The following is a 72,089-nucleotide window of genomic DNA, read 5'->3' as shown; positions in this document are numbered from 1 at the left end:
CCCCCAACCCTTCCAACATTTATAACCTGATAAGGAGGGGAAAGATGGTGATGGAAAGAGCATGGAAAGCAAATCTAGAGATGTGAGTACTTTCCCTAGCATTTCCACCTTAATGAGCTTGAGTCAGTCATTTCTTCTCTGGGCCTCAGTTTCCTCATCTGACAAATCAAGGGTTTGGATTAGATAACCTTGAGGGTCTTTTCCTGCTCTAACATTCTGTGACGCAATAATCACGGATCTCACTCTCTCTCTCTCCACACTTGTACCCCCATGAGAAAGCTTAAAATGATGGCAACTTACCCCCTCCTTTTTTTTTAAACCAAGAACTGAGGACTGATTGGCCCAAGAGGGTGACAACCTAGAGAAGCAGAGGCTCTGCCACCCCATTGCTCATGCCACCTACAACTGGTGCAGAGAAGTCTTTGGTTAGGAGGTGAGACACCCCCTCCCCCCAATGCCCACACATACACACTCCAGGCCTACCCAGCTACTATTTGATCCTAGGGCCTTCAGAGCTCCCTCTTTTCTTTATCCTTTGGCTTGCAATAACAGGTGCTTGGCTTTAACAATCTTCCTTCAGTCTTCAGTTCTGGTAGATTTAATAGCATAGTGGCTAAATTGAGTTTATATAGCTTATCCTGTATATATTTAGAGATAAGAAGTTCATTTAGGGATTAGGGGCTGTTTCTTGTATATGCATCATTAAGCATAGCACATCTGCTACTGAACTAGCAATCAGCAGAATATTGAGAAAAGTTATAAAGAAATCTTTGCGTTGGTTCATTTTCACATACATCCACACTCACCCTGGCTTACAGACATTTATGTACAGGAGGAAATAGATTAGGGGCTTTTAAAGCAAAGCCACGCAGCCCACTGTACCAAATTCAGATTTGCAAAAATAATTGAACTTTGGCCGACAGCCTTTGTGTGGTTGTGAATGTGGGTGGAGAAGACTAACAGTTTGCTAAGGCAATCGGCACATTCTCCCAGCAGGGTAGTTGGTTTTCTCTGAGCAATGAAACCTCTTTGAAGATGTCCCAAAGTGGGGGCAGTCTTTAAAGCAAATCATGTCACCCAGGGCTCCAAGGACATGAAGTGGCAGACACGAAGGGCAAAATCTACTTAACCTTAATAATCTGAGTTCAACTGTGCTGTCTGTGCCAGAGAGACAAACGTCACCCCCTCGAGAAAATACAGTTGAATACTTCTTCTGTTAGGTGGATTTTTGTTTATCAGTGTTTTTCAATGTTCCCAAGCTACTCACTGATGCAAAAGTCCATCTTTTAGGCTTTAGGTTAAATTCTAAAATATTAAGATTTAACCTAACTTTTTACTGATGGCACCTCATGACTATACATCATGAAATGCCATCATCTTCAAAAAAAGCCAACACAAGAAGTGGTGGTCACTGAGAATATGGAGGAATAGAAAAGTAAGCACTGAGATCAAGGTCTAGCAGATGAGCAGACATAATACTATGCTGGCATCTGGGAAGTACAGAAAGACCCAATCCCAGAGGACTCATAAAAGAGGACTAGCATTGAGAGACTATTAGTCTGAACCTACAGGGTCTAGAGTATCGCATTTCTCTCTGTTCTTTATCCATCTTTTGACTAGGTTTTAGACCGACTTGGCCTCTGGTAGGGTGATGGCCCATTTTCTCAAACTCATCAGCTTGCTAAGTTCTCCTAATTATGGCTACCTGGGGGGAACTTTTAGTTATAGTAAAATAGATTATGCCTCAGAAGTTTAAGGGGTTTCCCAAAGGGTAGCAGGGAAGAAGGTACTCAATATATAATGTGAATTGGGTATGGGACTGGTAATTTATTCCTAACATATAAGAAAGAATAGAGAAAAACAAAACCCCTCACAAATGTGTAATAACATAACAGGGATCAGTAACTTCATAGAGTTCAGAAACTTAATAGATCCTGTAACTTAACTTAAAACTCCTGTTATGCTCTGCTAAGATGTCAATCTTTAGACCTCATCATCACATAATGCAGTCTTTGCAAGATTGCTAATAAGAATTTTACATTTCACCTTGGTTCCCTATTATTATTGTTCAATCTCTACTCCAAATCTGAACTTTCTCTGAATTTTGCACTGGGCTATTTCTACAGTCAACCTCTCAGGCCTCTCAATGCTTCATCTAACCTCTCCAGTGGATAGCATCCTATGGGCACTGCAGCTGCCCTACTCTCAATCCTTTAGACCTCTTGAACTCAAAAAGGTTGTTTCTGAGATTGGATACCTCCATATGGAGATTGCTACCACTCAAAAAAGGAAACCCAAAAGAGGCAGAGCCTGCTGGGATTCCTGATGCAAGCTTGCTTGGTTGAGTCCATTTTCCACGTGCCGAGCCTTGTGGGGTTACCATGACATTAGAGTGGAAAAGGATCCATCTTTCCCCATCCCTCACTGAAGTCACATCATGCCCTTTGTAAATTGGCATTCAAGAGACAGCCAGCCAAAAAGGAAGAGGAGGGGAATGGGCAGATTGATTCCTTTGGTACATACGATGAGTCAACAACTCCTCCAACACAGCAGTCAATACGAGGACTTTTTATTATCTCGTGGTAGGCCCAGCCTGAAGCTAGCTGCAAAGCTCTTATTCAGTAAACCAAAACCAGGAAGGGTAATTGTGAGCATGCTCTATATGCACAGTTGGAGGGTGGGGTGGGGCTGGGTTGGGAATATCCCCAACATGAAAGGAAATATATAGACAAGAATCAGAACTGTATCCAGTCTAAGTTTTTTAATAGTGCAATTGAAAAAAGATGGATTCCCAGGGCTAGGGCATTTATACCCCCTGAGCAAGGGTTTGAAAATCACAGCCCTAGGTCAAGTTACTTGTCCACTGGAGGCAGGGAGCCTTCACTGTGAGGCGTGCAGGTCTGACTTCTTCAGTACTAAAGCTCTGTGATTTCATAGCCATCAGTATGGATTTGACTTACCACAGAATATCCATAAACAATGAAATATTCCTTCTGTTGAAATTAGTGCATTTGTAAACACTCTGTGGTATAGTGGAAAGGGCACTAACTCTGGTCAGTGGACCTGAGTTCACATTCTGCTTCTGACTTGTGTGATGTTGACCAAGTTATTTTAACTTTCCAATTCTGGTCCCAACCTGGCAAGATTCAAAGACTTCATTTAAAAGGGCATCAAATGGTACTGTTATCAGAGTCTTCTTTGCTACTCCAGGATTCTTTCTACAAGCCACTGGGGGCCATGCCAGATTTTTAAAAAATGGATGAATGTGGGCTGTAAGGCAGCTCAGAATACCAAATCAGATCTTTCTTTTCTCTTTGTATCCCCCATTCTAGCTGGAACCAATGGAGAAGCACCAGTCCCTAAGGATAAATGGGTAACCAGAGGTAAGGAGAGTTAATTTACCCACTTGTTCGAAAGGGGTAGGGCAGTTTGGCCAATAGAGGGGCTGTCTGATTGACTCTTAAACCCTTCCCACTGTTCCTACTGACCCAGTGTGATATGATGATATGTGTTGGGCTAAACTGCAGGTGTCACTGTTAGTTAGATCTGAAATCAGGGTTTTGCTCTTTGACTGTGGCTGTCAGTGGCTTTTTTTTTTCCAGTGGCTTTCAATGAAATCTTCACTTTGTCCAAGTCTCAAAGAGAGATAGAAAGAGACCAGAAAGTACTCAGAAATATAATTGATTCCCCTTTGGTTCTTTCCCCTAAACCCCTCATAAATACATGCACTAACCCCACTACTCACCACTCCCCCTTCCCTTACCAACAACATAAATGTAAATATCTATCACTAAATCAGCACTTTCACAAGGAAAGCAAATGTCTCTCTAGCAATTAGTCTACTACTTTTTGACGGAGAAATGTTCAAAATTCTAGTGTTCAGGGATTAGTATTTAGCCTCCACTGACCCTTTGCAAACTAGAAGACAGATCTGCAGCAGGGCTTAAGCAGGTGTAAACATTATAAAGCTGATTTGATCCATGAGGTGCTGAACAGTTAAAATTATTTACAGTAATTTACAATAGCCCAGCAACTTAGCCAACATCATTATGTGTAAGACATTCATTTTCTAGTCTTTCTTTTGTGGTTTATTTCCTGATCACACTATATCCTTTCTTGCTCAAGAGTTGGGCCTATCAGAAGATGCATATTTAAAGTGCTTTCCATTTAAAGGGAAAGAGAGAGAATGAGGGCTTGTTATGATAAAGAAAGGAAATACTAACTTTATTTGTTGGCTCTCAGATCACGGAACAAGCATCATTCCCCCTTTCCCCTTCCTTTGGTAACTACCCACATACTAGTTTTTAAGAGTTTTAGAAATTGCACGATGCTTCTAGCAGTCGTGATGAACTGAAAGCTTTTGGTGCAAGGAGTTTATACCAGAAATACAACTTGTTAAATGTCCATCTCCACTACCAACTATTCCTCTGCTTGGATTGTTTGACTTCAAAAACCAGGCCTGCTCTGCGGCCCCAAAATTTAATAGAATATGAACATTTATTCCTCATCTCTCTCCCTCCTCCGCTCCCACAAGACCCTTCACATACACAGTACCTTTGGTTGGGTCTGTGCCTGGTTATGTGTAAATGGTTATACAATAAACCTGAACCAGAACCTACCTGGGATGGCTAGTTATTTCTAGTGTTTATTTTTTCCTTAATTGAGGTTTTGGTCTTTTGAATCCAATGTTTCATTATGTGCCAACCTCCCAGGGTAGACACAAAATCCTCAGGGAAGATTTCTTTGAGGGGCAGCCTCATGGATGAGGGGCAGCCTCTTCGTAGTTTCCCCTAACAGGAAGAGGAAGGCGTGTCATTCTTGCCCTGAAATAGACACAAGAAAGAAATAGCCTTTCTTGTTGGTTTGGTTCTTCCTCACTCAGATCCCGTCTGTCCCTCCCAAGAACCCCAAACAAAACATTGATGGTAGAAGGTGGGGTGAGGAATATTTCCAGTCAAAAAAAAAAAAAGGGCAAATACATTTTTTGAATAAGAATGGTCCGTGTTCTGTGACCAGAGGGCAAATGCAAATGGATGTTTTCAAATACAGACTCTTGAATTCTTATTAGGAGTTCGTGACTGTGCCTTCAAGCACATCATTACATATTCATAAGGGTGAGGGAAATGGGCTGCTTCCTTCCGGATTTCAGGTGTGTCCTCATAAGCGGGATAGCTCCCTTACATCTTAAAAGAAAACAGCACACACAGTCTCTCTGTCTCTCTCTTGCACGCACTCACGCGCGCACACACACACACACACACACACACACACACACACACACATGCACCCACATGCACATTCACACACACATGCACATGCACACACAGAGTGAGCATTGCATTTGGTTTGTTTTCTTCAGTTCACAAAGTGTTAAGAGACCATGAGATAAAAGATGCTCTCCTAAAAAGCAGCCACGATGCTACTCCACAAAGATCTTTTTAGTGTCAACTTAAATGTACACAAATAACAGATGATGATCTCTTTTATTGGACTAACATTTATCCAGTAATATCCACACACTTTTAAAACCATTGAGGCCTCCTCTTCAGGTGTTCATTTGAATAGAAATAGCTGAATGAGTGTTTTTATAATTGATCCCCTGAGTACTGAATGTCTAGTGCTGCATAACCAACATTTTCCCATTGCTGGGGATTTTTTTTTCAAATTGCTACTCTGCAAAATTAGGATTTTGTGCAGTTTTGATAAGAGAATTAACCTTCCGCATGCCAAATTCCCTTAATGTGAGCTTCTAAACTGCACCAGAGTCCAGAGGAGGTTCCTTTAAGAAAACAAACAAAAAAACAAGAAACCTTTATTATTATCAATAGTATCATTGTTATGGTTATTTAAAGAAAACTTCGCTTGACTCTAAAAGACACTGGGAAAGTTGGGAGGTGATATAGAGGAATAAGGAAAAGAGGAATCTCGTTGATAGACATACCTTTTTCTTTAAATTTTGACAGATCTTCTCCCTTGTCCTGCCTCCCCACCACCACTGGGGACTTGGAAACTGCTTTTTCCCCCACCTCAGCTGTAAATTTGGTAGAAATTCCTCAAGTTAGAGGGGCAGCTAGGTGGCGTAGTGGATAGAGCACCGGCCCTGAAGTCAGGAGGACTTGAGTTCAAATTCGGCCTCAGACCAAACACTTGACACTAGCTGTGTGACCCTGGGCAAGTCACTTAACCCCAATTGCCTAAAAGTAAAAAGAAAAGAAAAAAAAAAGAAATTCCCCAAGTTATTTGACTCGGATCTCTGGGGGAAAATTAGATGATTTTTTTTTCTCTTCTTAAGGAACTGGCCCAGGATTTAGGTAGAAGTGTGAGAGAGCATAAGGAACATTGACTGGGTTCAAACCTTATATCTAATGTTTACTACCTATATGACCTTGGGCAAATCATTGCATCTTCATGGGCCTCAGTTAACCTTATCTGTAAAATGTGGTAGTGAAAAGAAAGAGTAGAAAGCTCCTGAGATCCCTTCCACTTCTAGACTTATGACCCTATGAACATTTCCAAGGGAAATAGCCATTGTTTTTACTCTTCAGAGAAGAATTTGACTAATTTCATTCATTCAACCAATATTAATTAAGCAGCTAGCAGATGGAGACAAGAGAAGAAGAAAAATTAAACTTACATTCTGGGGGTTATGATACATGAATAATTATGTATATTTAAATTATTTTTATTTCATTAAATATTTCCCAATTACATGTAAAATTTTTAAACAATCATTTAAAAATATTTAGTTCCAATTTTTTCCCCTCTCTCCTATTTCTCCCCAATCCTTGAGAAGGCAAGCACTTTGATTTTGATTACATATGTACGGTTATGTCAAACATATTTCTGTATTAGCCATGTTGCAAAAAGAAAAAAACAAAAAAAACCCTAACTCACAAACAAAAAAAGGATAAAGTTACAAAAAGTATATTTCAATCTGCATCAGAATTTATGAGTTCTCTCTCTGGAAATGGATAGCATGTTTCATCATGGGTGCTTTGAAATTGTCATGGATCACTGTCTTGATCAGCATAGCTAAGTCTTTCACGGTCGATCATCCTTATACTACTGCTGTTGATGTGTACAATGTTTGCCTGGTTCTATTCATTTTACTTTGCGTGAGTTCATACAAGTCTTCCCTGGTTTCTCTGAAACCATCTTGCTTGTCATTTCATTTAGCACAGCAGTATTCCATCACAATTATAAACCACAACTTGTTCAGTCATTCCCCAATTGATGGGCATCCCCTTGATTTCCAATTCTTTGCCATCACAAGTAGATGCTGTAAATATATTTGTGCAAATAGACTCTTTCCTCTTTTCTTTGATCTCTTTGGGATACAGATCTAGTAGTGGTATTGCTGGGTCAAAGGGTATGCACAGTTTCACAGCCCTTTTTATAGTCCTTTATATGCCCTTTGGACATAGTTCCAAATTGCTCTCCATAATGGCTGGAGTATCTTACAACTCTACCAACAGTGCATTAGTGTCCCATTTCCTCCCAATATCCTCCAGAATCTGTAATTTTCTTTTTCTGTAATGTTGGATAATATGATAGGTGTGAGGTGCTATCTCAGAGTTGTCTTAATTTGCATTTCTCTAATCAGTAGTGATTTGAGCATTTTTTTTTGATAGTTTGATTTCTTCTGAAAACTACCTGTTCATATCCTTTGATCATTTATCACCTGGGGAATGGCTCATATTTTTATAAATTTGGCTCAGTTCCCTACATATGTGAGAAATGATTCTCTCTATCAGAGAAACTTGTTGCAAACTTCCCCCCCCCCCAGTTTCCTGTTTTCCTTCTAATTTTGGCTGCATTAGTTTTGTTTGTGTGAAAGCTTTTTAATTTCATGTAATCAAAATTATCTTTTTTGGTTCCTGTCATCTCCTCTGGCTTTTATTTGGTCATAAATTCTTCCCTTATCCATAGGTCTGACCAGTACATTTTCCCATGCTCCCCTAGTTTACTTATGATATCACTCTTTGTGTCTAAATCATTTATCCATTTTGACCTTATCTTAGTATTCAGTGCAAGATGTTGGTCAAGCCTTGATCTATGCCTAGTTTTTGCCAAACTACTTTCCAGTTTTCTCAGAAACTTTCGTCTAAAGTTGAATTCTTACACTCAAAGCTCGGATTTTTGGGCTTACTAAACACAAGATTACTATGGTTATTTACTACAGTGTAGTGTGTATCTAAGGGCACGTAGATGGTGCAGTGGATAGAGTACTGAGCCTGAAGGCAAGAAGGCTCATCTTCCTGAGTTCAAATCTGGCCTCAGACACTTACTAGCTGTATGACATTGGGCAAGTCACTTAACTCTGTTTGCCTCAGTTTCCTCATCTATAAAATGAGCTGAAGAAGGAAATGGCAAACCACTTTAGTATTTTTTCCAAGAAAACCCCAAGTGGGGTCACAAAGGGTTGGATACAACTGAAACAACTGAACATCAACAACATTGTCTACCTAATCTATTCCACTGCTCTGCTACTCTGTTTCTTAGCCAGTACCAGATTGTTCTGATATTTACTGCTTTGTAATATAGTTTGAAATCTGGAGCTGCTAGGCTGCTTTCATTCATGTTTTTTTTTTTGATTCCCCTGGTATTCTTAACCTCTTGTTCTTCCAAATGAATTTTATTATTTTTTCTAGCTCCATAAAATTATTTTTTGTTAACTTGATTGATATGGCACTGAACGAGTAAATAAACTTAGGTAGATTTGTCATTTTTATTATATTGGCATGGCCTACCCATGAGCAATTAATAGTTCTCCAATTGTTTAGATCTTTCTTTATTTGTGTGAAGTGTTTTGAAATTGTTTGTCTTGGCAAGAAGACTCCCAAATATTTTATATTCTCTGTGGTCATTTAAAATTTTTTCTATCTTTTCCTTCTGGAATGAATAATCATTTATTACAAAAATTCTATATGAAAAGTGCAGGATAAGTACAAGAAAAGTGCTGTAACAATTCACATTTATATATGGCTTTATTTGTAAAGTGCTATAAGGTTTCAGGGGGAGAAAAGACATTACTGACTGGAAGGCACTGGGAAAAGTTTCCTTCTCAATCTTCTTTGTTGGATCATCATCAGTATCATATCTTCTAATGGTATTCCTTGGGGGTGAACCCCAAGGTTCTGTTGTGTTTCTTTTCTTGCTTCTCCACATTCTCTTTCTTGGTAACCATATCATCTTCTACGAGCTTAATCATGATTTTTTTTGTGCAGAAGACTCACAGATCTATATATCCAACCCCAGTCTCTCCTTACTGAGCTCTAGTCTAGCATCACTAACTTCCTAGCAAACTGGACATCCCAGAGGCAACTCAAATTCAATATGTTCAAAATAGAGCTCCTCTTTCTTCCTTCTCCCCCCTTAAACCCACCCATGCATGCCATTTTAGAAAATATTGTATGATTAAAATAGCAATCTTGTTTTTTCAGCTGACCATTTACAAGAACCACAAGTCAGGCCACAGGAATCAACAGCCTGGTCAAGCAAGCTGGTGGTGCAACAAACTGCTGAGCCTTCCATTGCCTTTACCCAAGTCCCAAAATCAGCTTTAAAGGCAGAACAATACCCCATTGGTCCAGTTAAATGCTACAGAAAGCTGCTTACTGGCTGTGTAAACAAAACGTTTTCAAATTATTTTTATAAATTTGGTTCAGTTCCTTATATATTTGAGAAATAATGCCTCTATCAGAAAAACTTGTTGCAAACTTTGTTTGCTCTAGAGCCACATAACCATGTATGAATAAACTGCTTCCAGTCAGTAGCTTTCTTACAATGCTGGTACATTTTTTTCTCTTTAGTTGAGCTTCTGAGCTTGTTTGTCCACTGGTCTTCAGAATCACTCATGGACAAGATTATCTCTAGGCTCTCCAGGAATCCAGGCTGAGAAATTACCTAACACGACTCTCTCCCAAATTTCCCTATTTCTGTCAAGGGCACCACCATCATTGTAGTATCCCAGGCTCACAATCTCAGGGTCATTCTCAACTTCTTACTCTCTCTACATGGCAGTCAATTGCCAAACCTTGCTGTTTCTATTTCTACATCTATTCTCAGGGCCACCTACCACCTCAGTTCAGGCCCTGATTACCTGTTGCCTAGACCATTGTATTGACCTCCCAGTTGACCTACATGCCTCAGGTCCCTCTCCACTTCAATTTATCCTCATGTTAGGGTCCGACCATGTTACTGTCCTACTCAATCAATTCTAGTGGTTCCTTATTGACTCTAGGACAAAATATAAACTCTTCTGGCTCCTCGAGCCTCTCATAACCTGGTCCTAACCTCTCTTTCCAGCTTCATTATACATTACTCCCCTTCCCATATTCTATTATCCAGAGAAATTAGCCCTGTGTGGTTTCTCACACATGACAGTCCATCTCCTGTCTCGGTGCCTTTTACACGGACACTTTCCTTGTTATATACTTCCTCCTAAAAGATGCAGCTCAAGTACTACTTTCTGAATGAAACCCTGAAATCTTTACTCATGTTCCCAACTGCTAGTATCCTCCCTCCCTCATTATTTGTGTTTATTCTATTTATATTTATATGTGTATGTGTTGTCTCCCTGATAGAGTTGAAACTCCTTGAGAGCAGGAATTGTTTATTTTGAAAAAAAATTTGTATCCTAGGCTACATATCCTAGGCATTCTATATTGCAGGCACTTAATAAATGTGTATTAGTTCATTGATGGAGAAGGTAGCATTTGAATTGAACTTTATAGGATATGTAGGCATTTTAGGAATAGGGAATAATATAAGCAAAACACAGAGGTGGGAAAGAATGGCAAGTGAATGAAAAATACAGTTTTGTGGGATTAAAAAGTATGTGGAGGGGAATAGTATAAAATAAAACTGTAAAAGCAGAGCAATCCCAGATTTTGAAGAGCCTTGAGTAGTCAGTCAATAAACATTAATAAGCTCCTACTATACACCAGGCACCATGCTAAGCACTGGGGATGCAAAGAAAGGTAAAAGACAGCCTTATCCCTAAGGAGCTCACAGTCTAATGGAGGAGACAATATGCATGTATAGGATAAATTGGAAATAATCAAGACAGAGAAAGCAATAGATTTAAGGGGGATTAGAAAAGCATCCTGTAGAAGGTAGGATTTTAGCTGGGATTTGAAGGAAGCTGGGGAAGCTGGGAGGCAAAGATGAGGAAGAAGAGCATTCTAGGCATAGGAAACAGCTAGTGAAGATGCCCAGAGCATAGAAATAGAGTGTCTCATTGGAGCAACAGCAGGAAGATCAGTGTCACTGGATTGCAGAATAAGTGGTGGTTGAGGGAGAGTGTATGATGTAAGAAGATGGGAAGGGTGGGGAGTGATGGGTGCTGGGTTATGAAGGGCTTTGAAGGCCAAGCAGAAAATTTTATATTTGATTCTGGAGGTGATAGGGAGTCACTAGAATTTACTGAGTAGCAAACCAGAATTTTAACCAGTAAGCAATAGGGAGCCATTGAAAGATTTTGTGTATAGGAATGATAGGATCCTACCTATGTATAGGGAGGCTTATTTGGTTTCAGTGTTAAGGATTAATGAGTGAAAGAAGGAATGAAAATGTATTATGTGCCAGATACTGTTCTAAGTACCAAAGATGAAAACACAGTGATGAGAGAGCCTCCTGCCCTTAAGGAACTTGCATTCTAATAAGGGGATGTACTTTACTGTGGGGAATGGGGCCAGGAAGAGAACTTTGATATGGGGAGTCCCAGGGATGGTGAGTGGAACAATAGGGTAGCTGATTGTCACATATTTTCCAATATTGATGGTAGCACTAATTTGATGACTATTCCCAGAGCAAGAGTGAGAGGTAGAAAGAGGGGCAGGAGTATGCAGATGGCAAGATGCCTGCTCTCAGTAGGATCTGATTTCCTGGTGGAATGCCAAAAGGAATGTGCAAAATCCTCTGGGGCAAGTTAGATATTTAGTTAAGTGAGTTTTCTTTCACTCCCCTAATGATCTGGGTAGCTCAGTTTCAGGGCAGAGTGGCAAAAGATAGATGTAGAAGGGAAAGAGTGGAGGCAGGAAAACCTTTTGGGAAGCTATTGCAAGAGATCATGTGGGTGGTACTGGGGCTACAAGGATACTGGTAGTAGAAGTAGAGAAGAGACAAATTCCAGAAATATTGTAGGAATAGAAACCAGAACTTGGTGATAGATTTTATACGAGGATAGATTTTATACGAGGGATGAGGGAGAGGAAAGTATCATAGACAACCGGAGATGGGATCAGAAGACTATAGGTTCCAACCACTTCATTTTACAGATGAGAAAATTAAGGCCAAGAGAGGTCAAATGACTTGACTAAGGTCACATAGTATCACAGACAAGATTTGAGCCCAGGTTTCTGACACCAAATTACTTGGGTTAATGATGGTGCCACATAGATAAATAGTGAAGTCAGGAAAAGGAAAAGGTTTTGGGAAAGGGTGCTAAACTTGGTTTTGGACATGGTTTGGAATTTGATGAACACCTAGGCTATAGAATAACTAGTAATGGATAGATGTCAAGCTGGAAGGATATCTGTAGTGGAATAGCTCAGGAATCTGTTCTTGGTTTTGTGTTGGTCAGTACTTTTATCAATTGGCTGGAAGCTAAATGTCAGGCTCATCAAGTCTTGATGATACAAAACTAGGAGGGATATCTAATGCTTCACATTATAGAAAACTGACCAATAAAAAAAAATTGATAGACAAGAATTTATTAAGCACCTACTGTTTGCCAGGCACTGTGCTAGGCCCTTAGATATAAAAACAGTAAATGAAATAAGAGGAAGGAGGGAAAAGAAAGAATAAGTACTTAAGTACCTATTATGTGCCAGGGACTGTGCTAGGCACTCAAGATATAAAGTAAGTGAAACAAGGGGAAGTGGGGCAGAAAGGAAGAGAATAATTATTTGTTAAGCACCTACTATGTGCTAGGCACTATGCTAAGTAAGCAATTTATAAATATTATCTCATATGATCCTCATAGCAACCCTGGGAGGTAGGTGTTATTATTATCCACATTTTACAGTTGAGGCAACTGAAGTTGAGGCAAATGAAGTGACTTGCTCAGAGTCACACAGCTAGTAAGTGTCTGAGGGTAGATTTGAACTCAGATCTTTCTGACTACTGATCCAGCAGCACTCTATCCACTGCACCAACAGTTGCCTCATACTACCAACTCACAAAGAATAAGATCCCTCATTGCTATCAATAGGTTAGAATAATTATCCAAATCAAGCAAGACAAAATTTAATAATGATAAATATCAAATCCAAGTTTTGGGTTCACAAGATCAATTATCTAAATACAAAGTTGAGAGGCATGGCTAGACAATGATTCATTTAAGAAAAACCTAGGGTTTTGAATGGCCTCCATACCCAATATGAATGAACAGTATGACATGAAAGCTCTCCTCCCTATCAAAAAATTAGATTCAAAATGAAGGTGAGGAGCTTGGCTGTGCTCTTCCCTGGTCAGGTCACATTAGTGTACTGTGTGGTGTCCTGGCACTACCTTTATGAAACAACATTAATGAAGTGGAATGTTTCTAGGGGAGGGTGATAGTGATGATGGAAATTGTACTATACAAAGATTTATTGAAAGATTGGAGGATGTCTAACCTAAAGAAGAAAAGACTTTTGGGGAGAAAATGATTGCTGTCTTCAACTATTTGAAGACAACAGTCATGTGAAAGAAGATGTACCCAGCCTTTGGAGCATAGCTGCATAGACTTATGGGAACTGTAGTTGAAGGGGACAACATGAGTACCTCTGAGCTGGGCACCATTACTAGAGCATTAGAAGTGAAAGATGGAGATGGAGAGATGGACTAAACTTTATTCCTATGGACTGATGTCATCTCAACTTCCAGGACTCTGATGACTAGTCTCTGGAGATGGCTGGGCCGCTGTCTCATAGCTTCTGGATTTTGAGGAGAGAGGCAGCTGACTACTGGTACTTTGAGAAAGCTATGAAAGGCTTAATTCTCTCTCACATCTTTGCCTACAGATTAGATGATTCATTCCAAGATTTTCCCCCCTATTTGTTCTTTGAATGTATGTGAAGGAGAATGGTATGAAATAAATCTGGAAAGGTAGGGCAATCTCTGATTTTGAAGGGCTTTGAATAACCAGTCAGTAAAAAAACCAAAACCAACCCATGTATTAAGCTGCTATGCGCTACTAATGTGTTTATAATTTGTGAGGTGTGTAATATATTTGTAAGGTGTGTGGTACAATTTAACCTTAGGACTCAAGTCTATCAAATAATTGCTTATATACAGGGAGAGTGCAATGGAGGAAGTTAGTGACTAATTTGGCATGCAAAGAGATCAGGAGGACAGAAATGTACTGTTCTGTTAAAACATTAGGATTTTCCCTAACTAGCGTTGGAACCAAATAAAAGAGGGTCCTAAGCTTTTGATTTTACTTATAACCCTTATAAGCTCTTAAACGGCAGAAATATGACTTTGGGCCCTTTTACTCTTAGGCTATGGAATCACCAGTAAGTCAGATTCAGTTGGTATGAAGTGCCAGTGCCAGCTCCTAGTTCCAAAGGATTGCATTTATTTCATTCTTCCTCTAAGAGCAGAGCTATGACCAAGGAGTGGAAGTGGTAAAGAGATAGATTTCAGCTTGTAATAAAAAAAAAAACTTCCTAAAATTAGGGCTACTTAAAAATTGAATGAGTGGTTTTATAAGAAAGAGTTCCTTGTCATAGGAGAGGTCTTTAAAAAGAGACTAGATGATTACTTGTTAGGTATGTTTTAGAGACAATTTTTGTTTAGGTCCGGGTGTGGATTGTACATGAAATTGTGAATCCATCATATGTAACTTATTCATTTTAGTATACATTAAATTTAAAGTAGTAGTGTCAACATTGTCTTTCTAGTCTGTCCACCCCCAAAACCCACTCTTGTCTTTTCTGGTGTATTTTAAAAATATTTCATAAACATTTTTTCTTTCCTCTCCCCCTGCTCTTTTTAGTATCACTATCACTAACCCTTCTCTATTCTCAATTTTCCTCTGCCAAATAAAAGTAGAGCCAAGCAAAACAAATTAGAGTTGTGATGGTCATGTCTGGAAATGTATCTCTCATTCTGCACCTAGTTTATTACTTCTCTTTGCAGAGATGGGATGCATATTTCATTTTCAGTCTTCTGGAGTTAGGATTGGTCAATGCATTGATCAGACTTCAGCCTTTTAAAATTGCCTTTATGATGTTATGGTCACCAGATAAATCCTAGTTCTGCTCACACTTCACTTAGCTATAGTCGTTGAATACTCTATAAAATAAACTAAATGTAAAAATAAGAACATTTCCTGAGTAATTAAATGATGAAACTTCACCCTTCCGCTATTACTTTAAAATACACAGGTAGATGGGAAAACAGAGGACACTAAAAGTCTTAGTGTCATATACTCATTTTGATGTCATTGGACCCAGAGAAGATGGGACTCTTAAGTCCTGGACCTTCTTAGGGAATGGATTTGGAGGCATTTTTACTCCAAGACCCACTGCTACACATGAAGAAATTACCTACTTTGCCCTGCATCACTGAACAATATGGGAAAACAGCAAAAACTCTCTACCTTTGTTTCATCATTGCTGGCCCTGAGAGGTAATGATAAACCGCCACATTGGAAGGCAGAACCTATTTTGTCCACACCCATCCTTACTGTGTGAGCCTTCAACAATGCTTTAGCCTGCTGTAATGACTCAGGTAGATTCAACCTGCTGCTGACACCTAGGCCCCTACCCTCTACTATCTTTGGCATCACTGGAATTCCAATCCTGGCCTGTTTGAGAACTGGACTGAAAGGCCTCTAAACTATGGCCAAGTGAAAGGGCTACTGAGAAGAGGCTGCTTCCTCTGCCTTGTTTCACTGATCCATCTAAGAAAAGCAATAATATTTAAGCTCTCCACAACCATCTGGCACCCAGACGCTAGGCCTCTCCCCATTAGGAACCCATCCAGGATCAAAGCCTCAGGCGCTAAACCGAATTAGGAGCCAAGTGCATGTTTCATGTACGAGATCAAAGGGAGGGGCTTTGAAGATCATCTAGCCAAGTATCCCTTATTGTAGAAAGGTTGTGGTAATAGGTTGCAGAGATAATAAGTGGTATAGTTTTCAAACTCAGGTACTTTAAAAATCCAGCAAGTTTTCCAATGTGCCACAATCTCTTCCCTTTGGGTAGTGTGTCAACCTCAACTATTTTGGGAAGAGACAGAACTGTATAGAATGAGTTCAGTCAGACCCCAAGGACCTGATCTGCAGGGTATTTACCATCAGACATTTTACCTGATCTTTCTGCAGCCTCAACCTTTTCTTCCCTGGTGTTTAGATAGAGAATAGACTGATGATGCCTTCTTAACATCGTAGGACCTTGGAGGTGGGAAGTAGGGTAGGGATTAATGGGTGGGGATGGAAATCCCAGTCTACTATTTCCCTCAGGCAAAACTCCATCTCCTCCCCACCAAAATCAATCTCTTTGATTCAGAGTTACTATCTGCTGAGAAAAAAAAAATTAAAACAGAAAACAGAATCCTTTTCCTACTAACATTTCCCACACTCCATCCCCTGTCTAATTCCACTGTAATCCTCCCTAGTTCCCATCCTTCTCAGCCCTTTTCATTGTTTGTATCCTCTTGAATCCCTGTTCTATATTTAGACTTTTATTTTAGAACTCTTCATTTTTCAACTTATGGAAACCTGGCTGCCTTAGGAAGCTACTGGATCCTTGGACAGTTCCTGGTGCTTTTTCTCTCATACTCCACAACACAGTGCCAGAAGGAAGTGTTGGCAACCTTCTTGCTCATCACTATTGCTTTCAGACTCTACTGCCCTCGCTCATCAGTCTATTACACTGAGTCTCATTCTGTCATTATCATCCTGCCCTCCAGTTCATTCTCCTTCCTTTCTCAAAGAGTTCAATACCTGGATCCATATTCCTTTCCAAATAAGCTTTTATATTCATATCTGATTTTTATGTGTACTTTACTATTTTCTGTTACACACTGACCTGGGAGTATATCAGACTCTTCCGCTCCCACAACCTGTATCTTCACTCCACTTCAACCACATAGAGGGATGATCATATCTTAGATCTCACCATCACTGATAATTATTCGGCCTTGATAAATCTGAGCTCTGAAATTCCTCTGTGATTGTAATTTCTTATCTTTCTGTTTCTTCCTCTGTCTCCTCTCCTCCTATTCTTCCCCTTAACTAAGACCTCCAATCTCTTGAATCACATCCTTTTTCTCTCAGGACCCCTGTTCTGACTTTATCTCTTCATAGTTTCGAACCTATGGCTGCTCTGTTAAACTCTTCACCGTCTTCTGCCCTTGAGTCTTTTGCCCCTCTGTTCCACCTACACCTACATCTTACCAAATCCCAACACTGGCACACATCCCCTCTATGTGTTTTTTCTGCTTCTACCTCTGCTACTGAATACCATTGAAGGAAATCATCAAATATGCTGACTGTGCTTGCTACAAATTAAATTATGGAATCTCAACTGGGACTCAACTACGGCCCAGAAACCTTTTTTATTTTTCCCTTTCAAACTTTCCATCATATTTCCTGTGGCAGCTGTTTGAAACCTTCTCTTTTCTTCTGAGGTCTCCATTCCCATCTCAACCTTCCTTTCTCATCAGAGGGCCCAATTTCTTGTTTTACTGAGAAAATTGAGGCCGTCTCTTCTGAGTTCTCTCTTCTACCCTATTCCACACCCCCAAATTTTTCTACATTATCCTTCACATTCTCTCCTTCTGCATCAATTGCAGAGGAAGTAGCAGTCCTTCTTCTTGCTAAGATAAACCCCTCAAAATTCATGTGAAAATTAGAAATCAAGAAACTTACACTGAAGTCCCAAATAGACGTTGGCAAGCTTTGAGCTGATTTCTAGCTCTGAGAGTCTGTGGACAGTTTATAGTGGTGTGCCAATTGACTAGCACAAAGTAAAACAATTCTATTCATTGACATACAATAAACAACTTTTTGTAGCTTTATGGTTTTCAACTTTTTCTACCTAAAAAAACCCTTTTAATATGCAATAAGTCCTTTTGCTAGACACATTTGTTTCACAACATTTGGCATTGAATCAATAAGATTTTGGCACATATTTTTAAATTCTTCATCATAAAGCCATTCTTTTTACCACATTGGATAGTAGGTATACCTTTGATGGCAATAGTCCATTTTCCCATGTCTTGATTATGGTCCCTAGACTTTTTTTTTTTTTAAAATCATATTTTATTTTTCCCCAATTAAATGTTAAAACAATTTTTTTAACATTTAAAAAAATTTGAGTTCCAAATTCTATCCCTCTCCCCTCCCTTCCCTCCTCCCTTCCTGAGATGGTAAGCAGGTGCAATCATATAAAATATTTCATATTAGTCGTTTTGTACAAGAAGACTCTGAAAAAAGAGAATGAAAGAAAAAAAGTGAAAAATAGCATACTTCAGTCTGTAGTCAGTTAATATCAGTTCTTTTTCTCGAGGTGGATAGCATGCTTTATCATGAGTCCTTTGGGATTGTATTGGATTATTGTATTTCTGAGAATAGCTAAGTCATTCACAGTTCTTAATTGTACAATATTGCTGTTATTATGTATAATGTTCTCCTGGTTCTGCTCACTTCACTTTGCGTCAGTTCATGTAAGTCTTTCCAGAGTTTTCTGAAATTATCCTGCTTGTATAGTATAATAATATTCCATTACAATATACTACAGCTTATTTGGCCATTTCCCAATTGATGGACATCCCCTAAATTTCCAATTCTTAGCTACTACAAAAGGAGCTGCTATAAATATTTTTGTGCAAATAGGTCCCTTTCTCTTTTTGAAAAATCTCTTTGGGATATAGACCTAGCAGTGGCATTGCTGGATCAAAGGATACACACAGTTTTATAGCCCTTTGAGTATAGTTCCAAATTGCTCTCCAGATTGGTTGAATCAATTCACCAACAGTGCATTAGTATCCTAGTTTTACACATCCCTTCTGACATTTACCATTTTCCTTTTCTGTCATGTCGGCCAATCTGATAGAGGTGAGGTGGTACCTCAGAGTTGTTTTAATTTGCCTTTCTCTAATCAACAATAATTTAGAGCATTTTTTCACATGATAGTCCCTAAATTTTCAATGAGATTTAGGTCAGGAAAGTTCTTAGGACATCGAAACATTTTTCTTGATCTCTTGGATAGATTTTTAACCTTTTGTGATGTGTAGCATAGTGCAAGTTCATCAATCCACATTGGGCATTTCTATAATTCTGGAGCAATTTTGCTTGTCAGTATATCAATATGTTTATCAGAATTCATAATTCTTTTAATTGGGACAAGATTTCCAGGACCATTTGAAAGTAAATGACTCCTCGAAACATATTTTTGGGTGGGTGTTTTGCAATCTGATAAAAATGCCTGTGTCTTACAGGTTTTCCTGGATTTCTGGTATAGTCTTGAATAAATGAAAAAGTGAGTTTCTTTCTTAAAATTACCTTTCTTTCTGATCTGTAGTGCTCCGGAATCTTTGTATTGTATTGAAATATAAGACAAATGCAAGATTTTGTATTGTTTTGCAAGACAAAAAATGACAAGCATTTTGTTCTTTATAGCAATTCTTTTCACTGTTTTTCCAACTTCAGGAAGCCTGTGCTGCACTATAGAGGAATCAAATACAATCCCTACAGCTGCCAGGTTCATCTAAACATCATTGTTTTATGTTCTGATGATTGATTTGGCTGTTTAGCAGCAATACTTAGTTCTTATAATTTTCTTTTATTTTTGACAGCAGTTTCCTTTGTGCTTCAGGGATATTGACACTTTCATTATGGGCTTGCATAATCCTTGAAACATTTGATTTTCCTTTATCAAAAAGCATGGCAGGGAAGCTAGGTGGCTCGGTGGATAGAGCACTGGCCCTGGATTCAGGAGGACTCGAGTTCAAATCCGATATCAGACACATAACACTTACTAGCTGTGTGACCCTGGGCAAGTCACTTACCCCCATTGCCTAGCCAAAAAAAAAAAAAAAAAAGAAGGCATGGCAATGTCTTTAAGAGTCACTGAAGTGTGCTCGTTAAGAGCTTTGACTTTGTAGTTTCCTTGAAGTAATATCTATTTTTAAAAACCACAGAATTTAAAACACAATAAAAGAGGGCAATGAAAAATAAGCGTATTGCATGAAATCTAGCACTTAACTGACAGAGAATTAAGTAACAGTGGTGAAACCAGCTCAATCTAATTTCATTGAGTCAAGGTGAAACATTCTAAGTCATCCTGGTGTCAGTAGAAGCACACATATGGGACAACTGTCACAAAATGAAATTAGATTAAAACTATTGCTTGTCCCAAGTTATTTGCATGCCAACTATAACTTTTGGAAGAGAGGAATAGGGCTAGATGTCAGGGTATTTGTTTTACTTTTCTATTGTCTTCTCTCTTTTTAGACCTTGTCTATAATGGACACTTTTCACTTTACCAAAAGAGATTCATTCTTTATAATCTAGCCTTATAAATAACCACCTACCCACAGGAGTAACAGTTTATGTCAGGTTTTTGTGGGTTGATAAAGAAGAGCCATAGCCTGGTAGGCATTTAATATTTAATATTTATCTGCATAGCTTTTTCAATCTCTTCTCTGACACAGTAAAATTGACTTTCTCAGTATACTTTTAGTGAGACTGGTCTACTTAGGTTAAAAAAAGACTCCAAAAAAAGTTGCAAGGGCTCATTCTCCTTCTCCTCTTGGATTATTCTCCCCTGGTCTAAACTCTCTTACTATTAAAGCAATTTCCTAATTCAGTGTAAATGTTTCAATTTTTGTCTCTTTTATAGTCATCCTTCTGGGCCTCTCTGAAGAATCCTTCTTTTTCTTAATACTTGTAAAAGTTACTCATCTCTCCCTTAGTCATTGTTAAGGCAAGCTTTGCATATTTAGTCATTATAATCCTTCTTCATAAATCAATTCTCCAGTCTTTTAATCACTCTCAGTGCTCCTTAGTACATTACTTTCAAGTTGTTTATTCCTCTGGTGTTAAGGTGCTAGAGCAGAATTAAAAAAAAATTATTGATACCTCTTCTTTTTACAGCACCTTAATTTCTCAATATATCTGTTCCTCTGCCTAGAGAGTCATACCTTATAATAAAGGTTGAAAAAAAATAGAAAAAAGAAGTTTAGCAAAACTAACACATTAACTGAGTCTGACTAGATATATAATATTCTACTCTCATAGCCTCTACCTTTAGAAAGGAAGGAGGGAGGCATTTTCTCATTTCTTCTCCAGGACTAAGTTTCAAGTAAATGCAGTACCCACTTTGGGTAACCTTATCCACAACTTATGCTAATAAGCTGTGTTCCCCAGGAACCACTACTGCAGGTTAGAGGTACTCTGGGTGTCCCTGCTTTGAAATTTATATTTCACAAGTCCCTCACAAGTGCTTTCCCATTTAATAGTCAGATGGTTGATACAGTTACTTGAAAACAAAGGTATTTATAGAAATTGCATAAAAACAGTAGTAACAAAGCAATCTATAAACCTGGGGTATACTTTCTCCAAAACACACATAGAGTTAGTGGGGAGAGTCCTCACAAACATACACTGGTAGAGAGGTACCTATGTGGCCAAAGCAACTCAAGCTTCTAATGCTGTAAGTCCCTGTTTCCTTTCTTTTCACATAGTATCTTTATACTGCTACCCCATGATTGCAGCATCTCTGAAGGGCAGGTGTCTCCAGGCCTGCTCCTCTTTGAAGGTCAATTAAAGTCTTTAGCTGGATTCTGTATACTTGCTGTCTTCTATATGTGGCATCTCCTCCTGGGCATTACCAAAGGGGAAGGACACTCAAGATGTGGGTTTTCCCTCTATGATTGGTTCTCTTTTCACCTACCAGAGATAATTCTCTGCTCAGAGATTGCTTATGTGCTTTATAAGATCATCAGTGTGTGACTGATCCTTTGACCAGCCAACTGCCTAGTCTTCCAATAATTCCATCCAGTTGATCGAGGAACTGCATACCTTCTAAAGCAGTAAGACAAAATTTGGGGCTTTTCCAGTTGGTTTATTTCTTTATGTTTATTTCTATTTAAATTGACTTGATTGTCCTTGTGACTTAGGACACCAAAAGAACCTAATCACCTTTTTGGGTAAATTTGGACCTCCATTCATAATACATCATGTGTTGCAGAGGACCAGTGGAATTTTTTTTGTCTAGATCTCCAGTTGGAATGCCATATATGTGACATAGGCCCATGGAAAAATTTGAGTATGTTATGTGGTAGGAACCCAGAGTTATTTTTGCCAAGGATATTGATTTTTCTCCTGAAGGTGAGGAAATAACTTTTAGTCAATATCAGATCCTTTCTCTCTGTTGGGAGCTTTAGTGAGACCAGGCTTTATCTCTGAAAGTAGAAGCTTGATTTTTTTCTTCAGGTTGGGGCAGTCTTTTGCAAGAACCAAAATGGGAAGTAATCTATAAGAATTTCATAAAAACGGTGTTTGTTTATTAAATTGTATAACCATATATTTGGGGGTGAGTGTAATCCCCAGACCCACTTGCTATGTCAAGTAGGTCTGACTTTCCTGGAAGACAGTTAATTTTTAGATTGTTCAAGAACTATGCCACATAGATTTTGATGAGACTCCTTAGCACAAATTACTAGGAGAAAAGTACTCAAAATGATAATTTTTAAGTGTCTTCAAGTTTCTAGAAAAGAATCCAGAATCAGGACTGTGGACAAATTTACCGAAAAGTATCTCACTTGGTTGGTTGGGGACAGCAAATATCAAAATACCACTTAGGGAGAGAATGACTGGGTAGAATTGATCATCCCTGATTAATTGATTTCCTCTAGTGCAGTTTATGAAATTATAGAAATTTAGGGGCAGGTAGCATAGAGGAAGTGTTGAGCTCTTATGTGAAGTGCAAATAAGTTTCTACACTCTATTATATCTTTAGTAGGTATAATAAAATAAAGCTTGAGGAATTAGTATGCAGATCTGTAGACCATTAAAAAAGCGAGTTATACTCTAAGGAGTGAGTTAACCCAAGAGACAGCTGCAAGGAGTGCATTTTTTTCCAGTGCCCAAAGGCAGAAATAATTCCTTTTTAAGAGTTGGATTCTTTTTTTCATAGCTGGCTCTCTTCTTGACTGCCAGGGAATACATTTCTTGGAACTGTTTTCTGCCTCCAGTCATAAAAGGGTTACAACATATAACCACTTCTTTGCATTGTAGTTAGGACCTCAAAACCTTGTCATCTCAGTTATCTGTCCTGTGCTTTCTATATTTCACCAACCAAACTGGGAGTATATATGGAATTAATTAGTCAGATATGTTATAATTAATTCTCTCCATAACCTTCCTCCATATTTTCATGGTACTTTATTATCACAAAGTGTTTTTCATATATTATCTTATTTCATTTTCGTAATAACCCCATGAGGAAGGCAGGACAGGGTCCTATTACTACCCCTATTTTACAGATGAAGAAAAAAACACTCAGTTGAAGTGACTTGCCCATAGTTACATAGCTGTCAGTTTCAGAACTATGATTCAAATATTCAAATAGAGGCCTGATGTGGTTTGATAGCAAGGTGTAAGGTCTGTGGCACAGTGAATAGAGCACTGGTCCTGGAGTCAGGAAGACAAATCTTTGTGAATTCAAATCTGGTGTCAGAAACTTACCAGCTGTGTGATTTTAAGAAAGTCATTTAATCCTGTTTGCTTCAGTTTCCTCATCTGTAAAATGAGCTGGAGAAGAAATGACAAACCATTCCAGCATCTTTGCTGTCAGACACAACTGAAAAATGACTTAACAAATCTTCCTTTTTGTGTTGTTCACATTTTGAAGGATATTTAAAAACAATAGACAACATGAAAGCCTGAGACTGATGTTTTTGGCTGAATTCAAATTACGCACCTCCTCACCCCCAGCTAAGGTAACCACTATGCCCTCTGAAGTCCTTAGTCTCAATCAAAGTCCACAGGACGTAGGTGAAGAAGCAACTCTAAAACTAGGAAGAATCTGGTGGTGTGGATAACAGCTCCCGCATTCTATGACTCCAGAGGGAGCCCTCTTTGCTGCTGGGGGACAGATGTTCACTGACAATGCCAAACAAAAAAGCCAACACTGAACTTCAACTACTTAGTCAGCCTAGTGATGCGGTATTCAACAAGGAATGAGGGAATCAAATTCCAGAATGTGGCCACATCCTCTTTGAGGTTGAGTATTGTTGGGGGTAGCTCTTCCTGGGGCTGTAGAGATGATAAGGTAACTTCTGAAATGTCTTTGATTTTCATGAATCTATGACTTTAAAAATCCATACATCAGGGAAACGTAATTGTTAAGTAAAAAGAGAACCAGACAGAAAGCCTGAGTTCTAGTCCTGGCTCTCTCAATCATGTTTAAAACCTTGAACTAGTTATGTCCCCTTCATGGGCCTTGGTTCCTTATTTGTAATATTAAGGGATTTGGCTACATGACTTTTAAGGCCTTGTAACTTGAAAGTTCTAGCTTGGCCAGTAGGACAGTCACTTGGTAATGAATTATTTGGCCATGGCATCTCATGAAACAAAGAAAATGTCCCGTGTGGTCCCCTTCCTTTTCTGAAATGACACTGGAATTGCAGAGTAGCAGAAAAAGCTTTTGAGGGTGCCAAGAATCCCAGTTTTGGGGCTGTCATAAAATATTATTTTTCTGTCATTATTGTCAATGTGAATTCCTTGTCCAAAGACCAATGAGTAGAGGACTACTATTAGAATACTATTAGAAGAAATGACTTGTGTAATTCTTGACATTCTTGTTATTAATAAAGCCAGAAAACAAAAGAAGTTACAGCAGAATAGAAGCCTGGCTCACAGTTCTCCCTGGAGAGGTCACTAAAAGAGTTGGCAGAGTTAATTTTATCATGCACCCAAAGGAAACAAGAAACATTATTACATGGTAAGTTTGGTCATCTTGTATTGTAGCATTGATAAAAATTATTTGAAAAAAAGTCACCATGAAATAATTGCAGCTTATTTGACTACATTTGTTATATGAGAATAAGAGATAGAGAAACTGTACAATTAGGCAAGATCTTTCAAACTAAATCAACATATACTGTGAATCTTGATGACTTTAATACAGGTGGAGACAGGTAAGGATGATGAGAAATGTATTGGAAAATATGGATAAGAAAGACTTGTGGACTACATGAGATTCTTATACCTATATATAAAGAATATTTTCTTAGAGAAAAAAGTGGCATTTGATATGGTGAGTACTGGATAGCAACACAAAAATAAAACTGATCATATTTAACAGAAAGGAAACAATTCATTACTGACATGAGAATTATTTCTGATTCAGCTCTCTGTGTATGGTCAAGACTATCACATTTTAAAAACAAAAATCAAAGTAAGTATAAAGTTTGAAGAAAAATACTCAGACACAGTTGTAATCTCACAGATTTAGCTGTTCCCACCATTGATGTGAATAGTTACCCTTACATTGCTATCCCTCAAATATGACTTTAGAAAGGGCAGAGTCAAGATGGCGGAGTAAAAGCAGGGACTTGCTTGAGCTCTCCCCCAAACCTCTCCAAATACCTGTGAAAAAGACTCTAAACACATTCTAGAGCAGCAGAACCCACAAAAAGGCAGAGTGAAACAAATTTCTTGCCCAAGACAATCTAGATGGTCAATGGGAAAGGTCTGTTGCACCAGGCTGGGAGAGGAGCACAGTCCAGTGTGGGTTGTGCCAGCACAGACTGGGCTCCAGCAAACCTGGAGCAGGCCTCAGGGGACTGAAACACTGGCAGCTGGGGCAGTTTCCACACTTATCAACCCACCAACGCCAAAGACAACTTAGGTCACTGGGAAAGGTCTGTTGGACCTGGGTGAGAGAGGAGCGCAGTCTAACCCTGGCTCCAGCACAGTCCCAGGGTGGTGGTGGTGGTGGCAGCAGCTGTGGCTGTTTCCAGAGCTGTCATCACACAGATGATAAAGGGATTGAACATTGATCAGAAGGAGATTACAGGCATCTCTTTGCTGGCACAGAAACAGGATTGTGTTGTTTTGCCCATACTTGGATCTGGGTTGCAATCCTGGGACAAGGAACACTGGCATAGAAGAGCTTGTGCAGTAGTGAAGAGGGAAGTTCCAGGGCAGAAAAGAGTGCTTGTGGTCACTCAAAGACCAGAGCACAGGCCAAGAGAGGAGTAAACACCTCTCCTTAGATTATACCACCTTGGAAGAACTGAAAACTTACAGGTCCCTAGAAATATCTCTGAAAACAACTGCACAAAACCTCTGAAGCCTGAGATAGTATGCCCTCCATAATGGAAGTAGAACCCTACCTTAACAAAGAGTTAAAAAAATCAAGCAATTGTCTGGGAAAATGAACAAACAATGACCAAACAGGAGACAGAGAACATTAAAAATGCAAAATGGATAATTTTGATTACATTAAATTGAAAAGTTTTTGCACAAACAAAGCTAATGCAACCAAGATTAGGAGGGAAGCAGAAAACTCGGAAAGAACTTCTACAACCAGTGTCTCTGATAAAGGCCTAATTTCTAAAATATATAGATAACTAAGTATTATAAGAATACAAATCATTCCCCAATTGATAAATGGTAAAAACACATGAACAGGCAGTTCTCAGATGAACTATAGCCATCTATAGCCATATGAGAAAATGCTCTAAATCACTATTGATTAGAGAAATGCAAATCAAAACCACTCTGAGGTATGCCATCATACCTATCAGATTGGCCAACATGACAAAACAGGAAAATGATAAATGTTGGAGAAGATGTGGTAAAATTGGAACAAAAATGCATTGTTGGTGGAGTTGTGAAATGATCCAACCATTTTGGAGAGCATTTGGAACTATGTCCAAATGGCTATAAAAATATGCATACCCTTTGACCCAGCAATAGAACTTCTAGGTCTGTAATCCAAAGAGATCATACAAATGGGAAAAGGACCCATCTGTAAAAAAATATTCATAGCAGCTCTTTTAGTGGTGGCAAACAATTGGAAATTGAGAGGATACCCGTCAATTGGGGAATGGCTGAACAAATTGTGGTATATGAATATAATGGAATACTATTGTGCTATAACACATGATAAGTAGGCAGACTTGAGAAAAACCTGGAAAGACTTGTATGGACTGATGTTGAGTGAAGTGAGCAGATCCAGGAGATCATTGTACAGCCATTCTGTGAAGACTAACATTGATAAACTTATTCTCAACAATGCAAGGACCTAAGACATCTCCAAAAGTCTCTTGATGGAAACTGCTATCGACATCCAAAGAAAGAACTATGGAGTTTGAATGCAGACTGAAGCATATTATTTGCTCTTTATTTCCTTCTGTTTTGTTTTGTTTCCTCTTTCTTGTGGTTCTTCCTATTGGTTCTAATTCTTCCTTACAGCATGACTAATGTGAAATGGCTAATGTTTAATAGGAATGTATATGTGTAGCCTATACCAGATTGCATGCTGTGTTGGATGGGGAAGGAGGGGGAGAAAAATTCAAAACTCAAAAACTTAATAGAAGTGTTGATAAATCAAAATAAATTAATAAAAAGAAATAAATAAAATAAGCAAACAGCAGGAAAAAACTACGATTATAGAATCTTACTCTAGTGACAAGGAAGATCAAAACGTACAATCACAAGAAGACAACAAAGTCAAAACTCCTACATCCAAAGCCTCCAAGAAAAATATGAATTTGTCTCAGGCCATGGAAGAGCTTGAAAAGGATTTTGAAAATCAAGTAAGAGAAGTAGAGGAAAAATTGGGGAGGGAAATGGGAGTGATGCAAGAAACTCATGAAAAATGAATCAACAGATTGCTAAAGGAGACCCCAAAAATACTGAAGAAAATAACACCTTAAAAATAGATTAAAACAAATGGCAAAAGAGATCCAAAAAGCCAATGAGGAGAAGAATGCCTTAAAAAGCAGAATTGGCCAAATGGAAAAGGAGGTCCAAAAAGCAGGTCTATTTCTATGAGAAATCAGGAAATTATAAAACAAAACCAAAAGAATAGAAAAATAGAAATGTCTCATTGGAATAACAACTGACCTGGAAATAGATCCAAGAGAGACAATTTAAAAATTACTGGACTACCTGAAAGCCATAATCAAAAAGAAAACCTAGACGTCATCTTTCAAGAAATTATCAAGGAAAACTGACCTGATATTATAGAACTAGAAGGTAAAATAGAAATTGAAAGAATCCACTGATCACCTCCTGAAAGAGATCTCCAAAGGAAGACTCCCAAGAATATTATAGCCAAGTTCCAGAGTTCCCAGGTCAAGAAGAAAATACTGCAAGCAGCCAGAAAGAAACAAGTATTGTGGAAACACAATCAAGATAACACAAGATTTAGTAGCTTCTACTTTAAGGAATGGGAGAGCTTGGAACATGATGTTCCAGAGGTCAAAGGAGCTAGGATTAAAGCCAAGAGTCACCTACCCACCAAAACTGAGTGGAGGGGGCAGAATTGACATTCAGTGACATAGAGGAATTTGATGCATTCTTTTTTTTTTTGTTGTTTTGTGGGGGGGGGGAAGGCAATTGGGGTTAAGTAACTTGACCAGAGTCACACAGCTAGTAAATGTTATGTGTCTGACATAGGATTTGAACTCAAGTTCTTCTGACTCAAGGGCTGGTGCTCTATCCACTGCACCACCTAGCTGCCTCCAATTTGATGCATTCTTGAGAAGCCAGAACTAAATAGAAAAATTGACTTTCAAATACAAGACTCAAGAGAAGCATGAAAAAGTATATAGGAAAGAGAAATCACAAGGGACTTATTAAAGTTGAACTGTTTACATTCCTACATGGAAAGATGATATCTGTTGGAGGGAATATATATAGAAGGGCACTGGGTGAATTTAATATGAAGGGATAATATCTAAAAAATAAAATTAAGAGGTGAGACAGGATTGTACTGGGAGAAGGAGAAAGGGTGAGGTAGAATTGGGCTAAATTGTCTCCATAAAAGAAGCAAGAAAAAGCTTTTACAGTGGAGGGAAGAGGGGGGAAGTGAGAGGAAATGAGTGAACCTTACTCTCATAGGATTTGGCTTAAAGAGGGAATAACATATACACTCAATTGGGTATAGAAATCTATCTTATCCCACAAGAAACTAGGGGGAAGAGGATAAGAGGAGGGTGATAGAAGGGAGGGCAGATTGGGGAAGGGGGTAATCAGAAGCAAACACTTTTGAGGAAGGACAGGGTGAAAGGACAGAATAGAAAAAATGGGGGATGGATAGGATGGAGGGAAATATAATCTTTCACAACATGACTATTATGGAAGTGTTTTGCATGACCACATATGTATAGCCTATATCGAATTACTTGCCTTCTCAATGAGGGTGGATGGGGAGGGAAAAGGGAGAGAATTTGGAACTCAAGAGTTTTAAAAATGAATGTTAAAAATTATTTTTACATGCAACTGGGAAATAAGATACATAGGCAATGGGGTACAGAAATCTATCTTATCCTACAGGAGAATAGAAGGGGTAAGGGATAAGGAAAGGAGGGGTGATAGAAGGGAAGTAGCTTGGGTGAAGGAATAATCAGAATGCATGCCATCATGGATGGGGGAGGGGAGAGGTGGGGAGAAAATTTGGAATTCAAAATCTTGTGGAAGTGATTGTTGAAAGCTAAAAATAAATAAATAAAGGAATTGAAAAAGATACTGTGACTTTTGTCCACATTCTCCTACAAATTCACCATGGGGTATCTTCCTAATGTGCTGAGGGCCTTCCTTGCTTGCTCCTGACATTGCAAGGAAAACAGTGGTACACACAGCCTACTCATCTGTTATGAGAGCAAGCTCTCCCCACATGACCACCTCATCTTTTTCAATTACACATTTTAATGATGATATCATTTAAGATGGTTTGTTTTTGAAGTTCCTTATTTATTATATGCTGTAGCCTCTTCACACTCACCATGTACATTCATTTTAAATTTTACAAAAACTTTAGTGTTCCATGACTTGCAGCCATATAATAATGTCAGTAGAATATTGATATTTAAAAAATACGTGTTTCTGGGAGAAATTTGAAATTATTAAATTGGTTTTGTAGTTTTCTGAAGGCAATCCAGCCTGTTCTCTTGTTTTATTCTAGACCAAAATCATTGTTCTATGGGTAACCCAGAATGGAGTTTAAGGTGTAAAAGGATTTCTGCTGGATCAGAGGTTCTGAACTAGGAGTCTATGAACATATTTTTAAATATTTTAATAATTTTTTCTCAATATAGTTTTTCTTTTGAAATCCCATGGATTTTATTTTTTGTATTTAAAAACATTATTCTGAGAAAGGATCTAGTGCTGTGATTCAAGTCTCAGAATCTCTCAAGCAGGTTTGGAGGTTAGAGGAATCTGAGCGGAGTAATAAAGGGTAGTTTTGGTGTTATGGGTGTATTTTAGCTCAAAGTCAGATCATTGTATCTCAAGGAGAAGAAAGCCATTCAGTGCTGGAGGAGAGAGAATAAAAGCTTTTGTTTCAAATAGGAAACCCTGCAGATGACACAGTTAGGTCTTGGCAGTGGGGACTTGGAGGTTTCTTCTGGGTGTCTACATCTTTTTTTGTCCCTCATGGCCAAAGGGGTCCATGACACACAAGAGTTAAGGACCCCTTATCTAGATAGATAGATCTTCCAGATTCTCTTCTTTGTTGATTTCATTGTGCTGGTTACATGAATCTCTAATCAGAGCCTCCTGATCTATAAACAATCACAAGCACTTGGCATTACCATACACATGCTTCTAAGTGTATAACAATAATATACTAATAAATAGCTAACATTTATACAATGCCAACTCTGTGTCAGGAAACGTACAAAGCACTTTTCAAACATTGTCTTGTTTAATCCTCATGACAATCCTGCAAGGTAGCATACTATTATTGTCCTCATTTTGCAGGTGAAGGAACTGAAGCAAATAGAGGTTTAGTGACTTGCCCAGGATCACACAGCTAGTAGTGCCTGAGACTGGATTTGAATTCAAGTCTTCTTGATTCCATGCCTAGCATTCTATCCACTGGGTCACCTAGCTGTCCCATGAAGAATGTCCATTGTTTAGATTATGACATTTAGTTAGATGGACAACTTTTTGAACTTTTCCTCTGGTATATTTATGAAACTATCATATCTTTGACAAGTAGTACAAAGTGATAATTAGGCCCAGAATTTAACAGAGAAAAATAGACTGGATTGCCTTTAAGAAATGTCAAGTTTCTTTTTAGGAGCTTAAACTTCTCTCAGAAACAAAATCCCATCTTTTCAAATAACAATTCTCTCCTGGTGTTGCTTCATGAATGCGAGTCCTGTAACATACAATCTCTGAAGAACTTTTAAAAAAAGTATCACAAAGAAAGCAATGGAAAGGGCATAGTGGGTGTGAACAGGTTTCAGCATTCAGTATATAAGCAACTTTGAAGAGAATGTTGTCAAAGAAATGCATGGTAAGAAAAGGGGATGATCAAGTGGTCAGAACAGGGAATAACAGACAATGCATGTGCTCTTTTGGTATCTTCATAAAATCAGGAGCAATCAGGGAATTTCCCAACATGTTGAGTGGACCCTCACCACGTGTGACACATTTTTGGAAAGATATGGACAAGAGGGTCAGGCATGAATGGATTTCAATAATTGGGGAGAATATTTAAATCACTTGTGACAAATTCATTTGATTAGTTAAGTTGTTAAGGGTACTTGTCTCACTAAATTATTCTAACAGATCTTCTCACCTTCAACATTCTATGTTCTAAAATTTTGTAATTTTAATATCACCTTGACCTTTAATAATCTGTGGTCTAAGTTCCCATCCTGTTCTAAAATTCTATGTTGTAACATTCTAGATTCCAACGTCCCTTCCAGATTTGACATTCCATGACTGATAAAGTGAAGTATATGTGCATTTGTATGTATTTGCTTCACAGTGCATGAAACATTACATGAGGCAGTTTTTGAAATTAGTTCCCTCAGTCCATCTCCCTTCTCTGATGACATGTAAATTAAATTACACTTTGCATCAGGAATTTGAAGTGGAATCAATCTCTGATTCCCTGTCATGGTTGGAAGGGAATTCTGAAGGGCCTATTTTTCTAAGGAAGAACCCTCTTCCCTCTACCTCCAGACCAAGCTAAGGGAATTACCAAAATGCTTTGTAAGATTGTTCCATTTTACAGTCTGAATTTCTGCCTCAATCCAGTTGCAAAGCTCCTGAAATATTTATTCTTAGACCATGCTTGACACTGGCACCATGCTTATAGGATGGAGTGAATCATTGAAAGCAGATACACCCAGAGGACCTGGTCCGAGGCTGCTTCAAAGATTCCTAGTAGGTCAGAGCTGGATGGGAATTTACATATCTATTAGTTCACTGTGTCCTCCAACCTTTTTTATTTTTATTCTTGTTCAGTTGTTTTAGTCAGTTTTATGCCCAGAGTCATACAGCTAGTAAGTGTCTGAGGCTGGATTTGAACTCAGGAAGAAGAGTCTTCTTGATTCCAGGCCTGGGACTCTATCCACTGCATCACCTAGCTGCTATTTTTAAAGAAATGTTACATTTTGTTTTTTACACTAGTAGTTTCACCTTAACCCTGCTACCTCCTCTGAATTGAACCATTTCCTTGTGCAGTAGGGGTGAACAGGAAAACCTCCTGATTTGCTGAACTGGAAAACCTCTCATGAAGCTGGATGTATATCCTAGCTAGGAACAGATGCCTTTCTGGGATTACACATGGGACCCCCAATTGGTCCCTAGTGACTAGGGCTAGAGATGGTTGGTGAGTGGGAGAGGGGAACTTCTTTGCCTCTGCAATCAGAAGGGCTGGTGACTTATAAAACAAGGACCTGACATTGGGAACATGTGCTTAGCTAGACAGTTATAAGATCGGACCTCAAATACCTGGTTGCCTTCCTATGCCTTCCCTGAACACAGTTCAATGACTAGCAATCTTGAGAAATTGACATTTTCAGCCTTGGTGGTAACCTTGTGGGTTGAGAGTTCCTGTGTTCAAGATTGGGACATCAGATGACTAGAGGGAGGAGGATTTCCTTAACAGGATGCTTCTTGGGGTAGAAAATGACTTATATCAGGATCATCCTTTAGCTGAAGGATTAAAGAAAACCAAGTCCTGGCTAGCCAGGATATATAAACCATGTGAATTGTTTGGAGAGTGAGAAATATCTTTTCAAATGACCCACAAAGTTGTCTTTACCTTCCAGGGGGCATCCAATGAGGAGCATAATGGGCTATTTGAGTAGTTTACATTTTCTGGACTTGTTGAAGTGTTTCTTGGAATCTTATACTGAGAACAACTGTTTTATACTTGATTCCCATATTATACATTGTGGATTTTTCTAGAAGAGACCCTATTATCCACATTTTGGGGAGATCCTGATGAGCCTTGTTTAAGCTTAGTTTTAGAAATTTCCCTAGAGTTACTCTGGGGTGGAGAGCGAGAGCGAGAGCGAGAGAGAGAGAGAGAGAGAGCAAGAGAGAGAGAGAGAGGACTTGAATCTCTTTGGGGTTAGAATCTAGTTCCCCCAGGACTGAACTCAGGTCTTCGTGGCTCTAGGCCTGGCACTTTATCCACTGTGCCACTTACCTACCTCCATTTTAGAGATGGTAAAACCGAGTCCCATAGAAGTTAAATAACTTTTCCATGGTTACACAGCTCATAAATAACAGAGCTGGGATTTGAACCTAACTTTCCTTAATCCATATGTAGCATTTTTTCCTATATCAAGCTGCCTCACTTGCCCACGTTATCGATCCTCACCAGTCCTCGAAAACTTTGATTTTTGGGGCATATTATCAGTCTGAAGTAGCCTAAAGAAACACTTTTGGCATTGTGGGGGTAAATTTCTCCCATTTCTTTCAGATTTTCCCCTTTCATCCAGCCCTAGTCTAATTTCTCTTATATGTGGGTCTTTGAAACCAGATTTGATTTGTGTCTTTGCTGAAAACCCCTGGACTGGCAGGTGTGGAAGAGAGAGCTGAGTTCTGTGGCTGATTGTATTTGTGCATCATTAAGCTTCTTACTCTCACCTCTACCTTTGCTCCCCATGTTCTCCTTTGGCTGGAAACTCTGATCTCTCCTCTCCCCTCTAGTCCTACTCTTCCTCAAGCTTTAAGGAACAATTCAAAATTCTTCACTCCTCCATGAAACCTCCGTTCAGTAGTGCAGATTTTATTATCCTCATTTTGCAACTGGGGAAACTTAGGGCCAGAAGAGGGTAGCTAGCTAAGGGGTTTAGGTGACAGTGCAAAATCCTGTGGAAATGGAACAAAGAAGATATCCTGGGATGGGGGATAAAGATGCTGAAAAGTAGAGTTGAGGGGTTCCAAAGATGAACCTCATTGACTTTACAATTTTTCCAAGGTTTGGTCTGACTCCTAAGCCATTCATATAACCTGATGTTAGTGATCCCAATAAGATTAAGCAGCTGAGTATACTGGAAAGATTGCAAGATTTTGAATCAGAAAACCTGGACTCATAATTAATAGGTGTTTGAACCTGGGCAAGTCACTAACCTATCTTGGGCTCCTATTTCTTCACCTATAAAATGAAGGGACTGGACAAGAGGACTTTGAAGGTCCCTTCAATCTCTAAACTTTATGATGCTATAAATATTATCTTAAATGAGAGGAAAGGTGTCCATGACCTCCATGCAAACATTTTCTGTGGCACTGCTTCACCTTCACATTTCTACCCCTCCCCTTTCCCCCAACTGATCTTGAAACCAAGCCAGTCAGAAGCCATGGCAAAGCAGCCTTCCCTGCTGGTGTGAGATGGCTGTTTCTCAGGCCATGGCTGGAGCCAAACTACTGAAAGAATCTGAATGCCAAACTATTGCCCTGCCATCAAACCTTAAAGGTAGCCTGTAGAGAAGGGAGAGTTTTCCCCCTTCATGAGTCTGCCTCCACCTTCCCTCATAGCCTTTCTGTGTGGAATTGAGCCCTGGAGAGCTTACTCTCCCTCTGGAGGTGTTTTCCTCTGATCCAGTCCAAGTCTGCATACTGAGCTCCCATAAGCCCTTCTGCTGATTGAGCTGTCCAGTTGACTGGAAAGGGCTGACAGCAGAGACAGCCCTGGTCGGAGCAGAGCAAGTCCCCGGCCAGCTGGTGAGGGAATGGGCCTGAGCCAGGTAATTATTGCCTGGTGCAAGGGTCGAAAGCCTCAGAGAGACTGATGTACTAATGAAACACAAATAGGACATCTGTGTTCAGGAGTTCAGCAAAGCATGGAAAACCTTACTTTGCCAAGAGTTTATGTACTACTGAAAGCAAAATCACTCCTTTAGTTTAAGGGAGCGGTAAATGCTCAAGAGACCATTTCTTCCAGATCCCTCTCCCTTTTCCTCCCCCACAAACCTCAATTCACTCTTTATTTGGTTGCAAATGAAAATTTCCACATCTGCTGATTCATCTTGAGACCATAACAAGTTGGCCTATGAATAACCTTACAGGGCCTCAGCAAACCGAGGGAATGTAGAGATTTTGTGAAGACAAACTGGTTGTGGGTAAAGAGTTTGTGGGCCTTCACAGCACAACTTGGGCTTTACTTCAATGAATCAATCAACAAGTATCTAAGCATTTGTTGGGTACTGTACTATTCAATGGGGATACAAATGCTGAAGCAAGACAGTCTCTTCCTTGAAGAAGTTGTAAGCTAAGAGAGATAAGCAAACCATTCACAGATAAATGTAGGAGATTTAAAAGGAATATATAGTGACAGGGAGTGACGTTAAAAATGACGATCAAAAACTTTTTAAAAGGGGTGGCATTACCATTATCACCTCTATTATTTAATACTGTACTAGAAATCTTAGTTATAGCAATAAGAGAAGAAAAAGAAATTAAAGGAATTAGAATAGGCAATGAGAAAACAAAACTATCACTCTCTGCAGATGATATGATGTTATACTTAGAGATAATCCTAGAGAATCAACTAAAACACTACTTGAAATTATTTAACAACTTTAGCAAAGTTGCAGGATATGAAATAAACCCTCATACATCATTAGCATTTATATATATGCCCAACAAAGTCCAGCAGCAAGAGATAGAAAGAGAAATTCCATTTAAAACAATTGTAGACAATATAACATACTTGGAAGTCTACCTGCTAAGACAAATCCAGGAACTATAGGAACACAACTACAAAACACTTCTCTCACAAATAAAGTCAAATCTTAACAATTGGAAGAATGTTAATTTGTCATGACAATATAATAAAAATGGCATTTCTACCTAATTTAATCAATTAATTCAGAGCCATACCAATCTAACTATCAAAAAATTATTTTATAGAGCTAGAAAAAATAATGACAAAATTCATCTGGAAGAACAAAAGTTCAAGAATATCAAGAGAATCAACAAAAAAAAAAGCAAAAGAAGGTGGTCTATCCATACCAGATCTCACACTGTATTATAAAGTGGTAATTATCAAACAATCTGGCACTGGCTAAGCAATAGAGTGGTGGATCAGTGGGATGGATTAGGTACAAATTGCATTACAGTAAATGACTATAGTAATATCCACAGATCCAAACTTTTGGAACAAAAACCCGTTATCTGACAAAAACTGCTGGGAAAACTGGAAAACAGTATGGCAGAAACTAGGTATAGATCAACATCTCACACCATATACCAAGATAAGGTCAAAATGGGTACATGATTTACACATAAAGGGTGATACCATAAGCAAATTAAAAAAGCATGGAATAGTTTATTTGTCAGATTGTGCATAAGGGAAGAATTTATGACCAAAGAAGATATAGAGAGCATTACAAAATGTAAACTAGATAATTTTGATTACATTAAACTAAAAAGTTTTTACACAAACAAAAAATATTTATAGCAGCTTTTTTTTTTGTGGTGGCTAAGAATTGGAAATCAGAGAGATGCCCATAAATTGCAAAATGGCTAAATAAGCTGTGTGTGGTATATGATTGTAATGGAATATTATTCTGCTATAAGAAATGACAGGCAGGATGATTTCAGAAAAAAACATGAAAAGACTTATATGAACTGATGCAAAGTGAAGTGAGCAGAACCAGGAGAATCTTGTACACAGTACCAGCAATATTGTTTGATCAAGAACTGTGAATAATTTAGTTATTCTCAGCAAAACAATGATGCAACACAGTCCCACAGGACTCATGGTGAAGCATACTATCTATCTCCAGAAAAAGAACTGATATTGATTAAATACAGACTGAAGCATGCTATTTTCATTTTCTTTCGTTTTTTTCTTTTATTCAAATCTTCTTATACAAAATGACTAATATGGAAATGTTTTACATAAAAAGAGGGTATCATTTGTGCTGAGCTGTGTTGGGAATTAGGGGTTCCAAGAGGTGGTAAATGAGAAGGGAGCACATTCCGGGCATGAGGGATAGGTGCCCCCCTACTCCCCCCCACCCAGTTATTGGTACTTGGTCTACCCATCACTGTCTATATTTATATATATCCTGTAGATACTCAGGAATATCAGTTTTCGGTACTGTATCTGATATATACTATCTGTATAGCCTTGGGAAAGTCAGTTAACCTCTCAGTGCCCAAATAATAGCTAACACTTATATGGTGCCCACTGTGTGCCAGGTACTGTGCTAAAGCACTTTACAAATAAGATCTGATTTGTGGGAAGCTAGGTGGTGCAGTGGATGGAGCACCAGCCCTGAAGCCAGGAGGAGCTAAGTTCAAATCTGGCCTCAGACCAAACACTTGACACTTACTAGCTGTGTGACTGTGGGCAAGTCACTTAACCCCAATTGCCTAAAAAAAAAAAAAAAGGAAAAAAATAAGATCTGATTTGATCCTCACAACAACCCTGGGAGGTAGATGCTATTATATCCCCACTTTATAGATCAGAAAACTGAGGCAAAAAGAGGTTGACTTGCCTAGGATCGTACAGCTAGTAAGTGTCTGAGTCTGATTTGAGTCTTCTTGACTCCAGGCCTAGCATTCTACCCATCGTGCCACTTTGCTGCCTAGGCAAGTTTCTACAAGTTATAAAGAAGGTACTGACCTGCATTTGAAGAGGTAGTTTCCTTATGAAGGAGTTCCTTAAAGTTTTGTGATGACAAATCCATGCCCTAGCATATAATTATGTACTTGTACATGGTTCTAAGTTGTTCATTTTGATATTTAGTTGTCATTGCTGTTGTAGCTTAAAAAAATACTGGGGGGGGAGGGGCAGAGCTAAGATGGTGGAGTAAAAGCAGTGACTTGCTTAAGCTCTCCCCCAAATCCTCCCAAATACCTGTAAAAATGACTCTAAACAAGCTCAGCAAAAGCCACAAAAAGACAGAGTGAAACAAATTTCCAGCCCAAGACAGCCTGGATGGTTAATGGGAAAGGTCTGTTGCAACACTGGGAGAGGAGCACAGTCCCGCATGGGCTGCGCAGGCAAAGACAGGGTGAGAGCAAACTCAGAGCAGGCAGGCCTCAGGAGACTGTATCACAGGCAGCTGTGGTGGTCTTCAGACTTCTCAACCCCAAAATGCCAAAGACAACTTAGAAGGTTAGTGGGAAAGGTCTGTTGGACCTGGGTGAGAGAGGAGCACAGTCTAGCCCTGGCCCTAGAGCAAGGGGAAAAAAATGGACATTTAATGAAATAGAGGACTTTCAAGCATTCTTGATGAAAAGACCAGAACTGAATAGAAAATTTGACTTTCAAATACAAGACTCTAGAGAAACATGGAAAGGTAAACAGAAAAGAGAAATAATAAGGGACTTTTTTTTTTTTGCTTTTTGGTGAGGCAATCGGGGTTAAGTAACTTGCCCAGGGTCACATAGCTAGCAAGTGTCATGTGTCTCAGACTGGATTTCAACTCATGTCCTCCTGACTTCAAGGCCAGAGCTCTAGCCACTGTGCCACCTAGCTGCCCCAGACTTATTAAAGTTGAACTGTTTATATTCCTACATGGAAAGATAATATTTGTAACTCATGAGACCTTTCTCAGTATTAAGGTAGTTGGAGGGAATATATATATACATATATATATGTATGTATAGAAAGAGGGCAAAGGGTGAGTTGAATATGAAGGGATGATATCTAAAAATAAAATTAAGGGATGAGAGAAGATTGCACTGGGAGAAAGAGAAAGGGAAAGGTAGAATGGGGTAAATTATCTCACATAAAAGAGGCAAGGAAAAGTTTTTACAACAGAGGGGAAGAAGGGGGAGGTGAGAGGGAATGAGTGAATCTTACTCTCATTGGATTTGGCTTAAGGAAGGAATAACTTACACACTCAATTGGGTATGGACATCTTTCTTACCCTACAGGAAAATAGGGGGAAGGGGATAAGAAGGGGAGATGATAGAAAGGAGGACAGATTGGGGGAGGGGGTAATCAGAAGCAAACACTTTTGAGGAGGGACAGGGTCAAAGGAGAGAATAGAATAAATGGAAGGTGGGATAGGATGGAGGGAAATATAGTTAGTCTTTCACAATATGACTATTATGGAAGTGTTTTGCATGACTACACATGTATAACCTATATCAAATTGCTTGCCCTCTCTCAATGAGAGTGGGTGGAGAGGGAGGAAGGGAGAGAATTTGGAACTCAAAGTTTTAAAAACAAATGATAAAAATTGTTTTTACATGCAACTGGGAAATAAGGTATACAGGCAATGAGGTATAGAAATCCACCCTACCCTATAGGAAAATAGAAGGGGAAAGGGATAAGAGAAGGGAGGCGGTGATAGAAGGGAGGGCAGATTGGAGGAAGAGGTATGCAGGATGGACACTGTCTTGGGGTGGGGGGAGGAGAGAGATGGGGAGAAAAATTGGAACTCAGAATCTTGTGAAAGTGAATGTTGAAAACTAAAAATAAATAAATTCATTAAAAAAATAAAATGATGATAAAAAAGATACTTGGTAAAGATTCACAGAAGGAAGAAGTTCATCATTAGCTGTGCTCACTAAATTATAGTTATTTTTTAATCCCATCCATCTATTATCCAAAGTGTTTTATTGGAATATTGCTAGTATATTTCCATTGTCTATGAGGTTAGTAAATTATTATTGCAAAATACTCATGTTGTATTTTTATAGTTTTGAAAAAGGGGCTCAAAACCAACTTAAAAAACTCTTCATATGTAAGATTTTTAGATAGATTAAAACAGGGATGGGGAACCTGTGGCCTTGAGGCCACATGTGGCCTTCTAGGTCCTTGGGTATGGCCTTTTGACTGAGTCCAAGTTTTACAGAACAAATCCTTTTATTAAGGGCATTTGTGCTGTGAAGTTTGGATTCAGTCGAAGGGCTGCACTTGAGGACCTAGAGGGCCACATATAGCCTTGAGGCCGCAAGTTCTCCACCCCTGGGTTAAAAATTGTCTCTAAGTGTTTAAAGTGTGTAGATATGAGTTCTTCAAGGTGCAATGCTTAAATAATTTTCAACAACTTAATCACACAAGGATGGAAACATTTCAAATAAATCTGTTTTCAAAAACACTCTCTTAATAGCATAAGTTTCTTCTTTGAAAAGCAATTATTTTCTCATTTATTGTTAAAATATCACCTTTGTCTGATATCCAAGATCTATAGGGAACTAACAAAAATATTTGACACCAAAAACCTTTCATCAATGAATAAGTGGTCAAAGGACACGAACAAGTTTCCTCAAAGAATTGCTGTCTATTAGCATCCATGTCAAAGATCACTACGATTTGTTAACAATGAAAGAAATGCAAATCAAAACAACTTTGAGGTTTTACCTCACACCAAGCAAGCTAGCCAAGGTGGACTGGTAGACGGACTGACATAAAGGGAGCAGAATCAGGAACACAACCTTCGTAGCGTCTGCCTGAAGTTTGAGCCTCTCCACTTCCCTCGGAGGCTCGTAGCAAGCACGATTTGCTTCAATAACCACTGAGAAAGAGAGAGATGGATTCGGCTGCTTAGTTCCTTTTGCGTCCACTTTCAGTTTTGGCTCATCAGCTAACCAAAAGGGCCATTTTCATGGCCTTCACCATTCGGTAAGTGGACAGGAAGCAGTCGTAGAATACCTACACAGGTTCTGAAGTTGAAAGCAGTGTATCCATCGTATATGTCCAGAAGCAGGCTCACCAAATATCCTCATGGGCTATTGCACGAGGTAGAGCATCCTGCATCTGCTCCTAAAGGCTAAGACTCTCATTTGTCAACCTCCTGTTATACCAGAAAAAAAATCCCAGATCATCAGTACTTCCTTGAAACTGGTCTACCTGATATAAGCAGTTGCTCAGAATGGTTTGCTTTATTTTTTTGTGGGGAAGGAATAATACCTATAGCGTAGAGGTTGTTGATGAGGAATTTAAGGGGATTATGGTAGAGGCAGAAATGTGATGTTAGTCAAGTCGTCGTTTCTCTCTGGGACTCAGTTTTATCTGCAAAATAAGGGGATTGTACTAGATGATATCTGAGGTATTATCCAGTTCTGATATTCTGTGATTAGGATACCAGAGATCAAAGACTTTTCACCAGCAACTTTTCCAGTCTTGAATGAGTAATCTGGAATGAAAAAGAAAAGTATTATGGGGAAGGTCAGCATACCTGATCAAACTAGGTACCTCCCTTTCCCTGGAGCACAGCAGAAAATGTTGGAGAAAGGAAGTAATATTGAGAACAACCAAAAAAAATTTTCTTTGGGCCCTAGTGTTATGTTTAGAGGGGAGAAATACAGATTATAGGTCTCAGAGATCAATAGAATTTTTGTTGACTTCCAAGCTGGTGGTAGGAGACTAAGAGCAGTCATGGGAGGCCAGTGCTTCTCCATACTAGAGGAATCCTTGCTTCTGTGCAGATTTCTGTCTCTGGGTGATGTGAAAGGCTAGATCGGGTTATTGACTTTGAGTTGTCAGAAATGAACTTTGCTCAAAAATGCTCTGTAGGCAGAATGAAGAGTGGCATGAAGGCTTTCAGCCGCTATTTCAAGATTGCTGGCCCTGAACATTTATCACTTGCTGTTGCATATAATTTGCCTGATGACTCAGATTCATATGTTTTAGTTTCCAAAGATAAATGATTTTTGCATATTTCCTGGGGGAAATGGGGGCTATATTTAATAATCTCTGGGAGGAAGGGCTGAAAGCTGGGAAAATGGAGCTAGAGATGTTGGTGGGTGGCAGGTGGACAACAGAGTACAGTGTCTGAGGTTAATGTACCAGGTTCAGGAGTTCACTGCCATGACCCATGAGATGTTACAAATAGCAGATTTGGTCGTAGGCCATGGGCTCTGATGGCACTAGGGTCTGAGTTCAAGGATACTTCTATCGGGGAAGGGCCTGGTGTTAACATGAGCCAATATATTCCTGTCATCCTTTACTGGTTATGGTTCAATGATGGACTGTATTATCTTAACCAAGAGCAGCCTAGATAAGTTAGAGCTCAGTTACCAAGTTGGATTTAGGGTGATTCATTTTTCAGCCAGAACAACACTGAAGACCCCTAAACCATAGATGAGTTGTGGTTTGCATCTGTGAAGGGGATAGCCATGATGTGAAAATTATAGGTCCTAGAAGTACTTCTAATTTACAAACTCCATTAACATACATCTCATTTAAGCGGTCCTCATCTTTTGAAGAAGGTGAGGCAAGGAGTATTATTCCCATTTTTATAAATGAGGAAAGTGAGACTCAAGCAATGAAATGATTTATCCAAGGCCACACAACCAGCAAATTCCAAGACAAACCCAGGCTTCTGACTCAAAATCTGATACTCTCTCCACTGCAAGACAGCTGCTTCTCTAATGAGGCCAAGATCATAGGTTTGGAGTCTGGAGCAGGCAGCTTTCCAAGTAATTCAGTGGCCAAAGGTTGCATTCTATAACTCTAGTCAGCCTTCTCACAAATGTGTGCCAGTGGTCACAAGCAGGACAAAGAAAGAAATTTAGGGTAGTTTTATCTAGCTATTTCCATGATAACAATAAACATTTACTGAGAGCCTATTGTCCCTTTCAATTTTTAAATTCCGTGATTCTACACTGTATACAATCTAGGCTTGTTTCTGAGGGGAGGAGGAAATTATGTAATTCCCTCAATTCTAAACTATTCCTTGGCACAAAAGCTGATTTTTTGACACCAATATTATATCCAAAGAGCAACCAAAAATATACATGATAAATAGAGCTAGCTTATATCAGCTTCTGAGAACTGATTGTTAAAATTTCAGTCTGAGATTTTAAACCTCAGAAATCAGTAAATGCTACAAGTCAGAGTTTTATTGATTTTTTTTTTTTGTTGATTTTTTAGGCTTAAGAAATGAGAGAGGAAATGTTAATAATATTGATTAGAATTAAGTGTGTCGTGTACATTTTCCCCCCTTGAGAGTCCGTTGTTAAATATTTACCAGCATACCCCTGGTGGTAAGTGTAAGACAGGTTTGTAGAATGTTACTATTGAGGACTCCTGTAACAAATGTTGTAGAATACACTATCAAGGATCAAATCAGATTGCATATGTATATGTAAATATATAGTATACACATACATATGTACATATCACGCACGTGTATAATTTTACAAGCCTCGATGTGCTATGTAAATGTCAAGTATTATTATTATGATGATTGAAATGATCTTAGGACAAGTCTCTATGCTGCTTTTATTGTTTCGTATTTAACATTCTATAGACTATTGCATGGGTGGATAAAATGAATGATTTTTGTAGTTAAGAAAATTATTAAGCTATTGTAGTAGGCTTGGATTGATAAAACTGTCTACTGGTTCATGTCTGAGATGTGAACAACACGAAACTCTTGGCAGTTCACATACAAGCAGAAGAAGGTTTAATTACCCATAGCATGGGAAGAACATTCAGAACAGAGAAAGGCTATCACCAAGGATGCAATTCATCCAGCTGAGTAAAGATTCTTGGGCTTGGTTATGTTTTTGGTCTAATGGTCTGAAGTCTCAGAGACCAGCTGGAATTACTCATGGCTTTTTGAACTTCGTTGATCCAGAAGCAATATCAGTGACCTGAGCCTTAATTTCCAGAGCCAATTAAAATTTAAGAACAGTGCTTATTATGGGAAAGGATCTAGCTCGTCCTACAAGGTGTTTCACTCTGGTAGACATTCCCACTACCATACCCCAACCCTTGGGGTCAAGGCCATCTAGAGGAACTTTAACCCCTTGTGGCTTTAGAACGAAAACTAAGAAGACAACCCTAAGCTTAGGGAATGTGAGAAACCTTGTACAGATAGGAAAAATTGAAAAAGGAAAATGAAAGCAGGAAAATCACAAAACCAAAAGATATTAGGCAATGTAATGACCTCTAGAAGGAGTGACCAAATATGGGATAAACTCCAAACCTCCCCTTCTCCCTTGGAAGGACCAAGTAATGGATATGAACAATCTGGTCCATCTGATGGAGGATGGCAAATCTTTGCAGTCCTGATAGCACTGTTGATAGAATATGGGAATTGGAATCAGGAAGACAGGAATTCAAATCCTTCCTTAAATGCCTATTAGTTGTGGGCAAGTCACTTATGCTCTATCAACTTCAGTTTCCTAATCTATAAAACTGGGAATAATAGTTGCACCTATCTAACAGTATTGTTGTCAGGATCAAAAGAGATAATATTTTTGAAGTGCTTAGCATAGCGCCTGATACATCGTAGGTGCTATATAAATGCTTGTTCCCTTCCTGTCCTTTTCCCTCCCTGGGAAGGAGTTGTCCAATGATTAGTGGGCACTATATTAGTAACAATGTGGAATAGTCTTATAAATTCCTGATCACACGAAGCAAGGAGCTACACTTTGTACTCAGTACATTTAGCTAGGGTCCATGGCTCTACTCATTCTCCTGACACTTCACACTTCACACTCCGCTCTCCACTGCCACTGCCCTAGCAATTTTGACAAACCACCTCCTACCAATGGACAATGTTGTCTGAATACCACTGGATACTGTACTGGTAATAATGGAGAGGTGTCCAGGGCTCCTCAGGTCCAGATGCAGAAAGCAAAGATTTATGCTAGGCTTTTGCCAAATGCCTTTTCTACAGATCATGCCAGTGGCCACTTCTCTGGGGCCCATGTCACATTCACTCCTGTGCTACAGGGACCCACTTTGTTGCCCACTGTCACTTGGGCCACTGCTACTGCCCAAAGTAATTGCTGCTGGTGCTGATGCTATTTCCCACTGGTACTGCTGCTGGGGCTGGCACTGCTACCCGTGCTACTGACAGCTTCCATGCCCACACGGACTCAGCCCTACTTACTCAGCACCAGGGCCTATCATTGCCCCACTATGTCCAGACGTGACTGCTGCTGCTAGTGTTAGCACTATTGGGACCTGACAGTTTTCCACTATATAAAGACCTGAATGTTGACTTCTGATTCTAGGGCTTGAGTACCACCATCTCACATGGCAGGGGACTGCGGTAGATATTTCTACTTATCCTCTGAAAACGTCCTTTGTACAAATCCAATAGCAGACAGGCCAAAAGGTGTGTATGGTGTGTATGTTCCTGTATTTCTATCTATCCATATCTTTTTGTTTCATGTAACTTAGAGATTATGAGTATTTTCTGTGGCAACATATAAACAAAATGTTGTTCTTAAATTTTTATGGATGTAGTATATCAATAAGCCATGAATGTAAAACTGAGGCAAAGGCTTCCTCAATAATGGCAGTATAAATATCATGATGCCTTTGGACTATTTGTTCAGTGATCACTGATTTGATAATAAGTTGTTCTATATCCCTCTAGGAATTTTTTTTGCCTACATTTTTGCTATTCAGGAAAAATATTTATGTACATATATATAGTATTTGTAGATTTTTTAGCAACATAAACTATGAATACTTTATATAAAGTATATAGATAACTAATAATAACTAGCATTTATATAAGATTTGCAAAATGCTTTCTTTTTATCTATTTTATCTCGTTTGATTCTCACAACAACCTCATGAGATATGTGCTAGTATTAGTCCCATTTTATAGACGAAGAAATCAATAACACTAAAATGTTCTTAAGTTTTTTGAATCAATATTATATCTAAAAGATTGTGGCACTGATCTGATCTCTGATAGAGTTTATTGGTTACACAGTTTATTGGTTGATGACTTAAGACATTTCATAATCCGTATGTCAGTTTATGATAAGAATGAGCTTCTGATTCATAATTCTAGTTACTAGGTCATATCTTGCTACATATTTGCTAATTGCTAAATTTTTATAGCTTGCAATGATATGTTGCACAGTTTCCACTGTTTCCTTGTGGATTTGACATTGATCACTAAGTCTGGACTAGTTAAGGATAAATTTTGTGTAATTTCTGGTGGTAATGATCTGGTCTTGATCTGCCATCACAAATACCTCTGGTTCCACAAATAAAACTGCATGACTCAAGCATTTATCCTATGCTTTTTTATTGACATGGGTTGGCTGAGATCCTGGGGATATTACCCATGGATGGCTTTTTGATTTTAGTCTTGGATTTTAATAATTTCATAGGCTCCATCTAGAGGTAAGCTACATTTGCCTGTATCTGACAAATTCAGTGTCCTACACTTGCTGTCAGCTATTGATATTGCTCGATGACGTGATACCTGTTTATTTCAAAATTATTTCTGTAGTTTTTTTAACCTGTTAAAATAACCTGTTCTAAGAATGTCTGTCAATCATCTTCCTCCTTGGTGAAGAAGTGTTAATGGCTGCCCTAGGGTGTTAATGTTGTATGGGTTTTTGCAGGGTACATCCACAAATCTGTTATGGTCTATTTTACAACACTAAAAGTGCACATTAAGATGTGTTTTGTGTAGATATTAGCTTCTTTAAATGCATTTTTCACACTTGCTTTGCCTGGAACACTCTATTTAGCTGCTGTGCCCATGGCCACAGGGAAGTTGGGTTGGGCGACAGGGCAAGACACGCCTTTCCCCACCCTTCTCTCTGGAAGCAGTTTGAAATAGTTCTGACACTCTTCACAGCCAGAAAGGAGAGTGATATGAGGGAGCAATTGTTCTTCTGTAAATACCTACTGAACCATTAGTGGCTCCACTGCCAATAAAGGGTCTCATTGTCATCTCCAAGTACATGCCCTTTAGCCCTAAGTCATGTGGCCAGAAGCAGGCCCCAGAGCTCTCCCTTAGTCAACTGGAACCAGGAACGGCAATTCTGATCATGCTCCATAGGATGGCCATTATATGCCATTTCAACAACTAAGGAAAAAGAGAAGTTGTGTTTTTACAAAAGATCAATGAGTAAGTCAGGTTTAGAAATCAGGTTTATGTTCTTGAGCCTGTAGTTGAAGTAAGATTTTGAAAACCTGTACTTTCAGTTTCAGTGTGACCTCTCCAGGTCCGGGAGGTTCAATAATGGTTCCAGGAAGAGGCATAGAGGAAAGAGCGCTGGACTTGGTGTCAGGAAACCTCGCTTCAAAACCTTGATCAGAGGCTTAGCTAGCTGTGTGACCATGGGCAAGGAACTTAACCTCCTTGAACCTCAGTTTCCTCATCTGTAAAATGGGAATAGGAATCCTTTCATTATCCACTTCACAAGGTTGCTGTTCAGAAAGTGTTTTGTATGCCTTAAAGGTTATAGAAATGTGAGTTATTTGTATTGCCTCACACATTGGGGTCATATTCTCCCCTTCCCCAAAGAGAGGAAAAGATTCCTTTATTTCCTTCCACTGTAAACAAGCCTCTTCTCTCCCACTCCCCAGACAACAACAGAGACAATGAAATAAACTGACACCAACCAGAGAAATTAAGAACTGATAAGGTCCATACTTTACCTGCCCTTTGTGACTGTGGATGACTCAGGTAAATGGACAAGAGAAAGTTAGTGAGGGGCTAATGACCCCTGCCACCCTTGCCACATCATTGCTTGATAGATGCCAGGAAAGGGTGATGGGGTCAGCTACTTGTCTTAAATTGGTATGATTTTCCCGAGTTTGTCTTTACAATGTGCATGTTATTTATTTATGGGATCCCCTATGACTGAGAAGAGCTGGATGGCACTCCCTTAGGAGCTCATCAACAGTGAACAAGTGTGTTGGCCAGAGGGGCTGATAGAGTGTGGTATGCTGTGAGGCCTTGTGTACCCTAGGGAATGTGTGGTGGTTGAAGGGAAGGAGAGGAGAGGTTTAAATTCCCAGCCTCCCATCTAAGAGAGGGAGGGTGAAATAGAGGGGTGGGTGGAGGGAGAGACAGATAAATATGTGTGAGGAGAGAGAGAAAAAGATATTGGGAGGAGAGAAGAGGGGGAGAAAGAGACAAAGAAGAGGAAGAGGGAGAAGGTGAGGGCGAGGGAAGGAGAGACAAGAAGAGAGGGAGAGGAAGAGAAGAGGATAAAGGAGTCACTAGAAAGAGAGGAGAGAAAAGGAAGGAGAGAGATGAGAGGAAGGGAAGGGAGAAAAGGAAAAGGGAGAAGGTGAAGAAAGAGGAAGAAGGAGAGAGGAAAGGTGAGGAAAGGACTAGAGAGAGGGAGAGAAATGAGGAAGAAAGGAGGGAGATGGGGAGAGAGGGGTGAAAGGAGTTAGTAAACAGTTCACATTTTTATAGGCCTTTAATGTTTAAAAAATTCTTTAATGAGGACTGCTCAGTGAGATACATAGAAGAAGTATAATTAACCCCATTTATCAAAACAGGAAACAAACTCTGAGGAGTTAAGTGATGAAATTTTCCTTGGGGTCCATATCCTGCCCTTTTCCTCCTGTTAGTTATCCCTTCCCTTCTCTTGCCCCTACTTACCCTGTGCTTTCTTGTTGTCTCTGTCTCTTGTGGAGGGAAATTTAATTAGATGCTCTCGTTTTGGGGGTTTAGTGTGTTACCACTCTCAGGGTCATTTACATTTTATAAGAAAATTTGCAAAGAGAGAACAATGTTTGGCACAAAGGAATTAACCACTGATGATGGAATTTCAATTGTGATAGAAGAGGATATTTTGCTTTTCTAAGGCTTTCCAAACATTTATCATACCATTATTAGTTTATTCAATCTGCCTGTAAGCCCTATACTGCTTATTGGTAATGTACCCTGGGGGTAGAACTCACATTTACTGTTTGCAAACTTCTTTACATTTGATCCCCATAAGAACTCAAGAATAATCAATGCAAATGTTATTATCTCAGTTTTGCAAATGAGGAAACTGAGGCTCAGAAAGGTAAAGGAACTTACTCAAGGTCATAAAGTCAGTGGCAAAATTGGAAGATTACAGTCTAGGTCTCTCGACTTCAGGCCCAGTTGACTTTAATATGGAGTTTCCTTTTGAAATGGAGTTTGCTGTGTTTTGATCCTGTTTTCTGGTATCATCTGATTATAGGAGACTCAGCCATCAAAGATCTTTCATGATAACATGACCAGAGAACAAGGGACCAAGTGGCACACACTCAGAACAGCTGCCTATTTCACCAGCTGGTATAAATAATTCATTCTGAGCCTATTTAAGAAGTGAGCCTCTAGGAAAATAAATTAGCCTAAACTATGCTGTGAAAGTCAGCAGGAGCCCAGCCTCCTGGACACCTCCTCCCCCCAGTTACCGCTCTTTTCCTGAATCCTTTCCTTATGGCCAACAACGAGGAAGTGCTAGAGGAGATTCAGAGTGTAGATTAGAGAACATGTCTCCCTCATGGTGCTTACAGTCTAGCAGGAGGATAAGACATGTGTACCAATAACTAGAATGCACAATGTAACCTAAGTGCACAGGAGAATTGCAAACCAAAAAGGAACTTCATCCAATTATCTCATGTTTGCTGGCATCTTATTGCGTGTGAGGTCCAGTGCTCAGTGTGGGAGAGAGATAAGGATAGCTTGATTAATTACAAGGTCCACAAGTACCTACTATGTGATCTGCAGGTCTCCATGCTATAGAGGAAGTAAAGATAAATAACAAAGAGCCCCAGTCTTTAAAGTATTTATAATGTTATCTTAGGCAAAGAAGACTGTTAGAAGGATTGAAAATAAACAAATGTTCGAGTCAGCAAGGTCCTTAGAAAGGCAGCAGGAGAAGGTGGAGAGGGAGAAAGAGCTGCTGGATTTCTTAATCTGAGGTCCTTTGATCTGGGAATAGATTTCAGAGGGTCTATGAATTTGGATGGGGAAAAAAGGTATATTCACTTTCACTATCCTTAGGTTTCCCTTGTAATTCTATGTGTTTTGTTTTGTCCGTTTAAAAATATTATTTGGAGAAGTGATCCATTGGCTTCACCAGGCCATCAGGTTATGAATTCCTGGATAGTGAAATGAATACTGGATTTGGAGTGAGAGTATCTACATTTGAATTCTGGCTATGCCGGGTAATCCCAGGTGACCTTGAATAGCTGTCTTCCCTTTTCTTCTTTCCTTTGAAACAAGAAAGAGTTGGGCTAAATGATCTCTATGGTCTCTTGTACCTCTAACATTCTATGATCCCAGTCCAACTCTGCCATTTTCTAGATAGGGATACTGAGGCTCAATGAGAACAATAGAAACTGGAATTTAATTAAGTTATAAATTTAATTTTATGGTATTGATTAGAAATGCTGTAGGAATTCAGAGAGGAGAGCACAGATTTATAGTGGGAAGGGAATTTAGAGATCATCTCATCCAATTTCCTTATTTTACCAATGAGGAAACTGTGGCCCAGAGAGTTCATATGCATTGCTGCTAGTCTAATGAGACATTTAGGGCTTTGTCTCAGGTACCTGCTGCTTTCTCCTCCATTGTAATGTAAAGACTACTGTCCCCACACATCATACTTTGAGGTCTTTTGATGGCCCATGCTGCTTTGGGAATTGGGAAGAAAGATGATTTTGGGAGAGAATGAGGGAGCTTGGGCTTGTCAGCAGAACTTGGGATAAAAATAACAGGAAACAGAACTTCTCCCCCCTACTTCCCATGACTGTGCCTGCAGTTGAACTGTCTTTCCTGAGTCACCTACCTTCCCCCTTAACCTCAAAACCCTTTTCTCTGCTTATAGTTCATATTTGTGAACACTTTAAGATTTGCAAAGTGCTTTACATATATTATTTTGTTTTATCTTTTGATCTGTAATCACATTTTGAGATGAGGAAGCTGAGGCTTCAGACAGTTATAGTGACTTGTTCTAGGTAACATTGCTAGGGTCCCCAGCTCTAGGTCTTTCTGACTCTAAATTCAGCATTCTATCTAGTACACCGCAGTACCCATTTTCTGTCCCTACACTCTCATCTTTATATAGCTCAGCTTTTGCCCTCCTCAGTACCTATTCTCCTCTGCCCTTTCTTTCTATTGTCCATCCATTGTTAACAAATTCCCATGCATAATTGGCAGCTTTCTGTCAGGTTCCTTCTGTCTATTGGTGATCATAAAAACCTGGCTTGTGTTCTGAAGACACATATCTCTTGCCAGTCAGAGTCAGCATACTCTTGGCTACCTTGGCTTTCAGATCTTCCCCACTCCACCATCATTCAGTGACCAGCTCTTCTCCTTTCAATCTTATCTTATCCAATTCTTTATTGGTATCATCTATGGAGCTCTCTCTTACTCTCTTTCTTGCTCCACAAGTCTAGCATGTGGCATACAACCTTCTTAGGCATTCCAAACTCCACCAATTTTCAGATACCTAGACCTTACTCTTTAACGTCCTTGACTCTAAGATCTTTGTCTCTTGTTTACCTCAACCATACGTAAGAGAGGTCATACCTTAGACTTCTTGCAACCTCTTTGCTCAATGGCATCTGCCTTTGGTGCTGGAATTCCTAGTAATGGCTCTGGTTATGCGGCTTTCGCAGTTCTTTGGGGGAATAAAGAAAGCTAGAGCTCAAACTTAGATTCTCTGACTCCAAATATAGCACTTTTCCCACTGGGAAGTGCTTAGTACAGTGCCTGACACATAGTAGGTGTTCAATAAATGTTGATTGTTTGATTGGAAAGACCACTGGAAGGATTTTGCACATTGAAGACTAGGATGGGTAGGGAAGGCTCCATGGAGCGGGTGGGAGGATTCTGACCCAGACCTTTAAGAAAGAGTGGAATTTTGGATGGGCTAAGGGGGGAAAAGCCAGGGTAAAATGGAAGAGGGACTTTACCTGACTTTATAAATACCTTTCCAAAGTCATCAAGCTTTTCCAAAATTACATCAGGTCTCGTTTCCCAGATCCATATGCTTTTCTGCAACCTGCTTAGATTCTTCTTTTTTGGGAGACTGGCAGAGGAATTTAGTTAATGTTTATGAAGCCCTTGGAGATGAGGAAAGGGAAGCAGAGGAGGATACCTTATATTAGGGGAGAAAGTGGAAGAAAATGAAAGAGATTTGGCATTAAGGATCTGTGGTTCAAATTCTGACTCTACCACGTACTTACTTGGATAGCATGGGAGTAATTACTTATCTTTCCTGGACCTCCCTCAGTTATCTCATTTATAAAATGACAGAGTGAGACTGGAAGATGATCTGTAAGCTTCCTTCCAGTTCAAAATCTGGGATCCTATTTCTATCATGCTTCAAATTTTCTAACCTTCTTGTCTCATAAATACTCTGGCACCTTAAGACATGCCGCTAAGCATGACAGCTTAGACAGTGGTTTTAGGAAAATCCACTAGGGCTGCCCCATAAAGGCAGAGTACAAAGAGAACAGGTCTAGGAATCAGAAGACGGGTTCAAATCTCAGCTCTAATGGTTTTTAGCTGGGTGACTGTGGGCAAATCATTGCATCTCTCTGAGACTCAGCTTCATCATCTTTGAATGGGGATAATAATATTTGTGTGACCTCCCAGCCAGGGGTGTTCAGTGGAGAGGGTGCCACAACCTTAATTGTTGCTGTTTAGTTGTTTCAGTCATGTTTTACTCTTCAGGACCCCATCTGGGTTTTTTTTTTTTTTTGGCAAATATAATGGAGTGATTTGCCATTTCTTCCTCCATCTCATTTTACAGATGAGGAAACTGAAGCAAACAGGGTTAAATGACTTGCCCAGAGTCACACAGCTAGTAAGAATCTGAGGCTAGATTTGAACTGAGGTCTTTCTGACTCTAAGCCCAGCTCTCTGTTCACTGCGCTCTGTTCACCTAGTTGCCACTTAAAGTGCTAGATAAATGAGAGGTATGGGTATTACTGTTACCTATGGTTAGGCATGTGAACTTTATACCAAACTTTTCTCCATGTGGGTGAGTTGAGTGTGGAAACTCCTTTAATAGAAAATATATCAGTTGTATTAAAGTCTTCCTTTCTCTCATTTCACTTTTACTCTTCTTCCATTAGAATTATCTAAAAAAATGTATGAGATAGGAAGATCATAAGATTAGATGAACAAAACCATTGAATCCACCCAGAGTTGAAAGGGACCTCAAAAAAGGTCTTGTCTAGCTGTACCTTCAGGTAACAGATTATCTAAATTATCTGATATAGGTGGGTGTCCCTTCCTCCTGATGATTTCTTCATTTTTTTCATTTTTTTTTTTTAGTGAGGCAATCAGCGTTAAGTGACTTGCCCAAGGTCACACAGCTAATACAGGCCAAGTGTTTGGTCTGAGGCCGAATTTGAAGGTGCTCTATCCACTGCACCACCTAGCTGCCCCCCTCCTGATGGTTTCTTGAAAGGATAGAGACTTTGTAATTTCCTTCAGCTGCTCATTCTGATATTTTATTGCCTTAATGGTGAAAGAGTCTTTCCTTGTGTTGAATTGAATGCTTTCCTTCTCTAATCTAAAATTATTCATTTTTTATCTGGCCATAGAATAACACAATAGTTCTAGAGCTAGAAGGGATTTTTGAGATCTTCTAATCCAACCCTATCATTTTACAGATAAGCAAACTGAAGCCTAGAAAGGTTAAGTGACTTGTCTAAGGTAAATAAATAGCAGACCAGATTTGAACTAAAGTCCTGTGATTCTAAGTTCTGTGCTATGCTTGGACATAGAGAGCAATTGATAAATGCAGTTTTCACATAAAGACAAGCTCCCAGTGGGCTGACTCTATCAGTTGAAGATGACTGGCCTTTTGTTCTCAGAATGTGTGACTCCTATGATCTGATGATCATAGTAGATGATGCTTTAGAGATGTTTTGATATCTTCTCAGAATGAAGAGTTTCTGCAGGGTCACCTGTAGTGTCAGGCACCCTCACAGACTTTCCTTTTGTCAAGATACAAAGGACCAATTCTGTATTTCTCCCTATGAATCAGATCTTAAGGGGTCAATATCATTCCAGAATCAATCCAGAGTGGTAAGTGGCATGGTCATGGTCATCAGAGGTTCGACTGATTTTTAAAATTAAACACACATGGGCACACAAGTGCCCACATTCAAAAAACACGCACACCTGTTAATGTGTACAATTTTAAGGGTAAACTGTACCCATCCATGATTGCATAGTTAAGTAAAATTTACGTGTTGGGAGAATTAGCCCTTTTCCCCCAGGGTGATATAAACCACAGAGATACAGCTCCTGTTTAAAGGGAGCATCTCCCTGCTAAAATACTTTGTCATTCTTTTGTAGCAATGGTTAAGCACTACTAGAGGCAAATGGAAGCTTATTTACTGATCCACAGATGACGGATGGCATATCTCTGCTTTGTTTGGAATAGAAAACTTGAACAGCTTGTCCGTACCTCTCACTCGGACATTAAATCAACATGGCTCTATTAGTGGCCTTGGGATGCCAGCTGAGCCATCTCTGAGCCTGTCACCGTGATGTCTTCATCTGTAACCAGAGCAGACGTGAGCTCCTGGCAGCTTCAGGAGGTGACAAGAAATCCAATTAGCTCCTCTCCACGGCGCCACAATACTACTGCGAAACGGCCTGACAGGGAGGGTGGCTGCAATACCCCGCACAGTGGGGCACATCCTTTCAAAAGAAAAAAAAATAAGGTTGGGGGTGGGGGGAGCTCCTGAGACTTAATTGCTGGAGTGACTTTCTGAACGAGTGGTGAGACCTCACACCAGGCTGGTCCAAAATGCACACTCCCCTCCCAATGTTTCATTGTTGGAGAATAGAAGAGATGGAATGGGCCTGGCAAAGCCAATTCCCACCTTGGAAAACTCAGAGATGTTTTGACTTGGAGAGTGTTTGTCTTGTGGGAGGGAGTAGGAGGGAATATGCATTTCTTCTTCTTTCTCTTCCTCTCCTTCTTCCCCCTCCTGTCCCCATAGCTTCCTTACTTTTCTTGCACAGGCTGAACACACAACCCAGAGAGATATTGAACTTTTGGTATCTGTGGGAGGTAAACACTCAATTTCTTTTGGCTGAGGTGGGTGCCAGAAAAAAGAGAGGCCCATAGTTCCATATTCTCTCTTGGATGGGAGGTGGTGGTGGCGGTGAGGAGGTGGTATGTGGCAGGGAGAGCTGTTCATTGCCAGGAAGGCAGAGCAAGGAGACCCAGGCTAGAGAAAGTGCTCACAACTTCAAGTGTGGAGGAGAATGGGACTCAGAAGCTGAGACTTGGCTGTTTTCACTTGGACCACTCTTTAAGTACTAGGAAGGTGGGGGGGGGGGAAGAAGAAAAGGAACAATGACTTTAAAAAAAAGATTAAAAAAAGAAAACCAAACCAGCTAGCTAGTTTGAGAGGATATTTTGCTAATTTGAAGTTTCCAGGTTTCCCAGAAGGACAAAGCATTAATCGCTTCTTGGGTCATTTACTTCTTTAGAATAACTCTCCCACATGTTACAGGATATTTCAAGCCATCAGCTGGGCCCAAAGGCTTTTTCCACACACAAGCTTTCCTTGCTTGCTGCTGCTTAGTTTTCCAACCCTCCAAAACATTAGGAACATTGGGAGTGTTGCCGTGTTGAGAAGCGGACAATGAGTATGAGACAGAATGAAAGAGTTCCCTACATCCCCTCTCTCACTGATGAGATAAAGGCTGGGGCAGGAGTGAGCTGTGGGGAGTGGTGGCAAGGGAAGGAATCTTATTTCTGGGAGCGGTTGACTGCATCAACATTTCCATAGAAATTTTTAGGGATTGTCCATTTAAAATATTCTTCCTAAGCCTCATCTTCATGTGGAGATGGTCCTGTGTCCTCCAAGGTCATGCTAGTTGGATGTAAACTCTCATGGGGTCTACTGAGCTTGAAAGGTGTAGGGTACTGGCCTGAGCAATGGACTGTATGTCTTCTGTCCAAGGTCTAGCCTGGTTAAGTGAAGTGTCTGCTGTCTGAAGACTAGCCTAGCTGGTCATTTGTTCATCTATTCATTCGCTTATTATATTTCAGGCTTTGTAATAGGGATATAAACAAAGGCAAATACAGTTTCTGTCCTCAAGGAGCTCACATTTTAACGTGGAACACAACATGTAACTAACTAGAGACATATACAATACGCGCCGAGTAGAAGGAAGGTAAGCGCAGAGAACATCACCACCAGGTTTTCTATGGGGTAATTCAGTCAAAGCAGCTCGTGAAGAGTTTACACGAAGGCAACACTAACTAAATTATATATCATTGAAGTAATGAAGTCAGCATATCATGAAGACAGACTGCTGAGGAGAGGGAAGTTTGCTTAGTAGGGGCAGAGGTTTACTGAGAGGTGAGATGTGAAGTACAGAGAAGAGGGTACTATTTATTGTGGTGGGATTATTTGTTTAAAAGAAGGAAGTTTAGTAATAGGGTTCGGGGACCCCCCCCCAAGATGTTGGCTTTAGGTCTCCTCTCCTATTATCGTTGTGATATGGAAGATTTTCATGGATGTTTGTACTTAATGCCAATGCTGAGGGCTCCTAACGCCCCTGGCCTCCAATGCATATACACAGTATGGGTGAATATAGTCAGCAAGCAAGCAATGATGAAGCTGTGACATCAGATATAGTTGAGCATGGTCTTTCTAAATTATTCCACCTGAGCTCAGTCCTTTCTCCTGTCCCTAGGGTAAGTATCAATAGTAGTAACAATATCATTTAACTCAGGCAATCTAACAGAAAAAGAGGGAGCTGGCGTGGGAACACTGGGTATGACTTAAACTCTTAGGTCTGAAATCAAGACAATCAATTTCAAATGTGAAAAAAAAATGGGTTGAGTCCTTTCTGGGCTAACAAGGGAAGGAAGAAAAATAAGACAGTGGCCTTCCAAGTGCTGATGCTATCTGAGTTCAATAAAAGGAGTAAGTATGGGAAAACTGAGGGAAAAAGAAAGAGAATATAAGAAATTGATTATTTGTGTAGTGAGCCTGGCACTTACTCCCTCAGATCAAGGCCAGCTTTATCTCTCCCTCTAGTTCCTAGGGGTACCTCTGAGGGGTGGGAATGTCTTTCTTTAATTCTATCAGCTTAAGTGCTCATTCTGGTCTGTTCTCCTTACTGTTAACCACTACTGATAATGTTCTAGTTCCATTTTAATACTTAACATCAATTAGCTTTTACAAAGGGTTATTTACTTCAAAGATATAGCGAGAACGCAAGTACAAAATTTTCCCCCAACACCTGGGGACATGTTCTCCCCATACCATTTTGGTTTCAGGAAAGAGTGGGCTCAAACTTAAATCAGTTTCTATATAACATTCACCCCCACCAGGTTCACTTCCAAATTCACCAGAGCCTATGGATGAATTTCTGTTAACTCTCTCAACTGCTTTTAGTCTCTTTTGGGTCATAGAGTTCCTTTGGGGCTTCCCTCTTCACTGTCTTCTATAAAATGTTGGCATGGACTCTAGTTCCTAGCTTTCTGGTGGCACTTTCTCCTTTTGAAATTCACACAACTTTTGGAAACTCGCAGGCGAGTAGCCATCTCTAATATTTCTTCACCTTAAGGTAAGGAAGAATAAACACAAGGGAGACAGAAAATACTAGCTCTTTATGCTTTTGGCTTCATGTCAACTGTAGGTGAGAGAGGGCTTTCCCTATGTCAAGGCCCACAGTAGCTTATCTTCCTTCATCAAATGCCAGGCAGGCAGGAAAGAACAACAATAGCTTTGGCTAATGAGTTCCTTTTGAACATACTCCAGGTCAAAAAAAGATCCCATTTACATGTAGTTAGCAGACTGAAACCAGTTAAAAATGTTTGTATGTGCTCCACAATCACATAAAGTTACGTTGTATACTCACAGGGAATGGGCTCATTGATCAGTCCACCACTACACTGGATTTGTTCCCTATGCTGGAAGTACTTTTTATGTTCATTTTCTGTCAAAACCCCACCCGTTCTTTAAAACTCAGCTCAAACATGTCCTTTGATTTGACATGACCTCCTTCAGGAAGCATTTCCTGGCCTCTCCAGTTGGTAGCAACTTTCCTACTTAGCCCAATGCATTAACACTTTGTTTTTATATCTCTCTCAAGTACTTTCTCTAACATTTTGCTGACACCCAAGATGTTGATGTTTAATCTTTGTGTCTTCTGTTTGACTACATCCGGCTTACCTTGGTTCATTCCAGGTTCCTATGTGATATTGATCTTTACAGCATTGGACTTTCCTTTAGTCACTAGATGCATCCACAGCTGAGTTTCCTTTCAGCTTTGGCCCAATCATTTTATTAGTACTAGAGATACTGGTAGTTGTCCTCAACTCTTCAAGAAATGTTCAAATTACTGAACAATTATGTTTATTTCACATGCCATCAAGGTTATGCTTTAGATTCTGTAAGCTATGCTTCAGCAATATGTGACCCGAAAATGACCAAAAGAGCAGGCTGGTTTTTGAAGAAGCGGAGGAACTAGAGACCAAATTGCCGACATTCACTGAATTATGGAGAAATCAAAAGAGTTCCAGAAAAAAAAACAGCTACTTCTGCTTCATTGACTACACTAAAGACTTGACTGTGTGGATCACTATAAGATGTGACAAGTCCTTAAAGAGATGGGAGTAGCAGATCATCTTACTTGTCTCCGGAGGGAAACTGTGTAGGTCAAGAAGCAACAGTTAGAGCTAAGCATGGAGCAACTGGTTTATTTAAGATTGGAAAAGGAATATTAAAAGGCTGTATATTGTCACCTTCTTTATTTAACTTATATGGAGAGTACTCATGAGAAATGCCAGGCTGAATGAATCATAAGCAAGAATTAGGGTTGCCAGGAGAAATATTAACAATCTCAGCTATGCCTATGATAGTACTCTGGTTGCAGAAAGTGAAGAAGAATTAAGAAGCTTTCTTCATAAGGGTAAAAGAGGAGAGTGTAAAAGCTGGCTTGAAGTTTAACATTAAAAACTAAGGTCTTGGCAACTGGTTCCATCACTTCTTGGCAAAAAGAGGGAGAATAAATGGAAGCAGTATCAGATTTTGTATTCTTGGGCTCAACAATCACTGCTGATGGTGACTGCAGCTATGAAATTAAAAGATGCTTACTCCTTGGAAGGAAAGCTATGGCAAATCTGAATAACAAATTAAAAAGCAAAGATATCACATTGCCAGCAAAGGTCCATATAGTCAAACTATGGTTTTTCCAGTAGCAGTGTATGGCTGTGAGAATTGGAGTATAAGGAAAACTGAATGCTGCAGAACTGGTTTTCAAACTGTGCTGGAGAAGACTTTTGAGAGTCCCTTGGACAGCAAGGAGATTAAATCTGTCAAAACATAAAGAAATTAATTCAGACCATTCACTAGAAGGTCACATACTGAAGCAGAAGCTTAAATATTTTGGCCACATAATGAGAAGACAAGAATATTTGAAAAGTTCCTGATGTTGGGAAAGATTAAAGGCAAAAGGAAAAGGGGATGAGGTAGAAAGAGAGTATCATGGAAACAAAAAATATGTACTCAGACAGATTTGAGAGATAGAGGAGGATAGAAAGGTGGTGTATGGGATCACAAAGAGTCAGACATGACTGCATGACCAAACAAATAATATTTTGCACAATAGCCCTCTATACTGAAACACTGTGAAGTACTGGACAGAGCACTGGACTTGGAGTTAGGGAGACTCAGGTTTGAATACCTTCCTACACACTTACTAGCCTTGAGATTCTGGGCAAGCTATTTAATTTTTCTTAGTCTCAGTTTCCTCACCTGTAAAATAGGAATAATAATAGCACCTACCTCTTAAAATTCTTGTGAGGATCAAATGATACAATATATGTAAAGCAATTAGCAAACTTTAAAGCATTATGTACATTTTAGTTCTTATAATTAGTGTCTTTGCCCTTGCTGGTGTAGAGCCATACTTAGAATAAATGATTCTTTATTAGAAACTGTCCTCCATCACACCTTGGTAACATTTGTTCTTTTTTTCTGGTTCTTCTTGTCTTACTAACCACAAGAGGTTCTTTCTGCAAGCAGAAAGTCATGACCCTCAGAAATACTGCTCTCTGCAGGTGATAATACCTCTCTCTCTTTCCCTATTCTCACTACTGAATAACAAATTGAAAAAAAAATTAAGCATTTACTTGTTCAAAGCACCATACTAAGTACAAATAGAAAAGCAAGATAGTCCCTGCTTTCAAGGAGCTTGCATTCTAATGGGGAGACATAGCACATATCTAAGAATGCAAAAAACCTGGGAGAGACTTTGTCTTCAAGCTAGCTTTTTTTTTTTTAATAAAATGTTTAGCAATCTGACCTGCCAACCATATAGTGATCTATATTCCACAACAGTTCTTGGAGAGACTCCACTGACATCCCCAGTATTCAGTAGTTCTTCACTTTGGCCACCTGACTTGGAAATACCAGTGGCTGCTTCTGAAAGTGAGTAGATGCTTTTAAAAGTTCTCTCTTTAAACCCTGGTGAATTAGGAGCTGCTTTTTTCTTTATATGAAACTGCAAACTGCTGTTTTGTGTGAAGAGTTGGTGGTTCAGTAGATAGACTAGGAGTCAAGAAGATAGTTCAAATCCTGTCTCATTCACTAGCTCTGTGGCTCTAGAAAATAATATGATCTCAGGCTCATTTTCTTCTTCTGTAAAATGGAGATAACAGTATGCCTAACTTAAGTGGTTGTTATGAAGATTAAATGAGCTAATGTTTATAAATTCCATTTATTTTTTATAGTTTGGTCTTTTCCCTCACCACAGCTAGGGATTTAAAAAAAATTTAAATTTAAAATGATGATTCTAACACTATCCTATTTGTGTGCCCTTCTGAACTTCCTTCTGCTCCCTTTTTGTTCATTTTTATGATTCATTTGATAACATTTTCTTTCTTTTTTTGTAGTATTGTTGCCACTTCAATACCTCTCTTAAATAGCACTCAGAGAAAAACAAAAGTCCTTCCTTGTAACTAATAAACATAATAGCAATTTTGTTTCCTTATTGCCTATGTTTAATTCCTCAATTTTTTCTTATTGCAATTTCTAACATTTCTAGAACTATATAAAATAATAGTGGTCACGATAGACATCTTTGCTTTATCCCTGATCTTATTGAAAATACCTCTAGTAGTTTTCCATTATAGATACTGTTAGCTTTTAGTGTTATATAGATAGTATATTTCACATTAAGAAACTGTCTCTTCTTATCCTTTTCCTCTGCAGACAAATACATGGCTAAACCATATTGATCAATAGGAGCTTACTTAAATAGAAAGATACTTGGATTCTGGAACTTATTCAGATAGTTGAATTTTTGTCACCTTTTCCCTGTAAAATACTTTACTCAATAAACTCTAGTGGCTCTGTGATCACTCTAGAATCAACTATTATTTCATCATTATTTCACTTATCTACTTGTTTTATAATGTATATTATTGGAGTTTTTGGTTTATTTTATTTTGGCTTTAGAAGCTTCTCCATGCCAATTTGACTTGCCCATAAAACTTACAGTACTAGGGCAGTTGTCTATAACAGTTTTTGTCTACACAATCCTATCAACATTTTTTAAAACCATAAATTTCCTAATATATGTATACTTATTTATAAATTATATATAGTACTGTACTTGGTTGTTCAAATTTTTTTCTATGCCTGTAATAATATAAACTGAATATATAGTTGGGGGGAAAACCTTGATTGTTATGGTTTGAAATGCTTAAGTTGTAATTTCAAATCAAAAGTAAAGCTACCTTGAAAAAAACAACAAACACTTATCAACTATTAACAAATGTGTGAAAATGCTGAATTTTTTGTGATTTTCACATAAGAACATAGACTATGACAATTGAAAAATTATTTTTAAAGTTTCAGAGTAATGTGCATAAATTATAAAGTTAAATCCTTAAATATGGACCCATTGAATATTTTCTCTCAATATACAGGAATTAAGATAAGGCACCTTCCCCTTCCTACTGGACTGAAGGGAGAGGATGCTATTGGTCATTTAGTACATATATTACAAACAATGAAGCTCGATACATTGAATGTATTTAGAGGGTACTTAGAGTTATGACATAGTTGAAAGGGAGTATAGATTTTTATTTTTCCTTTGGTTCTAGGTGTCTAAATTATACATAGAACACCTATACAATTTGATGTATACCTTAAAATTTATATGGTAATGACAATTGTACAATGTGTTGTTTTCTTCCACAAAGAAACAAGTACATAGCATCTTGCTTTTGTTAAAAATAAAGGCTGTGGAGAAGCAGAAATACAAAATGTATATCTTGTTTCTTTATGAATAAATTTGAGAGAAAAAGTATCTGTCTTGGTGTCTTTAAAAGAACCTGTGTGGGTAAAGGACCATTATTTTTGGATGGGGCTTCTTATGCAATTTGTGACATCTATAACAGCAAAACACCCTTTAAATACCCTTGGTGACTGCCTGGGAAATTCAACTAATCCTTCATTCATTCCTATGTATTATTAAATTAAGAATATGACAACAGCAAGAATTATACATATTTGGATAATAGTAGATTACATTATATATTTGTTTTTGCCTTGTACATGTTTCTTTTCTTTATGCTATGACACAAAATATACACTGATTGGCATTGTTTTCCCCATTTGCTAGTTATATGATGTTTAGAAATAGGGCAAAGTCATAAATGAACAACATACCTTTACAACTTCAGGTATGCTTTTCAAGCCATGTCAAGTCAACAGGCATTTATTAAGCACTCACTATGCGTGAGGCACTGTGCTAAGTACTGGGAAAATAAATATAAACAGAAAGAGAGTCCCTGTCTTCAAGGAGTTCAGATTTGAATGGGGAGGACGCATTACAAAAGAAAGCTATGAAAGGGGTGGCAAGAGATGAAAGCATCCAATGTAGTGGCACTGTACAGAAAGACCTGGAGAGTTGGGAGTACAGCCTGGAGAAGAATAAACATGTGATTAGCCTAAGGATCCTCCTTAAAATAGAACTTCTGGGAGGAAACAGCCAATCAGAAGGAGAGGCTTCAGGGGCAGAGGGTATAGCTGGGTCCTGATTAGTGCATATAGTGAAATGATTGCATGTATTCAAATTCCACACTATTCAAAGTTATAAATATATAAAATATAGTAATTGATTCCAGCCCAATGGAAATATGAAGCTTGAACTTGAGAAATGAGAGCACACTATTCATTATCATCATCATCATCATCATCATCATCATCATCATCATCATCCACACTAATTGGACACAGCTATGCTTCCAATATGTGAAGTCTAAGGGTGGAATGGGCTTCCAGATTAAAGAGGTTTCTGGGACATTATAGAGAAATACAGGGAGAGTCAGGAGTGCAGCCTGGCGAGAAATGAAGACAATTCTAGAAGATATTGATATTGCATCTTAAAGAGTCGAATTCCCAGTCCGTTGAAGAGGGAGACTGCTGGGAATGTTACTGGGAAAAGACCTCACAAATACTCCAGCACTACTGGAGCACTACTATTAAGTGTCCAGACCTTCAATTTTGAATTTGTAGGTCCCACTTTAAAAACTTTTTCCTCTTTTAGAGATCAAAAAACAACAGAAGGATAGAATGCTTATGTTGATAAATAGTGCTCTGCCTGAGAAATGAATTCCTTGTAATCTCAGAGACATTGAGCCATTTTACTAATCTTAATTTTCTAATCTAGTCTTTCTGGTTTGGAGAGAGACCCTATAATTTCTTTGTAAAATGTCATGATGTCATTGTTTTGTCTTTCTGAGGATTAATTTTACAACTGGTGTTTGTATTGGAATGCATTATGAATGGCATGTTATATATGATATAAATCCAAAGTGATTCTGGTAGCACTGATGGAAAAAGAGAAGTGTTCAAAACATTTAGTGTTGTCAATACCAAAGATAGTTTCACTGTGATATTAGGTATTGTGTTACAGTTATAAAACAACCTCAACATCTTGGGTTATTAATGTTAACATAGTAACAACTACACCTTTCTCTAAGTTGTAAACAGGAGCATCTTCAAATTGTATATTTGACTTAATAAGGTTCTTCTTAAAATAAATTTCTCTGACTAGTGAATACTTTGTAATAAGCTACCAACTCATCCTATTTGAGTGGGTCCCATTAAAGGTCTACCCATGAAAAACCTTTTTGGATCGCTGGTGGAAAGACCCTATTATCTTCTCCTAATCATTCCTAATCATCCTCATCACTCATATCATGGTCAAATGCTAAGGACACAAAGCTTAAGTATGTGCTACACATTGCAAATAGATTCCACCACTTGCTCCTCAAAATTCATTCAACATACCCACTATGGCTACTTCTTACCAAATGGCACCCAGGACATGAAGTTTCAATTGCTAACAGTGATCCCTGGGCTCTTGCAGTAAGCTGATCATCTAGAGTTGAGCGAAGACCTCAACAAAGGCTTGAAAAACTACATCGGGATACAGGACCAAAAATATCCACATGGTAGCAGAAATTAGGGAGAACCTCTCAAACCCTGGGGACTGGCCACTGCTCAGTGTTTATGTGACAAGACACAAGGGCCAGGCTCCCACTCTGTCTAGGGTTTGGGCTGGTTGTCTGGGAAGTAGTCAGTGTGGACCCTGGTTGTACCGTGACTTGAGAGAGGCAGTCTTTCATATTCACTGAAATATGTTTCAACCATCATGAAATACCGTATCCTTATCAGATTCCTTTTCTTTTGAAAGGTCACCCTTTGGAAAGCCAATCAGGATGAAACCACAGCCTTGCAGGGATCATAATCCAGAACCTTATTGCCCTTGACTTCCTTCTAGAAGAGGGGGTAGTTTAAAGCCATTTTATTTAGATTTTAGCAAAGCTTTTGATAAAGTATCTTGCCCAATTTTTCTTTTTGGCTGGGCAATGGGGTTAAGTGACTTGGCCAGGGTCACACAGCTAGTAAGTGTTAAGTTTCTGAGGCCAGATTTGATCTCAGGTCCTTCTGACTCTGTGGTCAGTGCCCTATCTACTGTACCACCTAGCTGTCCCTTATCTTGCTGTATTCTTTTTTTTTTGAGGTAATTGGGGTTAAGTGACTGGCCCACAGTCACACAGCTAGTAAGTGGTCTTGCCCTATTCTTGAGAAGATGTTGAGATATGGACTAGACCAGTGCTTCTTAAACTGTGGGTCGTGAAAAATTTGGCAACAGTAAAAGGTTTCTGAACATGCAGTGACCAAAAATTAATTCAAAATCAAACATGTAATGAATCTGAGGTGTTTCTGGCAGTACTTGCCCATGTTGCATCATGAACTTCACTGCAGCCTTGGTTCTGAATACAAAGCATGCTCACTTTGCACTGCGCTCGCCCTCAGGCCATGCAATGCCAAAGAATGCTGCTCAAATGCAAAAAGGTGCCACAAGTGGAAAAAGTTTAAGAAGCCCTGGATTCACTGTTTTAAGATTATAGATGCAGGACTAAAAGGGCCCTCAGAGGCCATTTAGTCCAACCTTGTCTTCCAGATGAGGAAACTGAGGTTTAAAGAAATGAAGAGATTTGTCTAGGGTCACACAGAGAGTGAGGATTAGAGGTAAGATCAGAATTCAGGTCTTATATCTCCAGAAAAAATGCTCTTCCTATTATTCCACATTGCCTCCATGATGCAATTAGAAGGATTCAGAACTGGTGGCATGGCCATGCTCAAAGACTGGTTGTTAATGGTTCAATGTCAGTATGGGAGAAGGTGTCCAGTCATGGGCCCCAGGGATCTCTGTTGGTCCTTGTGCTATTTGACATTTTTCTCAATGACTTAGATAAAAGCATAGATGTCATGCTCATCAAATTTGCAGATGACAAAAAGCTGGGAGGGAAAGCTAACATGCTCGATAACAGAAAGTCGGGTTCCAAAAAAGATCTTGTCAGGCTAGAGCACTGGACCAAATCTAATAAGATGAAATTGAATAGGGATAAATACAGAGTTTTATGCTTGGGTATAACAAATAAGCCATACATTGCATTTTGTTTTGTAAATCTGTAATGTACTTACCATAATATTTTGAGTGATAGCTACCTATATTGGTGTCTTATCCCCTTATTAATAAAGAATCAGGCTTAGAATAAACATATTTATAATACATTCCTTTACTTCTGGTGGTTGGTAGCTGCTCCCTCCTCCATCTTAGATTCTGCCTTCTATCAGTCCTGAAGTGAGTGAGCACGTGTGCCTCAGTACTTTTTTTCCTTCTTAGTTCTGCTTACCTTAGTAACTGCATGTTGGCAATGTGACTCTGGACAAGTCAGAATCCTTCAGTGCTCTGGGTAATGAAGACTAAAAGTGCAAACAAGGTGCCAATGTATCAGTACAGGGAGTTTCCTTGCCTAGGAGCTCTCTGTACCTATGAAATCATAGGTCCAATCCCTATCCTCCCACCCCTTCTGGCTCTTGCCTCTCAAGGTTTGTAGACAAAAAGGAACACATAAAGAAATAGACACTCCTTCCCCCCTGCCTTGCTGAAACCAGTTTGAGAATGGTATAATGTCAGATCCTTTTTTTGGTACATAGGAATTAGTGACCTTCAGACATCCTGAACCTTATTTGTGGTGTTCTTCCCCTTTCTTTCCCCCATTATGACTCTTGGATAAGAATTTAAGGAACCAAAAGACTAGGGAAGACACTTGTGCCACCCAGTTAGCAGCTGTTTAATAAAACTTTGGATAATCTGACCTGCCTAGAAAATGGTGTTTGTCCTACAATGCTAGACTCACAAGGTCAGGAACTAGGATCTTACTTAAACTTTTTATCCCAATGGCAGCTAGGTGATGCAGCAGATAGAATACTAGACTTGGAGTTAGGAAGACCTGAGTTCAGTTATTGCCTCAGACAGTTATTAGCTGCATGACCCTGGGTAAGTCATTTAACTTCTATCTGCATCAGTTTCCTCATCTGTCAACTCAGGATAAAAATGGCACTCATGTCTCAAGGATGTTGTGAGGATAAAATTATATAATATTTGTAAAGCAATGTGCAAGTTTTAAATCACTATATAAATGGCAGTTATTATTATTATTATTAATTAATTAATGTTCTGCACACCTAAGTACCCCAGTGGATCTTTGATCTCATAGGTATAAGTATTCCTGCCAATGATACAGATGGAAACTCATCTATGCCTAACCATCTTATATGACTCTTGTTTATGTCTTCCCAAAAATTCATCACCTATTGTGGTGGGAGAGCTTTCCTCTAATTCTCTTGATATTACCTGGATAGCAAAGAGCTAGATGGGTTTCCCAATGGCTGTCTCTTGCTCTCACCAGTCCATCTTCTTTTCTAATCTTACGTTTCTCATATAGCATCCTTTAAGTCACTTTCCTTGTATAATTCCTCATTTGTAATCCATTGTAGCCACTCCAGGCCTACCATGTACCTATGTATTGCCTTCTGAGTGATCCTCAAGTTCAACTTCTATTGCTGTTGAGTCATTTTTCACCCATGTCTGACTCTTCATGACTCCCTTGGGGGTTTTCTTGGCAAAGATATTGGAGTGATTTGCCATTTCCTTCTCCAGCTCTTCCAGATGAGGAAACTGAGGCTAACAACATTAATTGACTTGCCCAAGGTCACACAGCTAGTAAGCGTCTGAGGCCAGATTTGTACTTTGGAAGACTCCAGGCCTAGCACTGTATACATTGTGCTGTGCCAACTTCTATACACAGTCTTAAATAGTTGTTTAATTGAAATCCATAATTAGATAATTTAAAAGTAACTTTCAGGTCTAAATTTTATTTTATGTTTTTGGCTTTTTTGTTGAGGCAATCAGGGTTAAGTGACTTACTCAGGTAAGTGTCAAGTGTCTGAGGCCTGATTTGAACTCAGGTCCTCCTGACTCCAAGGCTGGAGCTCTATCCACTGTGCCACCTAGCTGCCCCTAGGTCTAAATTTTATTGCCCCATGTTTCTATAGTTCCAGGATTATTTTCTGGATGTCGTGTGCTATAATGGATTGAGAGCTGACCTCAGGACCAGGAATACATGGATTCAAGTCTTACCTTTGACACATGTTGGCAATGTGACTCTGGAAGTCACTTTCAATGACTTTCAGAACCTTTCAGGGCTCTGGGTAATAAGACTAAAAGTGCAAAGAAGGTGCCAGCCTGCATCAGTACAGGGAGTTTCCTTGTGTAGGAGCTCTCTGTACCAATGAAATCATAGGTCCAATCCCTATTTTCCCATCCCTTCTGGCTCTTGCCTCTCAAGGTTTGTGGACAAAAAGGAACACATAAAAAAATAGACACTCCTTCCCCCCTGCCTTGCTGAAACCAGTTTGAGAATGGCATAATGTCAGATCTGTGATGAGGTCATCTTCTCTGCACACTTTGGACAAGATCCAGGCACCCCAGAGGGGGCTCCTCCAAGGGCACTCTGCCCCAACCCCCTCTACCAAGAGGGAAGGAGAGGAAATGGCAATTACTTTGTCTCCCAGAGCCAGCACTACTGTAGTCAGTGGATAATAGTTGGCAGTGCAGGGGTCTCTGCTGTCACCAAATCAGTGAGCTCTTGCTTTCTGCCCCAACCTGGTGTGATCTACCTGTGGGCGCTGTCAGTGGTAGAGCCTTTTGGGGAAGGTGAGGGTAGAAAGAGAGGAAGAGAATCAGGAAGGCATAAATGTTTGAAATTATTAAAGCTTTCCTTTTCAGGAGCAGGTTGTTGCGAATGTGTATTATTACAGTCCAACTCATTCCAGATTAATTGGGCATGATATCAAAGCATCTGGCTGTTGTACAGAATGACCAAAGATTCAGTGAGCCTTGGATGTATTGAATGGTTTTTGGAACCAATACCAGTGCTGCCAGGCACAATTATTTTCAGCATTGTTTTTCTGCCACAGAAACTCAGAACTGTGGACTTGGGCATGTGAGGGAAGTGCCAATTTGCAAGCTCACAAATTGACATGATTCTTGATGCAGGATGTTGTACCAGGCCTGGACAGCAGTGAGACGAAATGACCCTGCCATTTATCATTGTTAGGGTCCCTGTTAATCTGCGCTTAGCAATGGGAGTGATCGGGTGAGTCAGCAGTGGGTTGAGAGATGAAAGAGCACTGACTTGGAGTCAGAAGATTTGGGTTTGGATTATTATGACAACCCCTAACTGGTTTTCCTGGCTTCTATCCTTGACACAGCTGCCAAAATTTTTCCTAATGCACAGTACGGGTTTTGTTACTCTGATGCTCAAAAACCTTGAGTGGCTCCCTGTTGCTTCTAAAATAAAATATAAACTTGGCTGGCTGGCATTTATGATTTTCGATAATTTTCTGCAATCTACCTTTCTGATATTATTTCAAATTACTCAGTTCATGTACTCTCTAAGGCAGTTAGGTGGCACACTGGACAGAATGTTGGGTCTGGACTTGGGAAGATCTGAATTCAAATCTGGATTCAGATACTTAACTAGCTATGTGATCCTGGCTAAGTCACTTAAACTCTGCCTGCCTCAGTTTCCTCATGAGGATAATATGGGGATAATAAAATGAGGATAATAATAGCACCTATCCCCTAGGGTTGTGAAAATCAAGTGAGATATATTTGTAAAGCCCTTAGCCCAGTGCCTGATACATAATAGGTGATTGAAAATGCTTGTTTTCTTCCTTCTTCCATACTTGATTATTAGCTCTGCCTTAATCCTCACCTGCTGTCTCCTGCATCTTTCACTCTGTCACAGGTCATATTCCACACATGGAATGCACTCCTTCATCTCTGCTTGTTAAAGTACTTTTATTCATTAAAGACTCAGCATAAATGTCATCTCCTCCTTGAAGCCTTCCCTCAAACTCTTACCTGAAAAATGAGAGAGAAAAAGAGATCACGTGGACCAGGGGGTAGCAAGTTTAAGAACAAGCTCTGTTTATTGATCTGAGGGTTAGGATTTTTATACCCCATTCATGGGAACCGAACCCAGAGTGGAAAAAGCCAAGAATCAACAATAATTTTTCTCATGGTAACGGTAACTGGGGGGAGTCTGCCCGGAGTCGTCTCCTCGCTTCCCGATTATCTTTCAAGGTTTGTTGAAGTTCCTTCTGTTCTCAAGGGAAAGACAGCACCTGGGAGGGGTCGGAGAGCCTAGGTTCTGACCTAGGTGGCTCTTGGATAATGGACAGGCAACAGGAAAAACCCGGCTTGGCCTAAATCCTCAAACCCATCAGTGCAAGCCCTCAACACACACTCTCTCTCTGTCACTGTATGTCCTTCTCTGCTTCTCTGTCTCTGTCTCTCCATCTCTGCCTCTCTGTCTCTGTCTCTCCATCTTTGCCTCTCTATCTTTGTCTCTCTCTGTTTCGGCTTTCTAGAATGCTTTAGATCTTTCTTTTTATCACGTTTTGTCTTGTACTTTTCGTTAACTTGTGTCAAAGGCTCCCTACTGAAGCAAAGGATCCCAATATAATTTTAGGACATCTGATTCATTGCCAAACAATCACTGCTTTATCTAGATCTTGACCTTGGTGATCTTCATCTTCAATATCTCCAAACTGTCTAGATTCAACTGGTGAATGACTCTTTATCAGACCTGATTCCTCAACTTTCCTGTATTCCTGCCTTTTTCTTCACCAGGAGTCTAAATGATTTCCCTGGGAGCAACAAGTGGCTGTTACGCATTTTTTTGGTAGGGACCTAACTATTCTCTAGACTTATTTTGTAGATTAGCAACAGAATATCTAGTCTCTCACTTAGTTGATATGGTTGGGATGGCTCTCCACCAATTTAACTATGTTGTTTTTCAAAGACAGCAAGTCTTTGGAACAGGTTTCTAATTTCAAGTGGGAGTTCCAGGCTGTGAGCTACAGCATTATACCAATGCTTGTTCTTCATGTCTTTCTGGGTAGAGGTCATAGTTAAGTGGTAGAACTCTGTCAGCTGACTGCTTGATTAAATAACATATTGATCATGACTCTTTAGATTAGAGGTATCACACATGGAACCCCTGGTCTGCATGTGGCTCACAGCCCTCCAGGTGGTTCAGCCACCCAAACCAGATTAAAGTATAATTGGGAATTATTTAATGAAATAAATAAAAATACAACAAAATATAGGTAATGCTAATATGTGGTTTTCTAAGTTAACATGTGGCCCACAGGGATACTTATGTATTCTTAGTGGTCCCATTTCTACTTGAATTTGACACTACTATTTTGGATCTCTCTAATCCTCCAAAATTCCAGTGTAAAGGTCAGTGGGCAACTGTGGCTCTCACCCAAATTTGAGTGTGTACAGAGTCAAGTCTGTGGTTTCATTCCTGGTGGTATCATAGACACCTACTAAAATACCACTGGTTGATCCAGTGAAGATTCTGTTTAGAGATTCCATCCCTAGAATGTTTATTAGGGTGCAGTTAAAATGCTGTGTCTGTAGCTCTCCTTGAGGCTGGTTTGGTATAGTCCCAAACTTTTAATTCTGTTCTAATTCTAGAGTAGAGTATGCCTTGAGCAAGCTACTCTTAAGATTATGACATTGATTCCAATGAATTCTAACATGGAAGCCATGAACATGTTGTGGGAGAATGTCCAATGAGGACCCAGTCTTCGGAGCATGTGTGGAGGACCCACACAGCAATTCATTGAATCTGCTTCCAGAAGTATATGATAGTATGGAATGGAAGAGCTTGGCTCTTGACTTTAGAGCATGCACAGGCAGTCTGTGTCTGTTGCCTGTCCACTCACTGTGTAGTAAAGGGCACACTTTTGATGGCTTCTGATTTGGACCTGAGACTTCATGTAAAAAGTCCCAGTGAAGAAACTTATTCTTTGTTTCTGTCCCAGTGGCCACAAGGCACAAGCCCAACTCTATGAGCTCTGGAGGGCCTGTGAGGGAGCGCTCTTCCCTCTATCAGACTGTCCTACTGCATGACCTCCTAGGCAATCTTGTATCTTGGACAGGCTTATTTATGTCACCTATCCTTTGGTACAGGGACTTGAAAAATCTTGAAAGGTCTAAAAGCCAGAAGGTATCCAGTGACTGAGCCTAGGGAGGAG

The sequence above is a fragment of the Phascolarctos cinereus genome, unplaced genomic scaffold (assembly GCF_003287225.1).
Source record: "Phascolarctos cinereus isolate Bilbo 61053 unplaced genomic scaffold, phaCin_HiC Scaffold_2;HRSCAF=192, whole genome shotgun sequence".
In the NCBI taxonomy this organism is placed as follows: domain Eukaryota; kingdom Metazoa; phylum Chordata; class Mammalia; order Diprotodontia; family Phascolarctidae; genus Phascolarctos; species Phascolarctos cinereus.
This window is presented reverse-complemented; position numbering follows the sequence as displayed.